Genomic DNA, 70,997 nt, shown 5'->3' with positions numbered 1-70,997 from the left:
AACACACTAGTTGAAACTACAGCAAATCCTATTGTCAAAATATCGCTTGTCTAAGCAGTGATGGATCCTGCGCAATTCTGCTGCCCTGTGTGTATGGATAGAGAAACCTTTTGTAATGGAACAATTTATCTGCTCTGTATTCTGCGTAGAAAGTTATGAACTTCTTTACCTAAAAATATTTTCATTTAAAAAACAGTAAACATGTTGACAGTGTACGTGGGACCAAAATCCCATGAATTAAATATAGCTCATAGTGTTGTAGTCTCATTCTAAGCCTGTAGTCTATTGTTACTGTGAACTGTTGTTACTAATGTCGTAAAACCAGCTTTAGTTTTCAGTAACTTGCAGTGTTTTCCATAGAATAGACTTTTTCAAGCAACTTTATAATCTCAGTCCCATTTAGAGTTAAGAGAGCTTCAAAAATCCACTGGTGATCGAGCTACCCAATTTTACAAGAACTCCCTCAACAACAGGACTGAGGCACATAAAGGAGGCAGTGTAGCAACTGACACTACCTATGCTGTACCTTTTTAGAGAGGCCTGCAGTCTCCATGGATGTCAATACAGCACCTTTCATGAACACTAAAATCACTAAAAAAGAGAAAAGATAACATTTGCTTTTATAGTTTCCCTTCTTCATATGGGCTTCTGCATTGTAAATCTTTGATTTAGTTTAATTTTCTGGGATTAAAAAACGCTTTGTCATCTACTTCTTGTATGTTTGTCCTGAGACCCAAGGAAAATTACTGGCAAGAAATTTCAGCTTTCAGCAGTTATCTGTGTAATAGGCAGCAACACAACTCAAGCCTTTCCTAAAGCTTCTGAGACTTGAAACTGAAAGTGTCAGCAAGCATTCAAAGGCAGATTCAGCTTCCTGAAATTCGAGGTGACCCGTGTAACATACTGACAGAAGAGGTCTGCTCTGCTTCTAGAGCTGTTCCTGCTCCAACGCTAGCAGAAAAACCCACGTGGTACTGGCAAAAAGTGCAATTTTGTTTAACCCCTCAAAAACAAGCACAACACTTCCTAGGCCTGTTTGCGCATAGATTCGTTTCGTGCTTTAACCATACCTTGCCTTTTGCTTTTCGTAGGACTTGATGTGGTTATACCACCGCAGAGCATGGTACAGTTCTGCGGGAGGCGGGGCACCAATGGCTTCAAAAACGGCTATGTCGGCCTGGGATGGAACATACCTGCGGAAAACAAGCCGCAATTAGCTCCTCTCCTCACGGCACGCCGGAGGACGGCGAACACCAGCCGCTGGCCGCCGGCAGGACGGCGCCAGGCCAGCCCCAGCAGGCCGGGACCCGCAGGCCCAGCGCCCCCCCCGCGACTCGAGGCCTCCCCAGTCCCCGCCAGGCCCCCGGCAGCCCGGCCGCCCTCACCCCTCGATGTAGCTCTTATCGGCCAGGAAATCGTTGAGGACCCGGAGGCCAGCGGCGGACTTGAGGTCCCCGAAGCCCATGGCGGCAGCGGCGCGCCCCACGCCCGCACCCGCAGCCCCGCCGCCGCGCAAAGAGGTCCCGTGCCCCCTGCGCCCGCCTTATATAGCGGCGGTATCCCTCCGCCGCGTCGAACGCGCGAGTATCGTTCCGCACGGCGGGACGGAAAAGAGTCCCTGGCGGGGTTTGCGCCGCCGTGGCGTGGGGCGCGCAGGGGCTGAACCTCAGAGGGGAGGGGGGATCGCAGCGAGGCGCTTAACGCTACGGGCGGGCCCGGGGCGCTTTGCGGCCTTAAACAAGAAATTCGCCCTTCCACGTCCTGTCCCCCTCCCCCCCCGCCTCCCGGGCGGCAGCGGAAGGGGGTGAGCACGGCCGAATGCGGCGCGCGCATGCGTGACGGCGGCCGAGAGGGCTCGGCGGGGGCGGCGGAAATACCCGAAGCCGCCGGCTCCGGAGATCGCCGAGCGTGCGCGCCGCAGGGCGGTGCTCCCGGAGATTGCCGAGGCGTCGGCGGAAAGAGCCGAGGGGGCGGCGGAAAGAGCCGAAGCGGCCGCCATAGCGGCTGCGGGGGAAGGGCCGGCGGCCTCCGAGCAGGTAACGGCCGGGGCCCGGCGGGGGCAGCGGCGCCGCCTCACGGGGGGGGAACGGGAACGGGGCCGGCCCGGCCCGGCCCTGCCTCCCCTCCCCTCCCCTGACGGGCAGCCGGGGGCTGCGGGGGGGAGCCGCGGCGGGGGCGGCCCCAAGGTGACCCCGGGCTCGGCGGCCCTTCTGCTCTGGTTGTTTAGAGCCCGTCGGGCAGCGACCGAAGGGACAGAGACCGAGGCGCCTTCTTCTCTTCCCAGCGCCATGTTCCGGCTGCCCGCCGTCCGCAGGGCCCTGGCCGGGGCTGCCCAGCCCTCCAGAGTATGTGGTAAGTGTCTGCGTGCGGGTGCGGTGGTAAAACACACATATGTTCAGTGGGCTTGCTGGAGGGCACGTATGGGTATTTCGTCTGCAGAACTGGGTTTTTATATAGTGCATTTTGCACTTGGAATTACATCAGTAATGTATAACTGTAAGATGAGAAGCACGGGGTCTGTCAGCTTGCCTCTAGCGGCGTGTGACAGACGTTTATTTATTTGCCCTTTCCATGTTTTTCAGGACGTACAACTGCCACGGCAGCCAGCAACCAAATAGAGGTGTTTGTGGACGGTCAGCCTGTGTTGGTGAACCCGGGCACCACAGTACTTCAGGTGTGGGCAATGGCATGCCTAAATTTTTCTTGGATCCCCCCATCTCACTTCTTTATGGTGTCTCAGATTCTCAGTAGCAAAGATCCTGTTTGTATTGTTTCTTGAAATACTGTAGGGGTTTTTTCACTGTCTGTGGTGACATTTCATGTGGGTAGAGATCCTTCAGGAGGAGTTCAGAATTTGATAAAGAAGCGTCTGTCATAGCTGCTTGAAAGAAGATCCATACAGCTTGAATCCAAACTGCAAAGCTTAAGCAATACAATAGCAGACTTAGATAATTGCATCTTTGGATAAGTTACTAATTCAGTTGGGTTTTAGGATGCCCCCAGCTGGAGTCTAGTGTAATGTTTTCTTAAATTATGTTTTTTGTTAGCTTTTTGTTTGTGCTTACGCATGATAATTTTTCTGGTAGAAATCATCAGAAAAATTAGATCTTTTTAGTTTTTTTAACCTGACTGTGCTTTGATGCTGATCTTGAAGTAGTAGCCCAGACCGATGGTGTTTCACCTGGCAGGTGAAGCTAGTGCTATAGCATCAATCCCATTAGACAGGGTGCATCTATACAAGAAAGGCCTTCCTCTGTTCTCTGGAAATCTCTTCTGTCTGTCTTCCTGTCCCCTCTTCAGACATGACATGGAGGAATGTTTCTTTGGGCTTGGGGTTCTACTAAGGTTGAAGATTGACCTATGTGCAGAGTGTCCGTGTTGTTGAATTATCTGAAGTCATTATGCCCATTGTTTCTTTTATATTTTTCAAAATTTCCTCTTTTATGTGCTTTTGTTCAAATAGTGCATGCTTTTTTTAAGAATTATTTTTACTTTTGGTGTCCTATTTACTAAAAATAATTCTCGTTGTTCTTTGAGGAAAGGAAAGAATGAAGAAAGGTCAATTCGCATTTCCTCAATTATGCATTTTTGAAAAAATATAGTTAATAACTTTACATATTTCTGCTTGACTACAGTTTTTAGAATTTCTTCCTACGAAAGTTAAAAGTTTAGTCAACTTAAGTTGAAAGGTTGAATGCACTATATTCCTGAGCACTAAAACTGGTATTCCTTGAAAAATTCCATTATGTTTTATGAGGTGGAACTGAAAGATCCAACTCAAATTGAATTTTCTGTTGTTTCTTACTCTTTGTAGGCCTGTGAAAAGGCTGGAATACAGATACCTCGGTTTTGTTACCATGATCGTCTCTCTGTTGCTGGAAACTGCAGGATGTGTCTTGTGGAAATAGAGAAAGCTCCAAAGGTATTGTATGCGTTTCATAGGAATTACAGTTTTCTGCTGTGCTTAGGGCCTGCTTTTATCATATAAATAATTTTCTGCGCTATTAGCACACAAATTGCTGTAATTCAACTGCTGCAAGCAGGTCTTTCCCGTCTGCATTTAAGTTCATCTCTGTGTTTTATATGCGTTAAGGTGAAGTATGACGCTGGACTGTAGCAATTGTCTACTTTTAGACCTATGGATCAAAGTCACTCAGTTTCTTATGGATTATCCTGCTACTGGAGATGACCATTTGATAGCTGTGTATTTTTAGTCGGATATGTTTTTATGTTCTGTAGTTAAGGCTTCAATTGCAGATTTTCAGTTGATGTTACACAAGTAGTAAATTTCAGATAATGTTTGAATTCAGCTGTGAGATTAGTGTTTGCAGCTTTATTCTAGCTAAGTGGAGGTTGCAGTTACTTATTACTCAGTATTTTAATGCAATTTGTATCACTGAAGTCTGCTGTAAAATAGAATTAACTTAATGATTGTATACTGTCTTCAGCAGTATTGTTCTAAGAAATCTATTTGGATAGTTAAGGCATTCTTTTAGAGATAGTCTTGGATTACACCTTTAAATACACGCTTACCATACGTAAGGCTTTCTAGCTCACCTCAACTTGAATTCAATAGTGTGAGCTTTGCATTTCTGGAAATTTTGGATCATCACTAAAGACTGAAGATAGTCCCTGTCACGAAGTGAGAGAAAAGTAGGAGGGATTCATTTTCTGAGCATGAGTTTTTATTAATCTTGCAGTAATCTTGGGAAAAAAACTTGCACTAAGACTTTTGGGAAATGCTGTGTACAAATAAATACCCAGTAAACAAATGATGCATGCTGCAAACTTCACTACTAAGGGTTTTCAAAATCATCAACTTACATCAACTATTTACTATGTATGATTTCTAGTGACTGTGAATTGGTTTGCTTCTCTTTTATTTTCCTTGCAGATACCTTTTTATTTCTGCAACGTGTTAAACTAATAACAGATGCCTATGTAAGAGTTTTGGGGGGGGAGGCAGGGATTTCTGCCCATACCGGGAAGAAATATGTTGTGCTCACTCTTGCTTTTTATGATGATTGCAGCCAGTAGCTGCTTGTGCCATGCCAGTTATGAAGGGCTGGAACATACTAACAAATTCTGAGAAGTCCAGGAAAGCAAGGTACCTTTCTTTTAGCCTCCTGTAGCTGATTATTTGTACTATCTGCTAACGGGTATAAAACTAACATTAACTGTATTCCTGAACTCAACAGGGAGGGTGTAATGGAGTTCCTGCTGGCAAATCACCCATTGGACTGTCCTATCTGTGATCAGGGTGGAGAATGTGACTTACAGGTAAAACATCCAATTAAATTGCGTAGACATGCATTTATGTTCTTGCCTTAGGTGCTGTCCAGCAGCCTGGATACATTTGTTTTCTGTTGTCTATTCTAGGATCAATCGATGATGTTTGGCAGTGACAGGAGTAGATTTAGAGAGGGTAAACGTGCTGTTGAGGACAAGAACATTGGTCCATTAGTCAAAACGATCATGACTCGGTGTATACAGTGCACTCGATGTATCAGGTAATGTCCTTTATTTTTCACTGGAGAAGGATACTGAGCAAGGATATATGTATTAATTTATTACTTGTGAAAGTAACATGAGGGGTAGTCAAACTTAATTTCTTTTCTGATTGTGCTTAAGAATTTTATTCTGGTAGGGACTGATGACTTGTTTCCCAGAGCTACCAGACAGCTGTCATACAGGAAGTAGAGAGAGGTGGCCAAAACACGAAAACAAAGTCAGGATTCTGTGAGGCAGAACTGGTGATGTCCTCAGCCGTAGCTGCAAGATTTGTTTATTCTTGACAGCCTCTGGTAGCTCTACTTATGCTGTTCTGTAGTCCTGAGATTCAGTACCAGCTAACTTTAGTCTGATGGAAAAGAATACAGTGTACCCACCTAGTGCTAGAAAGTTTTTAGTTATGGCTGGTCTTGGACTTAAACTGTGAAATCGAATGACTACTGAACCACAGTTGTTTTTTTTTTTTTTTAATTTAACTACACCTGTTTTTTGTAGCCTCGTCTAAATGAAATTAAGCAGATGTATAGTCCTGCATGTGATGGCACTGACTAATATATCTAAATAGTTGTTTTCTTCTTTCGGGCATATGGACTAAGATTATGCTAATCTTTTATCCTCAGAAAATAAGAGTTGAAAAATGTGCCATGTTGCTGTTGTACATTCCAGATTTGTTTTTCATTCCTTCTGTGTCTACTAGATTTGCTAGTGAGGTTGCAGGGGTAGATGACTTGGGAACAACCGGAAGAGGAAATGATATGCAAGTTGGTACCTATGTTGAAAAAATGTTCATGTCTGAGTTATCAGGAAATATTATTGACATCTGCCCAGTTGGTGCTCTGACCTCCAAGCCGTATGCCTTTACTGCACGCCCATGGGAGACAAGGTGTGTATCTCAACTCACACTGAAGATGCAGCTTTCTCTGTTTTTCTTACATACTTTTATTTAAGAATGCGTCCATCCCTCCATCCCTGATACCAAGAGCTTTCTCAGATTTTTATTCTCTGCGTTCTTGTTGTAGACTTTTTAGTAGATTGAATCTAACACAAATTCTGTTATTGACTCAAAAATCATTCTAAAAATGAAAGATGTTATAATTTGTGAAGTATAGTCTGTAAAATATACTGCTAATCTTGTAGGTTATGCTGATTGCTTTTTAGAAAAAATGTGTATAAAGTAAAATTCAAATTCATTAACTCGGTAGTTGTTGACGATATTAAATTAAATATCTGTGAAACTAAGCTCTTAACTGTATCTAAAGCTAAACCTACACCACTTTTTTTTCTAAATGTTTGTTGACCAGTCTGCTGCTGCTGGCATATAGAAAACTGCAAATGGTTTACTTATTCTCCTAAACAGGAAGGTAGAGTCAATTGATGTTCTTGATGCACTTGGAAGCAACATTGTAGTAAGCACAAGGACTGGAGAAGTGATGAGAATTTTGCCAAGGCTGCATGAAGATATCAATGAGGAATGGATATCTGACAAAACAAGGTGTGTGGGAGGTGTTTGCATGCATGTGCAACATGCACAGAATCATAAACGTGGACAGTAGTGCTGATTTCTGAGTTCCATTATTACTATTGTGAAGGTACAATGAAGTGTAATTGGTAAAAACATAGCTTTAATATGATAATTGAAGCTATTGGCTTTTGTAATATTTTCATTTTTGTAGCCTCTTTTTTTCCCAATAATTATTTGCCAGATTTTTTGCATGTTTTTGAGAAAATTGAATTTTTGGAGGAAATATTTCTCGTGCTTCTTTTTCTAATTGCTGCAAGCTCTTTAAAAAAGAACAATCCTACAAAATATTTAGTATACACAGTTATCCTTGTCTTTGATCTTTACTAATATTAGTGGTGTTCACTCAGGTTTGCTTATGATGGTCTGAAGCGTCAGAGGCTTACTCAGCCAATGATCAAAAATGAGAAAGGACTATTTGTTTATGCCTCATGGGAGGATGTGTTAACTCGTGTTGCTGGTGTGGTAAGAATAATTTTCAATATATGTATTGTAAAATTATTTTCTAAAGCTGGGCATATTAAAATTATTAATAGGAAAACAGCCATATAGGAAAGGGCTTTTTTCTTTAAGGTTAGTAGGGAGAATTTGGCTTCTATTTTATTTCCAGTTAAAACTCTTATCTTTTGAATATGGTTTATTATTTTGTGGATTAGACCATCTGAAGAACTTTGTCTTATTATTTCAAGAACATGCAGGCAGTGCATAATTTAAGGCATTGGGAGAGAAATTACTTTTATTTAAATAGGAAGCTAAACTACTTCAGAAATCCAGGAGAAAGTGACTTTCTTGAATTACTCTGATCTATCAGAATCTTTAAATTTATTGAAATTGTGCTATCAAACACTTTCGCCATCAAAGCCATTAATTCTGTATTACTTATCTGAATTGTGCTTGCCTCATTGCTTTCTCTCAGCAGTGATTGATTCTGGTGCTCACATGAAGTGCTGCATGACTGCTCTGGATTTTGATTAAAAATTTTATGTGGGATAAAGTAGAATTGAATAACTGTAATTGAACTTTCCTCAAGGATATTTTTCCCAGTGGTACAGTAGCAGGGTTTGTTATGAAAGCTATTGCTTCTCAGACAATATCTTTGAGTTGAGTTTACTACCTGAGCTTGTCTTTTGGAAGTTTGTTTTCTGTCTATTCTGTGGCTTCATTAAAATAAAAGCATTAACCAGTCTTCCTAACCTCACCACACCAAATAAAAATCAGCCACATCTGAGCAATAATTCAACTAAGAGAGATCTGCATAGAATAAGGAGCTGTTGTTTGCTTTAGCTGTGAGTTCTGAAGGAGCTGGAATTGCTGCCTTGTGGAAGTCAGATACTGCTGATTACTTGGTGTTACTCCAGGCTAGCAGATTGCACTGCTGGCTTTGGCTCATCCTAAGGTAACAAACATTTACCCAAGTCCAAAGGGAATTTATTTCAGTGGTTTCCTTTGTTCACATTTATACCTTTTGCCTTTCCAGCTACAGGCTGTTGAAGGTAAGGATGTAGCAGCAATTGTAGGAGGACTGGTGGATGCAGAAGCACTAATAGCTCTAAAAGACTTGCTGAATAGAGTAAATTGCGATACGCTCTGCACTGAAGAGATCTTCCCTACTGATGGAGCTGGGTAAGAATGCAGGGAAAGTTTGTCTGTAATTACTGCATTAATGAACTGACTCACAGACTGGAAAGTTTATGGTAAGATGTTCAAAGGGCCAAGGATAGTAACTGCTGATGTATTAGCAAGTTTTGTATGAGTTTGCAATGTTCATTTATAGAGTATTTATTGATTGTGAATGGAGGCAAAAGTCTCCACTACAGCAAGATTTGTTTGCTTTATATATAGAGAGGCTGCTCCAGTTCAACAATAGGCTACTGCGGGCTAGTTTTATACTTTTACAAGAAGTTTGATAATTCAGTCATTTTAGTTCTAGTTAGTTTTGTGGAAACCATAGGACAATAGCAGTCTTGTAAGCTGTGTAATAACAGATGGGAGTTTGTGAAGGCTTATAATAACTGTAAACGTAGAAAATATCTATGTTGTAATTCTTTTAATGTTTGGTTGTCTCATATTCAGGAAAGAGAGAAGCTTTTGATTGTATTTGGATTAGTAATTCAAATCAAAAAATATTTTTTCTCTTCCTGACATGAAAAAACATTTTGTGATCTAGAATCTTTATTTCTCATTTAGTTCTTCTTTCCTTCCCTGTACTGAATTTTCATTGCCTTGCTTCTTTTATTCTTTTATCACTTTGCTATAGCACAGATTTACGCTCTAACTACCTGCTTAATACCAAGATTGCTGGAGTGGAGGAGGCAGATGTCCTGCTCCTGGTTGGCACCAATCCACGCTTTGAGGCACCGCTTTTTAATGCTAGAATTCGAAAGAGGTATGTATCCCTTAGTGGTGAATGAGCATGCAAATGCGTCTGGATTTGGCACAATGCTTGGTTGGAGCCGCAGGCAGTACATTGAGAGCATTCATCCAGGTGGACTCAGGGAATTTTGTTCACCCTTTTAGTAAAGGGGGATGGTGACGTGTAGACAAAGCACAGCTCTTCTCCCCATAGTGTGTAAGCTGTATTTTGTTAATTCTTACTGACATTTTACACAGGTCCATACACTTATTTATTCCTTTGTTAGGTAATGCAGACACTTCAGACTTTCCATCTCACAGACATTTGTTAAAGCATATTTTTAAAGAACAGTTTTCACTATCAGTTTGCTGCCTTTTTGTATTGTTGTTATAACACATCAGGCTTGCTGATTTAGAAGCAGTAATTCAAGTTTAATGTTTTCTCTGATAAGTAATGTGGCCGTTTTCCAAACTTTTGAACACTGCTAATTCATCTTTAACAAGATGCGTCAGCAGGAGGTAACTGAGTTTAAAAAAAATTCTGTCCTACCAAATGTTCAGGGATTTTCCAAAATACATAATTTTAAACAATGACAACTTTAAAATGTTGAGGGGAAAAGAAAGATGCAATTAGATTTATGAAAGACTTGTGTCTTTTATGAAACTACTACAAGAAGCTGCAATAAATGAGAAATTTGTAACCAGCTAGATTTTTCTGTGTATCAGAGAAATAAGTGGATTTCTAAAACTGTGAGCATTGTCAAACTCAAAATGCTTTCCTTGTACAAATCAATTTAAATTCTAAGGTAATCAGGAGTTAAAGAAGAGAATAAACTTAATATTAGCTGTAGGTGTTTGTTCTGTTTGTTTGTGTTTGCCTAACACTGTGAAAGATGGCTTAAAGGTGTAGCATCTCATTTTGTGCATCCTTTTTCCACTGAACTGGCAAAAGTTTGAGGGAGAAGGAGACTGAGTCGTATACTTCTCCTATAAGGTGTACTGCAGCACTGGTCCCAGAATGTACACAGAGAAATAGCTCTAAAAACCATGAGCTTGCCTAACAGTCAAAATAATGCTAAGCTACGTGTTATGAAAACAGTAAATGACATTTAAACTGCTTTGAAAGAATTTGTCCTATTTGGGGAAATTACATTAGCAGGCTTGGTTGACTAAATCTGTATTCCTTTTGATGTTATAAAATGTTTGCTGTGTTTTCAGCTGGCTTCACAATGACTTGCACGTGGCCCTTGTTGGCTCTCCTGTGAATCTGACCTACACATACGATCACCTAGGAGAGTCTCCGCAGATACTACAGGACATTGCTTCTGGAAAACATGCGTTCTGCAAGGTATGCACAACTTAGGAATGTGACTGTTAGAGTTTGGGTAAATTTAATAATAACCTGAATTCCTTACAGAGACAGATTTGATCAGAAGTACCATATTGTATATGGGGCTATTTGCTTTTAATCAAGTGCAGAGATGAGGTAATGATTGGTGAGCACCAAGTGTGTGTGAACTGTTTAATATATTCAAGTTTGTAAAACTTTCCAGTGCAGGAAACTCCTGAAATACTTCTTGATGTGGAACAGGCTGCTTCAGTCACTGCTGTTTCCACTTAGGTGTCTGGTTATAAAGAGTATAGTTCAGTACTGACAAAGTAGCTTACTGTTACAGTCATTTCTCTTGGGTTTATTTCTACATGAAACAATGACAATTTCAGAACTGTAGTTTTGCATGGCAGACTTCTGTAGAAATGATGGGATTTATTACATTATCTGCACCAAGAGTTGTCTTCAGAGCCTTGGCATTCATGTCTTGATTCTTAACAGGTGCTCGACCAGGCCAAAAAGCCAGTGGTGGTGGTAGGTAGTGCAGCATTGCAGCGCAGCGATGGAGCAGCTATCCATGCTGCAGTTTCCACCATTGCACAAAATGCCAGGACTAAAAGCAGTGTTGGTTCCGATTGGAAAGTCATGAACATCCTTCACAGGTTTGCTTTTAAAGCTTTTTTGGGAGCCATTTTCATTCACTTAATGCTGGGCCTACATAAGTTACCGTAATAGATGTGCATATATTTCTTTATGTATACACAAGTGCCTTATCAGGTTAGAACCTGCAGGGAATATAATTAGCAGAAACTTATTAGTAAAAATGGGTTTCTTGACCTGGCAAACTTTTCAGGGTCTTAATGAGATTATATTAGATTCTTATTCTGTTAGTTTTAAATGCAGAATTAAATACTTAAATTTAGAGGTTCAGAATATAAGAGAGCTTAATATCATACCACAGTGCTCAGTAAAAGACAGTGAAACCAGCATCACTTGCTAAGTAATTCATTTTTTTTATCTAGAGGAAGAAAAACAAAATGGCAATTGTATTTAAGTAATACGTTTTTTTATAATATTCCTTTTATTGTGCAGCATCTTAACTGAGTGGTTGGTGTGCTTTAAAGCTTTTCAAGGGCTATTACTCATTTTGATAGACAAGCTTCTCTTGTGACAATCCTTCCCCACTCTTTCTAAAACTCAAGTTGACAACTTCTGTAAAGGAAAAATGATTGCAGCAAATACAGTTGCTCTCAGATTTGGAGACACAACAAAGTCCTTCCAAAAGGTGCTTTGTTGGTGTAAAACGAGTATAGCTAGAGGAAGGTTTGGTCCTCTGAAGAAGACTTGAATGTAAAACCCCACTGTTCAAACTGGAACATTTAATATCAAGGTGCTGACTTGTTAAAGAACACCCACGCTACCTTTTTCACATGTGGCTTGCCAGTCTTCCATACTATCAAGACTTTTATGCTCTTGGTGTGCCATCTCTCTGCTTTAAGTGTAAAAAGGAATTTAACGTAATAGAACCTGTATTATTGATTGTATCAGAAAAACATAAGGAGAAAAGGACTCAAAAGGTGTAAAAGTCACATTAGGTTGTTTTTAGAACCAAACTCAAAACTGATTGAGGGATACTAATAGGTAAAAAAAAAAATCCTTATTCTGTATGACAGGATAAACATTTTTTTTTTCAATTTACTTATTACAACATTAACATTGGAAGATCTGTACTGGTATTTTTTTCTTTTACATATAATCACAAACTTGGTACCTGATTATGTAGGATTATGCAAAGCTGTTTCTTTGGAAAAGAAAGAGACTGCTGGAAAACAAGAATGATGATTTAATTCTTTTAAAATGTTTTGTGCGTGTGAATAAATGAATAGCAATGAAATGGTGGACTTAAGATGCTTCAGAGTGGCTGATGGGCTAGTAATTAGTCTTTCATCTACCATGTGAGTGCCCTAAATTAAAATCCTGCTGAGCTCAGTTCATGGCCAAAATGTGAACCTCAGTGTTCTAAATGACAAGTGAGCTGTCACCCTCACCCGTAATGCCTACCTTTATTTTGCTATCCCGTCATAAATAGGTGAGATTCCCCAAAGAAGACAGCATCAGTTTGTCAAAAAGCAAAACCAACCTAATATTCTATCAAATATTTTTTTTTTCAAAATTCTCAGTTGCCTTTATGCTTCATTTTTGTCCTATTACTGTTAGAGACATCTTATGACACTCCAAAAAAAATATTTGGTCAAAAAAAGTTAGGCTTGTTCTGATGGGAGAGGGAGAATTCTGAAATAACCTGCGGTTACAATATGTTTGTTCCTACAGGGTTGCAAGCCAGGTAGCTGCTTTGGATCTGGGTTTCAAACCAGGAGTGGAAGCAATTAGGAAGAATCCTCCTAAAGTACTGTACCTCTTGGGAGCAGATTCGGGTTGTATAACACGGCAGGATTTGCCGAAGGATTGCTTTATCATCTATCAAGGTAATTAGTAGATGTAACTTTAGAAATGTTACCATCTAAAAGCTGGAGAGAACACCTTTACAGTGTCATACGCTTACAATCACATCTGACCCTTTGATAAATTATGGCCTTTATTTTCTGCCATGAAATGAAACTTCCAACTAACAGCTGAGATACTGGCTATCTGTTTTCTTAGGTAAAAATAAGAAAATGTTGATGACTAATATGAGAATATAGACCAGTTTGGCCTTCTGGAGCATAGCTTCAAACCTGGCATACAAAAGTGTGTTGGTTCCCAGCTGTCCTATCTTACCAAAACATGGTCTTACCTTAATTCACTAAATATCCTTGTTCAGAAGTTCCCCCAAAGCTGAATGACTACAGAGGCTGAACCACCATTTAACCACTGCTTGCAGGCTGTTCATTTTCCCCAGTTGGCATGTAAAAACTCAGAGCAATCAGCCTAATAGGTTTATGTCACAGTTTAAGTGAACCTCAAACTTATTTTTTTTTTTTTTTTTTTCTGGGAACTTAGAAATTCTGTATTGCCTTAGTAAAGCATTCCTCTTTAGTTTGACTTACTTATGTCTTACATGGCTGTTTACTGTTTCCTTTGTCCATCTATTTAGGACATCATGGGGATGTGGGAGCTCCCATGGCTGATGTTATCCTCCCAGGAGCAGCATATACAGAGAAGGCAGCCACATATGTGAACACTGAAGGCAGGGCCCAGCAGACAAGAGTAGCAGTAACACCACCTGGGATGGCAAGGGAAGACTGGAGAATTATTAGAGCTGTCTCTGAGGTACTATTTCTGCTATGAATTGCTTCTAATAAAAGTATAGTGAGTGGTTAAGTTCCTTTCATATTGGAAAGTGTTTCCAAAACGAGGTACATTTTCAGGGAAATGCACGCTTGTAGTCTTAAGTAGTAGTGTTTTGTATTGAATCCTTTCATAATTCTGTGAGTTAAATTATACTGTTTACCTTTTGGAGCTAGCACTAATGTTGTAGCTGCTGCTTGCTATTGGAATGCATAATGGCTGAAGCATTGTCTGCAAATTCTGCTGGTCTTCACAAAGCACTTTAGAGCAAACTGGTGGGAGGATAGTTTCTTGCTTTTTAGAAAGAAAACAGTGCTTAGGACAGGATCTGGTATCAGATAAGATCAAATATATGCTTACATGTCACTGGAAACATGATGCATTGATAATTGCATCAATTTATCACATTTGGTAGTAAGCAAGGGAAAGTACAAATGAGATTATCTATATGGAAGGAGAAAAGTACTTTTTTTTTCCCCTTTGTATAACAGACAAGCCTCTTTTTTTTTTTTTTTAAGAGGGTAGTTTTAACCGTAGGCATCAAAAGCCCAACAGAATATTGCAACTTTGCTTTATTTTGTACATTATAATTGCTTATGTTTTCAGAAGCGTAGATTTTTCCTGATTTTTCATTTTAGGTGTGTTAATGGATTGGTAACTGAAAATACTATGTATTAAACACCTAGACTTGATGGCATTTCTTTCTGTGAATCTCTTAGATGGCTGGTATGACCTTGCCTTATGAGAACCTTGATCAAATACGGAAGCGTTTAGAAGAAGTATCTCCTAATCTGGTCCGATACGATGATGTGGAGGAGGCTAACTACTTCAAGCAGGCAAATGAATTATCAAAGGTAACCAGAAGCAAAGCATTTAAGCTTGATCTATGTAGCCTGATGCTTTTCAAAGAAATGGGCCTTCTTCATACATAGTATTGTAAACATACCTCGGTCTGCACTGAATAGTGAATGCAGACTTCACTAAACAGATACTTTTGTACCAAGTTCCTATCATACAGCTGGCTGACCTTTTTCTTTTTCTTTTTCTTTTTTTAAACTTTCCTGCCACAGTTAGTGAAGCAGCAGCTTCTTGCTGATCCTCTTGTTCCACCACAGCTCACAATAAAAGACTTCTATATGACAGGTATGTATAGTAAGGCCTTTCCAATCCAAAATTAGCAATACATTTTACTTTGCTCTACAGTGTGATTTTTGAGGCATTTGAAACTTTCCAGTAAGATATGTAGGATTTGTCTTTTTCTTCAAACATGATTTTCTGATAAAATTATATGGAATTTCCATAAACCATAAGGCTGTACTTTCAGCTAAGTGTTTTTCTATATTGTATCTGTATGCAGTCCTGTACTAGATCTCTTATATTCTGTGTGTATCGTTATATGCTGAAAATTAACAGTTTACACAAAAGTGTTTTATTTTTTTCCTTTCCAGATTCAATCAGTAGAGCATCCCAGACTATGGCCAAGTGTGTGAAAGCTGTTGTTGAAGGTGCTCATGCAGTGGAAGAGCCAGCCAGCTGCTAGTTAGTTACTATCACACTGCTACCAACTTCATCCAAGTATTTACTGCAGTTAACAACTGTGACTGATACTTTTTTTTTCCCAAAAAAATCTGTTTGTTAGGCAGTGGTATTTCTCTTTTCATATTTTCATCAGTTCAAGTAGTCCCATTAATATAGGACTGTTGCTGTGGCTGGAGACAACATGCAGCATTCAACTTACCGTACCTAGAGGCAGAATACATGATGATTGTATACAAATAAATTATAATATTAAACAGTTTGTTACCTATGTAATTCATATAGCTCATGCTTCTTGCAGGAGAAGAACTCAGTAAGCAACTGAGAATCAGTGTTCTTCCAGAGCATTCAGTTATCTTAAACACTGCTGAGGGTGTGAACATGCTATTTTTGTCATGCACTTTCAGAACAAGTTGTTCCTCTTTTGAGGAACAAGGCAAACATACCTGGTTTGTGTCAGTGTTCACCTCCCACTGCTCTAGATATTTATTTGTATGTTTCTCTGTTTAGTTGCAGTTGAGAAAATACTCAAGAATACAGTTTATTTTTATGTCATGAAAAAGAGTAAGTGGTTTTCACACAGCTTTGTAATACTAAACTGTTTTTAAAATTTAGCAAAAGATAAAGGCCTTCAGATACACCGGTACAAGTACAGGGAAGAAAGATCTCAGTATGGTTTCTGTGTGCACTGATCTTTTTATAGCAAAGTGGGGGAGGGGGCTGTGGGCTTTCTTTTTGAAGCGATAGAATGACTACAGAACAGTGAGTCTCTGCTCTGTAATGTTGGATAATGTAAGTTTGGAAGAAAACTAGCTACTCCCTCAATGAGTTACTAGTATAATAGGTTTAGAGTAATCCTTCCAGAAATCATGCAGACTGGAACACTCATTAGGCCATCATTTCCAACTTAAAAGTTTTTTTTTTCTTAATTTTTTTCTTTTAAAGAGGAAAACCTACATTTTTTTCCAGTGTAGAATAATACTAAGTGTATGAGAATGCTGCTATAGAGTTCTTAACTTTCTAATTTCTGTCTTTGATTTTTTTTTTTCTTTTTCCTGTACTCTGTTGCCTGCATAGACAGCATGAGAAAGAACAATTACATGTCTGGGAGAGATGGATGGGTTTAATTACTAAGCCCCCTCTTTTCTTAATGTAGCACTATGTAAACAGAACTCTCATATTCATGCAGTTAACCCCAATTTAATTAAACCTTGCCTTTACGTAGCCCTGTCTTCAGTAGAGGGTTGTAGAGAGACAGAAAAAGGAAAAGGGTGTGTTAATTCAAGGTGAAGCCCTATTAAGCACAAGTCTAAAGTGTGATTTAAAACAAACAAAAAAACCACCACACCAACCGAACATTCAATATCCACCTTCCCAGAAGCACCAGCAGCCCCCAGGTACATCCCTGTAATTCCAGAGGGACACTTTACATTCTAGGCAATTCACTGAGCTGCTTTGACTGAAAAAAAAAAAAGAAAAAAAAAAAGTGGTCCCAAATGGAAAGTCAAGTCAAACTGAGGTGTGTTCTCAGCAAGACTTTGAAACAGCCAACAAAACTAGGCCGTTCATAAAAATAGTTGTAACTGCCTCATTTTCAAATGTATTTTCAAGTGTAGCTAAAGGCAGAGAAGGAAATGTCTGTAGCATTTCCCCAGGAAGTGAAAGATTTGGCATCAGTGCCTCTTCTGAGACCAACAGCAGCCACTGTCTTGCAAGAATCTGTTTGGTCTGGGGATGTGCTCTGTGTTACTGTTGAAACCATACAGAGCAGCAGCCTAACATCAGCCTTAATCTAAAGAGAAAAGTAATAAAACCTCACCTCCATCCCTGTCCCCAGACACTTCACCTCATAAAATACTCCAATGAAGGGCTAAGCCAAAACATCCTCTCCTAAAACACAACAGTCCCTTAAAAACCATGTTTTGTTCTTGTGATCTCATTTAAATAGGTATTTCCTTCAGTGATGAAGGGCACAAAGAGTGACTCTGTCAAAGCACAAATAAGACATGAACAGAAAAAGTGTTAACAAGCAAGCTGATAGAAGAAAGCTTAACTGTGACTACCATCGTAGGAGATTTTAATATATATATATATATATTAAAAAGTAAGAAGTGATTAAGGGAGAGCACCTGGAAGTTGACTTCAATGACAACTAACAAGTTGTTATCAGGAGTACAAGAACACTTTCTATGCGGTAAGCTCTCAGAGATAACAGAAAAGTTGTCTTGCCTAATAAAGTAATTCCTGTTTAGAAACAAAAACAAACAAACAAACCACTAATACATATGTAATTTATCTCCTGCAGCTATCTGCACATAATGTCAATGAGGCAAGGTACCATGGGGAAAGAAGCAATTAAATTTACAGTCACAAGGAAATTTCTTGTCCAGAAACAAAACACTGAGGACAAGTACAAATCATGGTCCTCTTCATTGTGTAATGTTTTATCCAAAAGAAGCTTTACTATGATGCATATTAACTGAGGGGATGTTGTCAGCAACGTGTCCTAAAGTGTCTGGGTATCCAGAACTCCCCACAGTAGAGGGGCTTCACATGCAGTCATGAGATGTACATAAAACCTTGCAAATTAAACTCTTTATGAGTGACTCCATATTCTGCAAAGCCTCCCATGCTAAATGCTGTTAATAAACATTTTTCTCTGGCTACATGCAAACATCCATTCTACCACAGCACCTAACACTGTGCCATATTTACCTGGTCAGGCCTCCTGGTCTACTAAGAAATACCAGTTGGTAGAGACATCCCAGCACTCTAATGCTAATTCAACATTTTGAATAAATGCAACCAGTATCTCAAAGAAACACTTTTATTATTTCTTGTCACCTTCTGTCACATGTGTCTATGTTTGAAAGGGATCAGAGATGAGAAACAAACATCAAAAAGAAACATACTAAAACCAAAGAGCTTAATGTATAATTTTTTTCAAAATCCACTGGAATCTCATGACCCTAGGAACTAATTAAGCCTCATGCTTTGATGTTAGCTAAACTGTTTGAAAAATCCTGTCCTACAGGCTTTTCATTTCCGAGTTATCCATCATGGGATACTCCACAGCTTTTTTGAAGCATCTTATACAGGTCACTGTCAGAAGACTAACAGATCACTGATTTAGTACGGAGTGGGAATTCTCCTCTGTCCAATTTTCAGAGATGACCAAGACCTGCCATAACCTGAATGTAAGTGAATAACTGAAAGAAGGTCTGCTCACAAAGCGTGTAGCTTCTTAACCGCCACGATTACAGTTAATGAAATATTGATAGATAAGTAAAAATACAGTAGTATACTTTCAATTAACAGTGGGCTTCCTAGTCAAATAGGACTGTATTAGAGCATTCTGTTGGGACAGTTTATTCCATTAATTTGTCTTCTATTTAAAGAAATCTCCACAGATGCCTGCAATGTACTCTGGACAACATTCCTACAACTGATAGTCATGTTATTTTGTCTTTGCTGAGATTTAGGAGACAATACCATTTATTTAATGCAGATTAAAATACACATTGATAATGAACAGATTAGTAAAGTCTTAGTTAATTATTATTTTCAGTTCAGTTCACTATCAGTTAATTACATTACCATGCTAGCACGTCTGCTCCCAACTGGTTAAATACTTCTGCAACCTTACTCCTACTGAAATCCACAGTAAAATTCCCATTGCTCCAATCAGCCTTAATGTGGATCCTAAGACTTTGAAAAACAAGGATAGTCATTTGTACTTTGCGTGGCTTTGCTAGCATTTATGACTAAATGAAGTAAAGCAAAATGAGTTAGCTCTATGAATGGTTTGTCCTGTGGATATCTTGACTCCAGAACTTACCACAATTAAATAAACCAACACTACATAAAACTGCTGCTCAAGGTCTTACTAAGATGAATGGATCTTATCAGAATTTTTTTTTCTCATCAGTGTTTAAACTCCTAAAGACAAGATCTTATACATAAATGTGGCTCTACGCATGAAAATCTCTAACAGTCTGCACACACAGTTGTTCCTCCCCTTTCCAATACTCTCATGTATTTTAAATACATTGCTGATCACTTTCACAAGCATTTAAAGACACTGGAACTGTTTCCTCAGAACCTGTGTGTCTGTCACGCAGTAATACCATGGCACCAACATCACAACACTTGTTGCTGAAAAGCCAAGACCTTCACTACGTGCATCAAATCTAAGTCATGCTCCAGGGGTGCTTGAGGTCTGCATTTGGGCCGCATATGACCTTGGGAGAGAGTCAAAGCTTGCTTTTTGAAGCAGCCTCCTCCAATAACTGGTATACAACCTAAAGCATTTATTTAATTTCTGTTATTAGACTCACAAAGCTTATTCGCTATGATGCTGCCCTCTGTCTCACTATTAATACTAGTGAGGCACATCTGCAAAGTATGCTTCATTAGCTAGGAACTAGTGATTTAGGGAACATTAATTTTCTTTGACCACCCTGTGCTCAAGCACAGAGCATGTCTACTGGCTGGAGCGGTTGGTCCAGGGGTTTGGCCACACAGACCTATTCTGTAATGAGGAAATGGAATCTCCAGAATTCGCGTCTGCATTTTGCACAGGGGATGTTTCTTGCTTTGGGGTCACATGCCGTCCTTGTACAGGAGTCATAGACACCGAATTTTTCTCTAAAATAACTCCAGAGTGCTGAGCCACTCTGTCAAAATGATGCGACTCACAAGTTACGAGTCTTGTCCATAAATGTTTTATATATTTAAGATTCTACATTACTAAACCTAACAGAATTTGCTCCTTTGAAGTGTTAGTGTAACATTTCGTTGTGAGCAAAACAAATAAAATAATATTTGCAATTTTTAGCAAGTAGCTAAAAGTAAATATTTTGAATTCTCTCAGACAAATAAAGTTGTGTTAAATAAATTCCTCTGTACATATTGTGGAGATACTCATTTCTCTGTTGAATAATTACACAACAGTCCGTGTATCTAAGATCTAGTGATTTTTTCCTCTTTACTTTATCCTCCTTAAAAAGTTGTGTGTTTTGTTTTGTTTTTCCTAGAAAAAGACACTCAAAAATATCCCTTTCCAGTTTTCCTATTACAAATTAGATTCAAAATGTTTCTCTTTTTCTTTAGCATTATGCTTCTGGTTTTGCAATTAACACACATCAAACAGATCTCAGGATGTCACCAAAATGTGTAATGCTACTATGATACATATTTAAATTTAGGCATGCATGTAATCCGATTAAAGTCAGTACCCGCGAAGTCAAGCACATAAACCAAAGAAAGGGTTTAATATTGTCTCTGTAGTTGGGTTCTCAAGTGCTTTCATAGCCTTTTCTTTAACACGTTGTATCATCTATGTCCCATTTTTAAAAAGTCCTCAGTGTGCTGTATGGGCATTCTCAAGAGTGCCACAGAAAGTCTCAGTACAGATCGGTTGTTTGTGTTATGCCTCCCTCTCTAAAACACTAAATTTTTTTTAACTGTGCAATAAAGAGAACAAACTTACATCTGAGTTACACTAAACTACTGATCTAGTTAGAAGTGTCAATTCTTTTCAACACATAGCTATACGCAAGAAAACATTTAGTGCAGAAACTTGAATTCTGTACTCTATCAAATCCTAATGACTTCGTAAGAGTTTTATGCAAGTAAGTATTAAGTGATTCTTCAAACACTTTTCAATTATTAATCAGGCCTCCAAGCATTTGAAAAACTGGGGTCTGAGAATTTGGTCCTTTACTTTTTTTAGAATAAAAGGAAATATTAGCTTATGCTGCATTTGTTAAATTTTTGAATCCATTGGCACAGGAGATCAATTATTTGTAGTATTTCAAAAGTTTTTTTTTTTTTTAAATCATCCTGATCATAAACAACATTTGTAATCCCTGTCACTCCTGTAGTGAATTTTAAATATAAAATTTAAAAGTATTTTTGTTTAAATATCCTACAAAAATAATCATTACATTTCATGCTTCAAACAACACAATCATGACTGGTAAGATTATGAAGTACCCTACTTATGCCATGACTTCTACACAAACTTTTAAAACAAGATGTAGTAGCAACGCATTTGATTATTACTATTTTTTCCTAATGTCAGAGCAGAATAATGCATTTAATAAATTAATAATCTGATAAAAAAAAAAAGCTTTGCAATAACTTCACAGAATGCAAAACTCAACATTATTTAAGTATGCTAATTGGACCAACCATAATCTTAAAAAAAAATAATCCAGTCGAGCAAAAATATGCAGTTTGATGCACAGACCAAGTGACTTTTAATTATACTTTAATTCAAACTGATTTATCTAAATGAAAATGCCACTATAAACACACAAACTACACTCACGATACTAGCAAGGCAACTCACAATGTATATTTTCATGAGGGAATGTATCTAAATTCAGAGAAATATATATATATTTAAATAAAAGTTTACCGTAATTGAGATAATGCAATATATTTCAGATCTGACAGAGGCAAGGGAGGGGGTGATAACATACTAACAATTCAATACCTTCATTGACATGACTTCAGTCTGATTGCAGTTCAATTAGCCTATACCACCTGACTAATTTTTACAATGGAAAAAAACGCATTTTTTTTTTTATATATATAGCTCATTAGTTTTCTGATTATTTCATCTTCCTTCAGGAGAAATAAATAGATATTTTAGCAGTTCATCCCTGTACAGGGCTGAGTATAAACCTATCACAAGCAATATTATCATAGGTCTGCTGAACACAGTGATCAGTGTCTTCACCTATAGATACACAGTAGCATCTCACATTATTTTGACAGCTTTCCATACATTTTAAACAATTTAATAAAAGCTTATGCAAAAAAGAAAAACACAACGACCATTCTGCATTACAAGGTATTATAGTATAAATTAATAACATTTCTCAACTCTGTAAGAAAGAAGTCAGGAATAACACTATTCATAAATATCAGGAACAAAGCCCCCAAATCAAAACAGTAACTTAAAAAGAACCAAAACAGATTTTTAGAAAGCTGTAAAGTGCTTTGAAAATATTAAAAAGAAAATTCAATTATTACCTCCATTTTTTTTCTATGAGCTTTATTTTTCACATTCCATACTGAAGGGCAGACAATGCTAAATTTATGACAGATAAGCAGAATTTTTCAGATACATATCACAGGCTCCACTCACTTGCATTAAATCCCCCATGGCTTTTTTACAGGATCCCCCTCCCCCCCCCCCCCCCAAAAAAAATATTAAAAGAGCTTTTTTTCCTACCTGTACATTCAGTTTTATTTACAATGCCTCGAGTGAGAAGACATAACGATACAGTTCTACCAAACAGTCCCACATCAATTTCAGTTGTTCTATTGAGAGCAGCAGCACCAAAAAAGTTACACCAACTTTCACAATTGTACATACATTTTTAGAACTATCAAACAACAGCAATAAAAACTTATCTACATTTTAAATTGTAGGAAAAAAATACTTTTAATTTTTAAATAAATTTTTAAATAAAAATAAAAATTAAAAAAAAAAGTGACCATACCTTCTTTTAATTTTTTTTCCCCAGAAAGCTGATCTTATTTCGTTATAAAGAAAATTATCTCTTAACCCTCATGCCTTTGTATTTTATTTTTATTTAAAATAAAAAGTCATATAAATGATTTTTAAAAATTTGTTTTTGGCCATTTGGCTCCCTCCCCCAAATTGACACTTTATAAAAACCTTCTGTACTTTTTTCCCCCTCCCTCTCTCCCTCTACTACCTCCAAGATGGTAGGAAAGTTGTTGTTTTGGAGGGCAGAGGAACCGCTCTCTGATGTTATGTCCTCTCAGTGCCTGTAGTGGTGCTGTAGGAGGCTGCTGGCTCTCTTCTTGAGCAGCCCCAGCAGCCCTGCCTTCTTTGCTGGAGAATATATTCAGGGATTCCCCTTAATAATCACCTACCCTCTGAGCACTTTGTAGTTTTAAAATAATAAAGAGCCCCCAAAGCTTCCTCCCCACAAAAATCAGGATCTTCTCAGAGCCAGGGGGGCAGCAGCTCCTCAGCACAGAGCCCGAGCCCATTCCCAGTCCCTCTGCTGGGGAGGAAACTCTGATCTGTCAGCCCAACAGAGGGAAAGGGGGGAGAGGAGAGAGAGGAGAAAAAAAAAGCAGCTGGAAAGGTAAGCCAGGCCCGGCCTGCATCCCCGAGCTCGCGTAGCGCGGCAGGCGGTGCGAAGGGTACAGGGCGGGCGGAGAGGCGGGCTACGCGAGGCCGGGGATCGGCCGGGGCGGGGTAGGCCGCAGCGGGGGGGGTGAGGGGAGCCGGGGGGGGTTTGCGGCTTTCGGGCGCCCAGAGGAGCCCCGGAGGGGGGTGAGACGGTGGCCGGGACCCAGCGGGAGGGTCGGGGCGCGGCGCTGCGGCGCCTTTGCCCGGGAGGTGAAGGGCGGCGGGGGAGAACGGGGGCGGGGGGGCGCTAGGCCTCAGCGCGGCGCGGCCTGGCCGCTCCGCTCCGCTCCCCGCCCCGCCGGGCCGGGCCCCCCGCGCCGGGCCCCGGGCCCAAAGCGGGCCGAGCCCCGCCGCCGCCGGAGCCGGGCGGCCGGGGGGAAGGCGGCGGGGGCGCCGCGGCGGGGCTGCTTCCACCCCCCCACCTCCACGGGGCGGCGAAGGGGGGTGGGGGGGGGTGGCGGGAGGGGCGCGGGCCGGGGGGGCCGGGGGCGGCATTAATTTCCCAAAATGACTTTTAATGAGCAGCGGCGGCGGTGCGGGGGGGTGGGGGGCACCCCTGCCCCCAGCCCGGTCCGGGGCCGCCGCGGTGGAGGCGGTGCCGGTCCCGCGGGGCGTGCGGGGCCGCGCCGGCCGCGGCCTGGAAAGTTTCTCGGCGTTTTTAGGGTGCTCGCCCCCCTCGCCGCCCCCGCCTCGGTGGCCGCGGGGATGGGCCGGGGGTGCCCCGGGACGCGGCCGCCGCCCCCCCCTGCCCGCGACCTCCCCCGCACCCCTCCCCGTTGTGTCCCCTCGCCCAGGGTGGTTTCGCCCCGCAACTTTTTTTTGGGGTGGTTGAGGGGGCTTTTTGCGGTTGCGGGGAGGTCGTCAGAGTGCCTACAGTGCCCTCCCCCAGTGCTGTACCCCCGCACGGGGGTGCCCCCCAAACCGGGGGCGAGGGTGGGGGGTGAGGGGCCAGCTCAGCCTCGCCTCCCTGCCCTGCCATGTGCCAGGGCTGGTGGCTGCCCCAGGCTTGCCCGGGGTCCCCCGGTCACCCCCAGCCCTGCCACGGCCGGTGGGTGTGAGTGGGCTGGGGTGATGGCCCCCCAGCCAGGGGAAGGGGCTCCCCTCGAGGCCCCTCAACAACCAGGGCACAGTAGAACTCGGACTCCGGCCCCGTCCCGCGTCCCCAAATGTGGCAAGGGGTCCCAGCGTGGGTTGGGGCCCCGTCGGTCCTTGGGGCAGGTGTGGGGCAGGAGTTGCCTACTTGGTGCTGCTGCCGGGAGCTGGGAATGAAAGGATGCTTTTTTTCAGGGAAAGGAACGTCTGGTAGTTCTGAAGTGAGCCCACTGGAAAGCCAGCCAACACGCTTCACCCAGCACAGGTGAAATAGCTCTGGTTTCTAATGCTGGAGATGTGTACTTTGGTTTAAATGTTCCTTAAAATGACTTTTAGTTTAGAAGGCTAATTGCTTTGTACAAGTAACCTTGAATAAATTTGGGGAATGACAGTAACACTTAGCTTAAAGCCTTATATTACACCATCTGATTAAAATATGTAGATCTATAGTTAGTTCTAACTTTGTTACTTAACAACATATGATGAGGGTTTATTTTAAGGATGCTCTCAATTTTTGAGGATTGGTATACTTAAAATTGGCAAATTTAGGGCAATGCATCATTCCCTTACAGCTGAGCGTCCTATCCTGTGGGCACCGTTGTACTGTCAGAGTGTCATACTAAGACCTTACTGACCGGGTAGTGCTGGTGATGGATAAACCCTAACACTAATGTTTCGTGTGAAGCTGTTACTTGCAGTCTAGTGACATTTTTGCAGCCATCTTCAGCCTTTTATGTGATTTGTTTGTAATGTACACACATGTAAGATAAATTTAATTGTAAATCTAAATTGTCTACAGAAAGCAACCCCAAATTTACTTAGTAGGAGTGATTTTGATGTTTCAATACTTTTATGATGAATGAATGAGTTTTATGTAGGGCCTGGTCCTACAGAGTTGCATGTACCATGCTCTCGCAGTATGGTAGACCCTCAGGAGGTACAAATTTATTGTAATACTGTATTGAAACTTCGATAGCTTACAACTGCTAAAAGGCTGCTCTGTGAGGAGCTCTGCTGCTTTATTTTATTTATTGAGTGTTCCCACTGAAGCAAGAATGATACTCTGGTATTGTGCGAAAATAAGTTTGTTTGTCTTTGCACCATTGGGACTAGAAATAAGGCTAAGGCATTTTGTTTAACTTCATATGCAAGTGCAGGTTAGCTGTTATTTGAATAAATAAAAGACTTGGACTTACGGCTTTTTTTTTTTGTAAATTCAAGTACAGATGCAAGGTATACTGTGGTATGTTTTAGTCTCTGATTTCTCTCTGGATCGTGGTTTTGATATTTTGAGATAACATTTTAAAGTGCATTTTTTGTGATGTTGCAATTGCCTAAATGTCCCATTTATTGCTGTGTCTGAAGGCCTTCTTTCTGCAGCCCCAGTCTCCCTGGCAAACCCTGGTCTTGTTTATAGCCATGTTGAAATAACTGTGTTTCTGTGCAAGCATGAAAATCTGCCTGTGTGGATAGGACTGCAGGACTGGGGCCTTAGACCATCAGGTCAAATAGAGAAATCCTTGTTCAAAAGACTTCCAGTGATATGGAACCAGTCTGGAGCCTTACTTAGATCAGGAATAACCGTATTTAGGAAATGTTTTATTGAAATCTATAGGAGTGTGCTCGTAGCTATGGTTTTCAGTTACAAATCTTCCTACTGAGCATTTTTCCTCTTAAGAAATCCTTTGAAGTTTCTTAAATTCCTGCGGTCTTAAAAGCTTGTTGGTCTTCAGATTTTGGGCTGTCTTTGTCACGTTTTATTTAAGGTACTATTTATCAGATGGGTGAATCCGGTGAAATTAAATTGCCTGCTGAAGTTCATTTTGTATAGGAAAACAAAAACAACAACCTGATCAGTTTGGAATGGAAAGTGCCTCTTCCCTCGTCTCCTTAGTTATGTTTTCTGCTGTCGATTGGAACTTGTTACAAGTCTATATGTTATTTAGTTATTATTAGGAATAATACTAAAATTTAGTTTTGTATTTATTGTATTGTATTATGAAGCATAATTCATATTGCCAGTGTTGCTTAAAATGTACTACTGCTTTTCTGTTAATACACTGGACGTTCTTATGCAATATAAATTGTCTTTTTGCAGAGTAGAAGCTTTCTAAAAAGGCAGAATGAGGACAATTGTTGCTGCTTCTGTCTTCCTAGGTAGATTTTCACATGCAAAATTAGTCCAAAATATGATTCTAGGTGGCGACTAAAAATGTCTTGTACTATCTTATATGTTAAGTGCCTTGGTCTTGCAGGTAGATCTATTTGGGTACAGGCACACGTATGCAATGCCTGTACTTGTGTGGGGCTCTTCAGAGGTCTTACTGAACAAGGATTTTCCTCTGGTTAATAAAATTGTCCCTTATAAACATTCACGTAGCTGACTTTGGTTGCTTCCAAGTGTTTTTTGTCTCGTTTTGGATGTTTTTACTAATAAGACTCTGTTTTGTTTCTAGAATTACAGCAGGCTCGGTTTGGTAGCTGAGCATGGTAGAGGCCTGAGTTGTTAAATGACCAGAGCTAAGCCAAAGTTATGGTTAGATCGTAGGATGGGGACAGAAGTTACAGCTTTGTGGCGTTGATGTTGACCACAATTAGATGTGGTGTAGCTTCTCTTGATAGAACAGAGCTCTTCCCAGGGAGGTGCTCATTGCCTAGTATGAAATGGAAAGAAAAAGGAGTATTTTTTCTTTCTTTCTTTCTTATATTTTTACTAGTACTGATGGGAAGGTTTTACAGTAAGGTAGCTTTAAATGTGTGTCTTTTTGTCATGATTTTTTATGGTCTCTGCTCATCTCTGAGTGGATTAGATTGCATGTTGCCAAAACACTTTAAAATCCATGTATTTACTGTTGGTCCCAGCAAAAGGGTCAGGCAAGTGGAACACAGGGAATTCATCTCTTGGTCAAATTGAAGAGTTGGTAAAGCTACTATTTATGCTGCCTGTTTTTGTGGAAAAGCTGAGGTTCAGGGAGATCTGAGTTCTGCTTTCTAGCCTCAGGTTGATGGTTTTGGAAGCGTGTGTAGACTATTGTACCTTGTCTGTGAAATCTCATGAACACACCAAGCAATACAGCATTAAATCTGCACTGGTGTTAGAAAATTCAAACCAACACTGTTAAGATGTCTTTAGTCATGACTTTTATTTGGATGCAGTCTGTGAACCTCTAAGTTCTCCTCTTAATTATACATCTTTTAACCACGGATGTGTAATTGTGTTGCAATTTACAATGCATTTGGGGATTCCATTGCCTAAATTTGGTCTTGTTTAGGTTGAATGTCAAATTCTGAGCATACATTTAAGAGTGTGTCTAACCCACATGGTTTAAATTATTTTCTGCACAGGGTTTTCTTGGGATTACTGATGGGTCTGTAAAATTACTGATGGGACTGTAAAAAAAATTTCAGGCTTTCTAATAGCCGTTAACTTCTCTGTAAAATACTGATGATGCAAGGTACCAAATTTCTGTGTGACATGATGCCGATACTCTGTGTGATCTAGCAAAGATTTTTCCCCAAAGTTTGCTGTGACAGCATTTCCTGACCTCTCCAAAGGACTTTAACTGTTTGAGGAGAGGGTATGTGGAGTGCAGATCTACAGCTTAGTTGCCTTGGAGTTGATGTGCACTGCAAGGAAACCTATTATGCCTTTTTGCGAGTCCTAAAAGCAGTTGGGAGCTGGCTTCTTCCAATGCCTGGCAGCAGGCACTGACAGTTGCACAGGTGTGTGCATGTGTGTGTTTAAGTCTTTTATTTCTCTTTCACAGTCACTTTACAAACCACTCCCTGTTGTCTTACAGGCCACCAGTGGCTGCACTCAGCAGGAACAAGTAGATCTGCTAAAAGTGGTGCTTTCACAGAGTGTGACTCTGCTCTGGGTCCTGCCTGTCCTTGCTGGAAAGCCTTGCTAGGACACTCAATTTGTTGCTCTTCACGTGTCCAGATAAGGCTTTTACCACGGCAAGTAGATTATCTTCCAGTCATCTGTTCGGGTGTAAAAAGTGGGAGAAGGGGAGAAATTAATGTTATCAAATTACAAATGTTAGGGGTAAGCTTATAAGAACATAAGGAGTACCCTGCTGGGTAAGATCAGGGGTCGATCCAGCCCACTGTTCTGTCTTGGACAGTGGAACTAACTGATGCTATTTAGGGACAGTATGAAAGCCCAGCTGCTTTTTAGTGTTTTTTTTCTTTTTTTTTTCTCTTGCTTCTCCAACATCCGTGTTTATTAAATTAGGCATGCTGGCAGGTACGTCACTGCCCATTTCCTATAGTATCTGTTTGTCCCCACTGTCTGTGAACTTTCTGAACCTGCTGATGCTGTCTGCTTCTGTAGCTTCCCGTGACAGCAAATTCAGCAGCTCACCACTTGCGAGTAGCAAAAATAAAGAAATATTTCTTTAATATATTTTGAGTCAACCTAGCTTTCTCAAGTACCGCTAGTTCTAATGTTGTGTGATTTGGTACATGACTGCTCTGTATTCACCTTATCCCTTACCACTGTCATTTTTTTCAGCATCACTCATGTCCTACCTACATCATTTGGCAATGACAAATGGCAATGACAGATTTCTGGGTTCTCTTCTGTTCTTTGCATTGTTGCTTCAGACTCTCTAAATCATTTGTTTAGAAGCAGTTTAAGGAAAATGTAGGTTCCTCAAGAAGTAGCGTCTGGTTTCTCATTCATGAATTGTGGCTAAAGCCAGTGTGAGCACATGCAGGCATGAATTGTGTTTGTTTTGAACCTGTCTACAGCTTCAGTGTGGAGTGTAACTGCAAACCCCAAAACAACTTCTAAAAGGTTTTCTACCCTGATATTTTTGCAGCAAAGTACAGCTGCTTGAGCTTTTGATTTTTCCAGGGGAAGTCCATGTTTCCGTCATCTCTTACTGAATCCTGTGGGACAAAAATAATTTCTCCCCCACCCACTATTTAGCTAAGTGTAGTTTCAGTTCTCTTCAGTTAGGCGACTTGTGCCTGTTCCATGCTTGTGCTACTTTTGTGTAGCAGCAAAAAGCTCTGTTAAGAACTCCTGTCTATTTTGCTCGAAATAAAATACTACATCAGATTAAATCAGAATTGATAGATTAAAAAGTCTTTGTTGTGTTAGTGTGTGTGTATATGTATGTAGCATGGAACTAAAAGGAAAGGCTTGTTTTAGGCATAGCATGAGTTCAGTCTCCGGCAGTGTGTCCGCACAGTGCTGCTGTCTTTTGGAGGTCTGTATAGGAGTCTGCCAATAAAGATATCATTGCAGTTTGAGAGAATTGCTATAGTTCTTCTATATAACACTGGCTGCCAGGTGTATTAGCTCGCTTTCTGTTCATTACTCTGGAGTTGCACTGTTCGATTCCTATCAGGATTTTTAATATGGTTATATTTTTATGAGCTTCTCTTAGTGTATATATAGACCCCAAATACATGTTTGAGCTCATTGGCTTCCCTGAGGATTACTGTTAGTATTTTTGCTTAAATGTTTCATATGGCATCATACTCGTGTCCTGCATCTTTCTGACAAGTGAGATGGAAAATACTGCGCCTTCCTTGACACAGTCAAGTGTAAAAATAAGACTTAATTGTGAGCTAAATCCAAAAATAAGACTGGGGGCACAAGAATAAATCCAGGATTATAGTGGCTGGGAACTGCAGTGTATTTTTCTTACAGAAACCTAACTTAGTATCCCCAGATACATGTTTCTTGTTGTTTACTTTGGAACTGCTCTGAAAAACTCTTTTTTTGTCTGTTGCTTGATAACCTTCAGGCAAGAAATATTGCTGGGTTGTGCAAAAGAGAAGGAGGTCATTGATCAATCAAAAACTCTACAAAGCATAATAGCAGTAGCTTAAAAGGTGCTGGTAAATACAAGAGAAAGAGAGCAGCATGTGGGTCACCTCATCTTTGCAAGATTCAGGTGTTCTTTCCAATTTTTCACCCTGTCCAGTATGTCACAAATACAAGCTTTGGGTAGCTGTTGAGAGCAGCAAACTCCAGAGCAAAAGACTTTGTCAGTTTCACTCTGTGTAAGAGATGCAATTAGTTAAGACCCATTTGATTACTCTCTCTACCATAGTAATGGAGAGCGCTTTTTGTCAGGCGTTTGGGACCCAAACCCAGGTCACCACCTATTTCTAGGCTGTGGGATTTCTTTTCTTTCACATAGTTGCTTGTAGGGTGAATGTGTTGTGAAGGGCCATACTCCAGTGATCAGTTTCAAATTTATGCAGTCTGCTCCTTCCTGTGCTCCCATGCATCAAGGGAAAGGTGATGGGAACTGTTTTTGATATCTGTGCTTGTGTTTTGGCTGTTTGGTGTAAACAAAGTGCCAGGCTCCTGCCCCAGAGTGTGGAAAGGGAACTATGTGTATGAAGAGGAAATACGGGACGATCCTCGTTATTGTCAAATGATTAATCAGGTCGCTGGCGTTTGTGCCACCTACGTTTTGTGGCAAGTCTCCAACCTGCACGCTGCGTGTGCTGCGTGTGTACTTGTAAAACTATTTAAGTAATTGTTAAGTGTATCTTTGAATTTTTAGTGCTTGGCTGTACAGCTAGATGCATGCTAATGGAAGTGTCTGGTTTATGCAGTTTACTGCTAGAGGTACATTAGGGTGTTTGGTTTTACCGTAGTGACTTAAAGTTACTTTCCTGGATCCCCAGATGTCATGGTACTTCTTGTTTTCTCAAGGTGTTTTTATGCAGTGGGGAGAGAAGGCTTGTTCCTTCACCAGAGGAAGTGGGATCTTTTCTGTAAAGGCCGTAGGTTCCCTTCGCTTGCCATTTGGGGCCTTGGGAATAGCTAAGTCGGTTGAGGTGGTAATCTGTACATTTGTCCCATGTCTTTCATTTACTACATATTTCCTGAATATCACCTCTATGTACATTCCTTTGCTTGATACATAATGCGTATGAAACTGAACTGTGCTGAACACACCATCTTCAGTTTATTCCTGTGCTTCAGGATGGCCTTTCTGAATAAGAGCTGCCTTATGCAGGCTAAGCTGGCTGTAGCAGAGGAGCTGCAGTTTGTCTGTACTGTTAAGTATTACTTGATGCTGCTTTGTTGTTTTTTTGTGTGTGTGTTAAAAAAATTGATTGCTAAAGACTGCATAGTGGTAGAAAATCATAGAATCACAGAACTGTAGGGGTTGGAAGGGACCTCAAGAGATCATCGGGTCCAACCCCCCTGTCAAGGCAGGTTCCCTGGAGCAGGCTGCCCAGGTAGGCGTCCAGACGGGCCTTGAATATCTCCAGAGAAGGAGACTCCACAACCTCCCTGGGCAGCCTGTTCCAGTGCTCCGTCACCCTCACCGTGAAGAAGTTCTTTCGCATGCTGGTGAGGAACTTCCTGTGATACATTTTGTAGCCATTGCCCCTTGTCCTGTCCCTATAAACCACTGAAAAGAGGTTGGCCGTATCTTTCTGTTTGCCACACTTCAGGTATTTATAAACATTGATATCTTATCAATCTCCCCTCTCAGTCTTCTTTTCTCCGGGCTGAACAGACCCAGGTCTCTCAGCCTTTCCTCACAGGGAAGATGCTCCAGGCCCTGTATCATTTTTGTGGCCCTCCGCTGGACTCTTTCCAGGAGATCCCTGTGAAGAGTACCTTAAGTTTTCATGAATTTGGTATTTCATTGCACTGTGGGAATCTGTTTTGGGGCAATGGGGAAGAAAACGGCCTCCTGCTGAAATGACATTTCAGCCTTCCTGGGGTCAATGGGGGTAATCATTAAGGGCAGCATTTACCTAAAGCAAGCACAATAAGGCAGGTGAAGCTCTGAAGGACTGTGATGACCTTAGGAAGGACTTCATAATGATGCTTGCAAAAGCTTGTGCAAATTTAAGATATGAAGTCTGTTCACCAGGTGTGATAGCTGGTTTAAGACAGCTTAAAAAGAAAAAATCCTGCACTGCATGATAAAATTAATATTTGGTAGAGCAAAGATAGTCTCCAGCATTTTTGTAGGCAAAGATACTTGAAGGAAAACCTTTCTGTGATCAATTGGTTTAATGTTACACTAGCATTCAATATGATTCCTGAAAACAGGTGATCTAATTCGTTGCTTAACCTTTTTCAACTTGTAGCTCCTAATAATTTACTGGTAGATGAGTGGAATTTTTTTGGCAGGTTTAAGTAAGGTGATGGTAAACCTTTTTTCCTCAATAATTTCCCTTTATGGTTTCCAGAGATCTGTGACTGCTAGTTGAAAACTATTGTGCTAATGATTTTGGTTTATTGGATGCTACCTGAATCACAGGTTAAATGGCTGCTTCTGGCCACCTACTTATTAAGCAGGATGATCCTATCTGTTGTATTCTGACTGACTTTGACCTTTTTGATGTTTTCCGTAGACAATCTGCTTCATCTTGATTCATCATTCCAGGATAGTGGTGTCCTTGGGGCTCTCTCTTAACATTGATATGATACAGAAGATTTAAAATCAGGTATTGTTTTGGGACCCTTCTTCCCACCAACATGAAACACGCAATGTATAACTGAATGCATTTTCTTTTCCTTATGTGATTTTTCTTAATATTTTGGTTCTTTCAGCTGATGTTCACAAGGAATAGAGTCACGTGATGTATGAAGGCAAACACATACACTTCTCTGAGGTTGACAATAAGCCCTTGTGCTCGTATAGCCCCAAACTGTGCAAGCAGAGGCGACTTAACGGCTACGCCTTCTGTATCAGACACGTTCTGGAGGACAAGACTGCCCCCTTCAAGCAATGTGAATATGTGGCCAAGTATAACAGCCAACGCTGCACCAACCCCATCCCCAAATCTGAGGATCGTAGGTGAGTGGCGGTTGCCTGTCTGCGATGTGGGAAGTGGCTGGGATGTAGGCATGAGCTTCCTTTTAAGACTGTGTGTGGTTTCAGGATAAGGGAGGAACTGGCCTGAGTGTATTGAATTCCAGGATGTTTCTTTGAGGGTTTTGTTGTAAGACCAGTAAACTTTATTTTATTCTCAGTGGGTGTCAAGTACACAAAGGGGACAGTAACTTACTCCCAAGGAACTTAGTCCCAAGTTTTCAGAAGAGTTCATTGCTTCGCTCAAATTCACTATAAATTGTGGATCAAACCTGCTACACAATATCTGCTGATCTAACTAATTTGCCATGTCACTCACAGTATGTGCTCTTAAAAGGGCCCACTTGTTTGGCCAGCTGTGGCAAAAGCACACTTTCATCTACTTTTTCAGGATAAACAGTTGAAAAGTGCATACCTTCTGGGCTTAGGGAGCAGTGACACACAGGGACAAATGCAGAATTACAGTTCAGTGATCTTGCTTTAGTACTGATCTGTGGTGGTGTATTACTGGAATAAAATACATACTGCTTGATAACAGTCAGCCAGCTGCGAAAGTGCTGTTCACTCCCTTTCTTCTCTGCTTCCTCTCTTTCTCTCCCTCTCCCTGCCCAAATGAAGATGCCTGAGGTGCCCATGTATTAAATGGCTTGCAAGAGATAATGCTTGAAGTTGTTGGAGAGCTGGGAATTCAAACACGTTTTCCTGAATTGCAGCCTATAGTGTAACCACAAGGGCTTTTTTTTTTTTTTTTTCTTCTCTTTAAGACTTTTTGAAGGCAAATCTCATTGGTGCTGCTTGGGGTGAAATAGCAGATTTTTTTCTGATCTTGGCTGGTAAATATGACTAAATTTTCAGTCATTGCTGCAGGTTTTGCCAGTACCACAGTATTTAATTAATGTGTTTGTTAACTACCTGAGGTTTGTTCTGTTAGAAACATTTTTTTTTAAACTAAAATATAAACAAAATATGCCAAAAAAGAACCAAACCACTCTTCACTGACCTTTCACATTATTAGCTGCCATTCACTAACCTTTTGCATTATTAGCAGTGTTCCCACTGTGCCCTACATATAACTTCCTTCTCGGCTCACAGCTCCCTCTCTTGTCTGAAATAACAGTTGGACTGTGCTCTAAATTAACTTGCACTTCACCTGCCATTTCAGTTGAGGAGACTGATGAAGTGAGAAAAAAGCATGAATGTTTGTCAAAAGCTGTAGGGCAAATGCTCAAATGGCACAAGATGAATAACTTTAAGCTGTAATTTGACAGTCGCTGACTGTTTCTTTGCTGCTGTACAATTGAGGCACTTTGGAAATAAGCTTGTAAAAATGATCATAGACATTGTTAGAGCAAATGATATGCTGTAATTTCTGATGTAAGAACGGACTCAGCCAGAGTTGCTGTTTACAAGGATTCATACTTAAAAACAATAGAAATGATAATACTTAATGACACTTCTTAGGTCTCATATGTTCCCATGGAATTTGAGATTTTTCTTTACACCTTGAATCGAGTTCACACTTTGTTCTTTTTGATTTTTCTCAAGTTAAAGTGAAGTGTGGTCATGACATCTGGTGTATGTTATATTAGAATAATTCAACTGCATGTCGAGTGTCACATTACAGTACTTGAAGAGGACAGCAGGTGTCTGAAGGAGAAAATAAACTTTTAATTTCAAATGAGAGGATGTGATAGTTTGAAAGAATATTTTAAAAGACTGCTTCTCAGGGCAGAGTTTAGTTTTAACAATAAAACTTGATGAATGCTAGTGATAAGACTGCGCCTGCTCCAAACATTTTTTTTTATTTTTTTATTTTTGGCAGGCGAACCTGTATGTGTTTCTTAGGAGACTTTTTTCACATTCTGTTCAATATAAAAATGTTTGCTCTGTCTGAGTTCTTCACTCTCAGCTTTTAATTTTCTGTGTACAAATTTTCTGTCAGATGGTCATTTTGTCAGTTTCAGACATGTAACTACATGATCAGAAGCAGGATGCTCTGACAGCTATCTTCCTATATATCTTTAAAGATTATGAAAAGTAAGAAGTCTTGACAGGTTTCATGCATTATATGCCAAAAGCCTCATAGTCTTTCCACAGATAATTAAAAATAATTATCCCTTGACCCCGGACAAATGAGATGCCACTAGCCACGGCGATGTTTAATATTCTGTTATATTATTAAACTTCTTATTAACCATTAACATTCTACAAATTAAATCTATTAATAGTGCATGACTTCATTGCCTTATTTGAAGTCTAGTTTCTATATTCACGATTTTGCTTTGAAAGAACATACACTAACATGGGCTATGAATCTGCATTTCCTCTTGAATACGTTTCCTCATTTTTTCTTTTTCAAATACATGCATAGATAATAAAGTTCAGTTTATTTTTTTTATTATAGAGTTGTTATACTTCAGGTAGGTTAAACATAATTTTATCTGTCTTCTTTCAAGCGAGTCTGTACATATTTTGTTAATATGCAAGCTACTCTGCAGTTTAATTAGATCTTCCTTGAAATAAGTGACCAAACCCAACACAAACCTGGGATGTATTGTGAAGCACGATGCAGGTGTAGGTAGAAAACCTTGCTTTCTGGATTCTTAACTTCCCCATAATGTGGGAAACTGTCCAGCTGCTGCCTTTGTGGCCCATCACCTTTTGTGAGCTTTGTGTTATGATGGTTTTAATGGATATCAACCCACTGCTCTTGAAGTACCTGTTGGCTGCATTTGACCTTACCTGCTCCAGAATAGGTGCCTTTAGTGCTGAATAAGGAAGGGGAAGAAACTGTATTAGGTACTCAGCATGGTGCTGTCAGCTGAGAATAACTCACCGGCAGGTTACAGAAAGGACAAACTGTGCCACTACGGCAGGCTCACCAGCGCTGGCTCTGTGCAGGGCCAGCTTCACCCTCCTGGGCTTCCAGCTCAGAGCCACGTGGAAAGCACTGTGCTACTTCCAGGAGCTAGTCTGTCTTCCTGGTAGTCTGTCTTCTACAGAGCATGAGCTGTTTCCCTGGCATTACCTCTGATCCAAAGAACTTCCTGCCTCAACTCAGCTGGCTCTCGGCTGCTTCCAGCAGAGCCACTTGACATCTGCACCAGGCTCTGCAGCACTACGTAAAGCCAGAGCCAGTTTGGGCCAGGGCCAGCTAAAGAGCTGCCTTGGAGCCTGCAGGGCAGGGAAGTAATTCAGTGTGCATGCCCACCTGGCTCCACGTGGGACCGGCCAGAGTCTGGCAAGGCCATGGTGGAGTTGGTCCCCATAAATTATGCCTAGCCAAAGCTGCTTGCATGTAGAGCTACCAGAGAAGACTTAGTCCCCATTTCTTCTTGCTCCTTTTAGTCTGGTGGGCAAAGTGTATCAGCCTCGATTATGCTGGAAAACAGGGAATTGATGCAGAGCCAAGTCAGTGGGTACTGGAGTCTGCAAGTGTGTGATCTGTATTTTCCTTATGCTGTAGTCTGGTATCTATGGATTTGTGTCCAGAGGTGATGCCTGTGTAAGATATTGTTGGCTTTCAGTAATGCAGCACGGTCGGTTGTAAGAACCAAAGCTTTATTCTCTGTCATGTAAAAATGATCCTGTTAGAGTTGAACGAACAAGCAAAACACATAACAGCCTAAAACTCAGAGAAGGATGATAAACTAATTACCTTTTCATGGGTTTATTCACCTTTTCTATATTTTGCTTTCTCCTTGGTTTTCACAGTTTTACCTTCTCACTCCTGCACAAACACAGCATGGAGATGTGAACAATATAAGGGAAACATTCAAACTGAGCAAAATTTTTTTTGATTGGATTAAGGGGAAAAAAATGTTGTGCTTTTCTTGTCTGTTGTTTTTCTTCTGTCATACTGAAAGTGCTATTCTAACTGATCTGAGTCTTGTTCAAAAAAAAATATTAAGAAAATGCTTAATTTTAATTATGTGAATAGTGTTGTTGAATTTAACGGAAGTTTTATTGAGACCTCATTACAGAATTTAATTTTTAAAAGTGCACCTCTTGGTATGACCTTACAGTATTCTAGTCTGTTCTAATAAGAACTCCATTCCATGCTGGCTTTCATCCTGTCTCATTTAGATACATTTATTACTTACAACTTAATGTAATGAAGAAGCTATTTAGACAATAATATGTAGTAGTGTTTTTCAGCCTTTTTTGATTGGTAAAACCTTATGGGTGTGAATCCTTCAAGAAACTACATATATGGAGATTGCTAAAGAGCATATAAGAATTTGCTTTTTCTTTTTTACCTTTTATGGACCCTTTAGAAGCAGTTCACACATTGCTTCTTTAGGGGTGGGACAACAAATTGGAAGTTACTAAACAAAAGCATTATACCTTCTGGGGAGTTGATTTGGACTTTTGTGTTATTTTTTTTCTCCATGAAGACCAGGAGATTCTATTTGATTCTATTCGATTTGGAATACTTTCATGGATATTCCCTTATCTTGTCCATAAATACCATGATGTAGACATCAGTCTTTCCTCATATCTTTGTTTTCTGCTGTGAGCTGCAGGTTGTAAATAGGATCCTGCAAGGGATCAGGCAGAAGCCTGATTGCTAGGGGCATTCTATAGAGGCAGGAAAAGGATCAGATTGTGATTCTTGTATTTCTAACACCTGCTTGTTTTAACCAGACAAAAAATAATTGTTTATTTCTTAGTATGTTATCTGAGTCTATAAATTGTAACAAACTTTTAAAGGCTTTCCTTTTTTTTTTTATATATTATATTAAAAGATTTTTACATTAGAGAAGCTTGGAGTCTGTGTTTGTGGATTGTATGTATACATATTCCTGGCATTGTGTAAACATTTTCCAAGAACAGAGAATTTCTTTTAAACTGAATTTTTATTTGAAGAACATTCAGCTAATCCTCTGGCTACAAAATTGTTATGTTAAATTATTATAACAGGACTTAATATTTAAGCTTCTTGTTCATGAAGACCAAGTACTGACCATTCTCAAGAAGGTATTTCTCCAGTGAGATTGTCCCTGTGAGAAACTGCTCCCTACTACAATTGGGATTCATGAGAATGATGTGGGTGTTGATGAAAATGCTAACTACTTCCAGTGAAAGGACAGCCAAATGAAAGAAGTATTCTTCCCTGTACTCTTTCTTGGGAGCTTTTGAAATGGTTCTGTATGATCAGAATTAATGGCTTGAGTTCTTACTGTGTTTTTATCAGGCCATTTGTTTTGTTCACTTTGGTTTGTGAGTATTTACCCTATTAGAGAGTAAATATTTTGAATACAGTGTGTGAATCTCCTATTAACGAATAACCAGTGAATACTTCTGTATCTTAAGATTTCAAATTGTCACTCGTAAAAGTTTATTTTCTGCTATAGGTCGGGAACACCACAATTAGCTGTTGTATTAGAAGTGATAGTGTACACTTTTTATAAAATCCCTTGTGTTTTGATTAATTTTTCATGTTGTATGTGGATTTCCCCTTAGTGGACTGTTTTCTTCAGGTGTTACTTACAAGAACTGAATTAAGAACTGTCTGCTTTTACTTTTCAAAGGTACTGCAACAGCCACCTGCAGGTACTTGGCTTTATACCGAAAAAGGAGAGGAAGAAAAAGAATGATCCCATAGAGGAGGTAAAGGTCAGGCATCAGATGGATACTATGGCCTTCAGTCTGACAGTGCCCACCTTGGCCTTGAAGATGCCCAATGGGCTGGATGGGATGTCCCTCTCCCCTCCCGGGGCTAGGCTTCCTCTCCACTACCTGGAGGCAGAACTAGAAGACCCCTTTGCTTTCAACGAGGAGGATGATGACCTAAAGAAAGGGGCAACGGTGAGGAAAAAGTTGCAGAGCAAGTTGGCTCAAAACCGGCAGCGCCAGAGAGAGACAGAGATTTTAAAAGTTCGCCAAGAGCACTTTAGCCCCCTTCCTGCACCTTTGCAGCAGCAGCCTCTGCAGCAGCAGCACTCCCATCTGCCACCTTCATCAGCTTCGTTAAAGCCGACAGGGCTACCGCAGGGCTTAGTCTGCAAGTCACCTCAACCTCCGAACACCAGCCTACCAATGCAGGGAGTGGCACCCACCACACACACTATAGCACAAGCCCGGCAGTTGTCTAACAAGAGACCTCTGCCCCTCCTGCCACCTGCTAGGGCTCCGGTCACGGACCCTCCGAGGACTGATCGGGTCCTAATGAAAGCCACAGCCTTCTCTCCGCACTCATCCTGCATGAGCCGGCTACAGAGACTGGTGAAACTGTGCACTCGAAAACAGCAGCTGGACACTGATCTGTTTCCACATCTAGGTGGGTAGATAATAAATGCACTGCCTCTCATTTTTTTTTTTTTAACCTGAGACCAGAACACAAAAGAGGAATGTCTCCATAGCTCCGTCCTGCTTGCACGTGTGGTCCTTATGAAAGAAACCTGAACTCTTGATGTTTTCTTTAGCCCTGCTCTCTATGAAGGGAATGCCTGGACCTATCATATATGATTTATGACATTTTTATTGTTTATTCTTCTTAATGTCCCATTAACCATTTGAGAAATCAAGCTGAGGTATTGAAGAACATTGCTTAATCACATAGGCACTGTATGGACGGTTTGCAACTGCAGTAGTAAAGGTGTAGTGCAAACTGTACCTACATGAGTAGGCAAGGTTAGATTGAATGTTAAATATATGACAAGTGCAGATTACAAAATAAGTGCAAGTGAAAGTTTGGAGATTGGCCCATCATTCTGTGCAGATGTAAATTTCTGGTTAACGTGGCTAGGAAAATTGGAGCACAAGAGAGTTTTTCATGACTGGGCCTGTTCATATGTGGAACTTGGCTAACAAAAGCCCAAGGCTGTCCTTGTGCCAGGCAGGAAAGCAGTGCCGTTATACAGGTAATTAGAGAGGTGGAGACTTGTCTGCATATCAGTGCAGAAATAGTCTCCTCCTTCCTTATTATCTAGAAACCATGCTAATCAATTGCTGCTTGCAAAAATGTAAGTGGAAATAGCCAACCTGCTGCTATGGCTGTAGTGCTCTATGAAGCTTCTAAAAAGGCAGCAGACCTTAGGGCTTATTTGTCTGATTATGAATGCAGACTTAGGTACACCTAGCAGCCCTTGCATCTCCCTCACTCTCCAAAGTTACCGTACTTTTCTGCTTAGTTTTAGATTGTATTTTCCAAACAAGTTAAATGCTGATAGGAAAAAGGGAAATAGAGGTCAGTGTGTGATATTAGAGCAGGAATGCCATTTATGATGCGTTTGTGGGTGTTGATATAATTTTTTTTAAGACTTCAAAAAAATTGGAAGTACTTCATATAATATCTTATTTCATTGCAAACATCTGTAATTTTTGCCATTTCAATTAACCTTTTTTTAATTTGCAGTTAAGATCTGCACTTTGGCACTCACGGGATAGCTTGACTATTTGTTTAGAAGATAATTAGCATCCCATAGCATTCTCTAAAGGACATTGTTCTTCAGAAATCCTGTTTGATGGCCCTCTGTGTAATGCAGGTCTTCTGCGGAATGGCAACTCTAGAGGCGCTTTCAAGTGTCACAGACCCAAATAGCTTGAAAAGTGACCTGTGTCTTGAGAAAGATCACTTTCTGTGTTTAATGTTTTACGTTATCAAGTGATGTTTGCACTGAAGGGAATATGTTTTCCAAAAAAAAAAGAGGCTTAGTAGAAAAATGGATTAGACCTAAAAACGTAGAGTTATGCAAATACCATGCTACAATAAATGTGAAAATGAATATATACACTTGGAAGACTTCATATCTGGCAAAGTAACAGAATTCATGTATTAAACAAGGCAGACCAGGAAAATGTATGTGTTACTTCTTCACAATATGCCTTAATATTAAAGAGTAGTTAGGCAGTTCAGAAAATTTTAGGATTTGTTTAATGATGGAGTAGCACTAGAGATGGCTGCACAGAATCTTTAAAGAGATGCACTCAGTTTTATGTGTACTTTCTATTAGAGGCATGTTACTGGATATTAATGTAGCTGCAGTCCTTAGTGTAAGTATTGCTGAGTCTGGATTAGATTTTATTCCTTCATTTCTGCAGTGCCCATTGGAAGCAAAAGAACCCAACCTCTGATTTTTGTTTTTAAACTTCGGGTAAATGATTTATTAGATGGTATCTGTTGTGCACAGTCTTTATCCACTGATGAAGTTTTTTTCCCTTCCTTTATGGATGGGGGTAGAGTAGAAAACAATTAAGTTGCTAGTATAATTCTAGCATTTTATCAAATGTGTTGAAATAATTTAGTTCATATGCATATCTTAAAAATAAAAAAAAAAAAAGAATTAAGGTATTTTCAGGATGCTGATATTACTGAAAAATAGGGTTTATGATATTTCTGATTAGTGTAAGTGTTGCTTCTAAATGTCTCAATGTTGGAGGGGCTCCTGATGATTGTATTCCAAATGTGTATGTATGTCTCTAACTTGGAAAGTAGGCAACCAAGTACTGATGTGTTTCCCAAACTGAAAGCATCTGACTTCAGAATCATCTCAGATATAGTTGTTTGGTTTATTTTCAGCAAAAATTCTTCTTAATTCTGGCCAACTTGCTGCTCCGTTTTAAAGGAGCACACAAGGAAGTGAAAAAGCAATAACGATGGCTTGTAAAAGTGGCTACAGGATTTTTATCCCACCAACGGCAAGAGATTGCCAAGAGTATCATTGGATGTGGGGGAGAGAGAGTAGGAAAAAATGTAAAAGATGATGCTTCAGCTGAAATTTTTCACCTGAGAACTTAACAGGAAAGCCAGAAACAGAGTCCAGTTAGTTTGTCTAACAGAGGTTGCTGGTGCATACAATGAGTTGATCCTACTGTATCATCATTAAGCCAAAGCATGCTGCTCTGTAAAAGTGCCTGAGTGTTCACATACCTTTGTAGTTCTCTTTTCCTGCTAATATATGCATTTGCAGGCAATTACAAAGACTGAGCAGAGGAATGTCCTGCGTAGCTCCTTATCTCTCTCTGTCCATGCTGCTGTCTTACAGTTTTCCTATTCTCTGCATGTTTTGGCACAGAGCAGTGGTCAGAATATAAACAGAAATGGAATTGACCTATTTAGATCATATAGCGTTAAAAATTACCAGGCAGTCAGTTCTTTGTGGCAGGGACTTCTCTTACCTCATCTCTAAAGATTTCATGTGCTTGGTACAGAAACTGTAATATTTTCTGTAGGTAAGAAAGCTAGTGATTTTGATTTCACTGCTTATGGATAAAAAGGCCAATAAGAATTTTAAATGGAAGACTCAAATTTGGAAAAAAAAAAATCAGTGCATGCTATTTGCATACCACAGTGAAGCTGCTACAATAACTTTCCAGTGTAATTGGCAAAGTTATATATTTAATCAAGCATAATTGTGCTGTGGGTTGCTGAGAGAGTTGTGTGAGGTGGATACACTTTTCACCCAGCTTTCATGTTTTCAATTCTCTTAGGGCTGGATTGGTCTGAAGACAGTGGAGAGGAGTTCGAGGATTCAGAGCAAGCCTCCCCTTACCAGGTCGCGTGGTCTATCCGAGAAAGCCTCGGCTATGAAAGACATGAGTGAGTATGATTCTTCAGTATTCATGTTGGCCTTGATGCAGTAAATCATGTAAATGTGAGCTTTACTTTATGTGGAGGCACTGGGCCCTAAGCACTCGTTTAAGTGCTTTGCTGAAACAAAGGATTGTTTGAATCATTTGTTTGTAAGAGCTGCAAAACAGCTTTCCACCTTGTTTGTAAGACCTACGAAACAGCTTTCCACCTTCAGTCCCAGCTTTCACCTAACTTAGAGACCTTTATGCAGTCTGCTATTAGAAGGATACACCAGGAAAGAATTTCAAGGTTATTTGCCTAAATTTAATTGAGTTTAGTGAAGTTTATTCACGAACTTGTGTGCCTTGCTGAGTAGAGATATTTCCTGAATTGTAACCAAGTGGAGGGAGTTGTGTGTGGTTTGTAGTAAACCTGCTGCATTTTACTTATTACTCCTTATGGTAATTGCGTAGGATATTTGCTTTAATGTGTCTTTTTAAAGGGCATAGTATTTCTTTTATTAATTAAGAAGTGTTGAATAAACCTTTGTCAAATAGTTTGGAGCACTGCAAGGAAGTGTTGTGACTGAAGGGATAAACAGAGCAGGTATTAGCAGCTGATGCGGAAAGGCTTGCAGTGTTCTAATTATTCTGATAAACCATGAGTCTGGACTTACACCAGGATATGATAATTCATATCTCTATTAATGTAAATTTTAAGGTGCAAAGTTAAAGCAAAGCATCCCAAGCATGGTATTGTAAAGAAACTGGTAACAAAAGGTAATTGGGGTCTCAGTAAGGTTTGACTGTCGTTTCTATAACAGGGTTCTCTTTCACTGTGTGAATGGACTTTCTGATACTACAGCTCTCTTCCATTTGTTGAATCTTTAAATATCACAGTTAAGTAACATTTAACATCATTATTCTCATGATTAACTGGAAATCCTGAAACTCACCAGAACTTCTAACCATCTCTAAAGATTGTCCACAAGGTGAACAAGAGAGCTGTATCTCAGTTAACAAGACAGGTACCAAGACAGTAACTACTGAGAGCCTTTAGCGAATCAAAGCTTAGTAGCAGGGTGTAGATCTTTACTTTCCTTTTTTAAAAGAAAGGATTTCTGCAGTTATGAAAAACCACTGGTTTTAGGGAATCAGTAGTCAGAGAGTAAACTTCCACAAATATTATTTTTACTTAAAAGGTAGCTTTTGAACTAAAATGTTTTGGGAAAATACGAACAAACTTTCAGTTCATCTTTTAAATCACAGATAATTTTCAAAGCAGATATATCTATCAAATGACTCCCTTACACTCTTTTCTCTTTGACATTTGATCTGGTTCTTCCATAGATCCCTCTTTTTTCATCAACTTCTAAAGGTCATCTGTGTATGTTTTGTCTTCTGTTTGTCTTAACTTCCTTTGAATTCTTCCTTGTTTTCACATACTGATACCTTGTCTTGACATTTTCTGTTCCATTCTAGCATTTTATGCACTTCAATTAAATTCTTTATTAACTGATCACTATGGATATATTTTTGTATAGTACCAGCTGCTTTTGTACTTCAATCAGTCTGCCCAGTATTAGCTCTTCAGCAGCTTTCCTAATTTTATTTATGAATAAACACAGACATGTTCACTTGACACCAGCCTTTTAAAACTTTTATTTCTATTCTACAAGCTTCTGTAGAGGATGTTATTACCTGAAGTATTTTACTTCAACATTTTTGCACTATAGTCTGTCTGCTGCTGAAGATGAATTAGTTCAAACTATTTCTTTGGATATTTACTTACTGTTTTCCATAGCAAAGCTGGTTAAAAGATAGTTGTTTCTTCATTTGTGTCTGCTCTTGTGGTCCTTTTCCATTTGACTCCGCGGAAGATAGCAGGAGGAATGCTTCTCAGAGCAGATTAGAAGAAGAAAGCGAACAGCTCATTTCTGCATTATCGGACAGCTTGTTTTCAGCATTTCTGGTTGGCTGATAATGGGCAGAATCCTCTGACTTCTTGTTGGACTTCTTATGCAATACTATAGTGGCTCCTGAACTCTCAGAAAATCACTGGATTGGTTTAAAATTAATGTTTAAACAAACAGCAATACATTTTGAGTATGCTTGCCTTCTGACCCTTTTAATCTATAAAAGTTATACTGTTGCCATCATCTGTGGAAACACAAGCCAAATGTTTGCTTTCGTTATTCTTTCCTCCAATATTTTATTTTTTAAAAAGGGTTCCAGCGGAGTCAGGGCTCCACGTGGCAGCACTTGGAGGCACGCGCGGGTGTTTCAGTGGGAGTGACAGTGCGGGGCTGGCCGCAGGCAGCGAGCTGGTGGGGACACTCTCATCGGTGGGGGAATGAGACTTGTTCCCTGCAGCCAGAGAGGAGGGTGCCCCCCAGGTGATTCCAGCACGGGGTCTTGTAGCTTAGAAAGTACTGGAAAACAAACAGCTTTAAAGGAGAGCCTGCTCTAGTGCTCCCCTGACGGCGCTGTCACCGTGCCCGCCTGCTCGCTCTACCCTTTTGCTAAGTTGTGCCGTCTTTGTTTTCTTCGTGAAATCAGCAAGAATTCCCTTGATGATTACACACGACAGCCTTAAAGGGAAGGGTTGTGAAGAAGCTTTTTGGATTATTTATCAGATCATTTGCATGCATTTTCAGTTTTCTTTTAAAAAATGAAATGCCACACGTTAAATTGTACTTCAAAAATTATATAGGCACCTTAAGAGAATAGGCTAAATAGAAGTTGGTAAACTTGTTTATAAACAGACAGCAGTAAAAAGTATCTTTCGGTTTCAATACTTGCCTAGGATTAAAAAAAAAAAAGTGTCATTGTGCTATTTTTAGGTCTCTTTGAACCTGCAAATAAATATGTTTTGGTTAACCTAACTGGCCTGGAAACAAAATTCAGAATAGGTTTTTAGAAGCTGTTAGCCTTGAAATAAATCATTGTTTGTTGCAAGCATGACTTTTTTTCTGTCTTGTATATATATCTTAATCTTGCTTTTTAAAATGATCTCATAAATTTCAGTTCAAAATGCATTAAAATACCGTGACTTCTGTCTATTTCAATGGGAGTCAGGTCAGAGATCTCAAATTTGCATTAAAAAACACTTCTCTCTCAAAAAAGGAAACACTTTTTTCCTAAGGAATATTCCTTTCTTAATTACAAATTAACTTTTATAACCATATTTTAAATTAATATGTCTGCAAAGTTCTTTAAGTAATTTGTCCTAGAGCAGATAGCAAAACATTTAAGACCCTAGACCTACCTATCTGTGTGTAACTGACCCCATCCATATTTTTGCTTTCTTTTAGTACATTAAAAGAAGGAAAATCTTTATTAAATAGTAAATAATTTAACTTTTCTAATCAGGCTGTGGGTGCTTTTTCTTTTTTTTTTTTTTTTTCCCAGTAGGCATTATTTCCTAAGAGAGCTTAAAAGTGTATTTTCTTTTTTTCTTCAATATTTTCAATATTGCATACATTAAATACTTTTAACAGGTTATGTTTACTGCTTAGCATTTTATTCCAGAGGTTAATTACTTGCAATTTACGTTTCTTGAAAATAATCTGTAATCTGTTTTAACAGGCAAAATACATCATATGGTTGGCTTTACATAAAACCTTTAAAAATGTGTGTTTATGCCAAGGCAGTGTTTGCTCACGTGGAGTTTTTGTGGGCAGTCTTTGTGAAGACGGATGCCTTTTTTAAATCGTCTCTTAAATTTAGCCTGCATGTGTATGGAATAAGATTTTCCACAAAGGAAAGTAGGTCTTAGTCATATTGCGTTTCAGGGACAGCTGTTTTGTCTGCTTTTCTGGATCTTAGTTTATTTACTAAATATCGCAGCTGGTATTTTGCATCCTTCTGCTATCAGCCAGTTGTGGTCTGCCTTGCCGTGTGCAGGTTTGGGTGTCAGTTCACTCAGTCACACCAGCCAAGCCCTGCAGTATGAACCTTATTAGGATTGGATTTGTTTCGTTTGTTTGGATTTGTTTTCTCGCCCCTGCCCTTCCGTTGTTTTACAGGTGGGAAAGTTAACAAAACGTTCCTCATTTCTATAACGAAAAACTTAAAGGAAAACTGAACAAAGTCTGCCTCGCTTAGCCTCAGCTCACTCTGTTGCTCTGGGAACAAGAGCATCCTTGTGCAAACGAGTGCTTGGTGTGTAGGACTGCTTGGCAGCTTCAGGGAACCTATTGTTTTAACAAGTCCCGGTGATAATTTCATTCTTTTTGGTGATTTTTTTTTTTTACGAACATGTTGACATGGTTTTGATAGCCTTGTTGGTATGTGCCTGGACATTCAGAAAGCCAAGATAAATGGGAAAAGGCTTTCTGAAGCAAACAAAGAGTGGGATCAGTCCTCCTTCTGATCATTGCTTAGTACTGGTCTGATTTTTTCCTCAGTGACTTTGGAATTAAACATTAATTTCTTCTCTGTGGCTGTAGGATAACTCAAGTTTAACCTTGGAGCAAGGGGGAAGCTGCATCAACTGTCTTAAAATCGCCTTAGAAAGTAATCACTGGTACTTAAATCACTCTCCCCCCACTTTTTTTTTTTTTTTAACCGTCTCAGAAACAGTTTGGCGGAATCATGGGGACTTTGGTCCCATGTGGGTGTTGTCCCCTACATCATTTTTGCAGTTGACTGTGACAGGACTGGGATATCAGTCCAGGTTCATTTGACTATGAAAGTTGCAGGGTTGAGTTTGGATGATAAAAATCAAGAGATGCTTTCTGAACACTTCTGAAGAAGAAGGCTGAAATAACTCCATTACAGCTGTGGGCATGTCATTGGTATATATCTAGTGCAAGAGGGAGAGAGTGTGTAGAGCCTCATGCTGGCTGTATGAGTGTATTTTGGTTTAGAAAGGAAAACACTGCCTGGCGCAAAGTAAGAGAAATTGGAAAAGGTAAAGGTCAGCAGTTTTGGTACTTGTTAGAATTTGACTATCTTCTCCACATGACCTTTCTTCAATAAATTTCCGCTACATAGTTCCCCACCCTTGTCTTCTCCATTAATTGCACTTTGATTTAAGAGTTTGTCTCATTTGCTGAGACATTTACAGTAAATAAAGGTTAACAGTATAGATTTTTTTTTTGAACAGCAGGCTCCAGACATTTAAATGTGTCAGAATTGATGATAAATTGATGTAATCTCTAATAATGACATACTAAGAAGGGTAAGTACCTTTAGAATTAAAAAAGGATCTTGTTCTTACCCTTTCTAGAGCATCCCTGCCTGATACCAGCCTTTGTATGTCTGTGGGACTAGAAGATGGACACCAACTTAAAGTTCTATTAAACTGACAAATTTACTTCCTTAAAAAAAATATGCTTAAAGCCCATTTGTTTTTATTTTCCCTCCTCTAGGTCCGATGATGACAATGCAGATGACAGGAGTTCCAGGGTGACCAGACTTTGCACTTACTTTCAGCAGAAATACAAGCACCTCTGCCGCCTGGAGCGGGCAGAATCCCGTCAGAAGAAATGCCGGCACACGCTCCGGAAAGCCTTGCTGCAGGCGGCCAGCAGAGAGCCGGAGCGTGCTGGGCAACTGATACAAGAGCTCCGGAGAGCGACCTGTGCTCGTACCAGGTTAGACCTTCCTCTGCAACTGCAGTAACCCAGGGTCAGGGCAGGGTGAAGATGGGCAGAGTATCTAGCAGCTGCAGCTGAAATGCTGAACTGTGAAACTGGTAGGCATGCACAAGGCAGAACAGCCATGGCATATAAATGTCTGCCTGCAGGGTAAAATAAACGTGGCATACAGTATTTTCCATGCAGACAGGCATTTTTCAGCTTTTTGTTCTAAAATGTGGATCATTTGTTCAGTTCTAGCTGGGCCTGACTTGTGAAATGTCATGAGAGAAGTTAGTGGCCCGCAAAAATTTATTGTTGTTAGTTAATCTATGTATTTTGGCTAGCTACAAATATCTGGTACTTTAATAAGTCCAGTTCTTTAGAGCGTGACCAGTCTGGTTCTTTAGTTCCCTGCTTCAATAGATTTCTTTTTTCAGACAGCATTGTTTTTTTGTGTTTGTTTTTGTTGTTTTTTTTTAAAGTCAGTATCTCCTCTTAATTCTCTTCCCAGCAAATCAAACTTAAGCTGATGCTTTTTGTTAGATTTAACTCAATCTAACATTAAATGAAACTCGGCAACAAAATAAATATCTTCTAACAACTCTGAAGGTTACCTTCTGTGGGAATTCTTTCTAGATAATGTCAACATCCCTCCAGCTCTCAGCGTACTGAGAGTTGGTTGATTCATATGTGTACAGAGACAGAGTAAGTCTGAACTCTGGTGTTATGTCTTGGGTGCCAGCAGTTTCCTTTGTTTTTCTGGTTTTGCTTTACAGAGTGTGTGACTATGGGGGTGGGGAGAGCTGACATGAGAGGCAGGCAGGGTGCTGAGAGTATATTCTTATCATGGGATGCTCTCGTTCCTGAACAATGGGCTGTAGTTTGTGGCAAGTGGAGGGTTTATTGCTGGGGAAGTGGAGTGATGCTGGGAGAGCTGCTCAGAGGTGTAATGTAGAGGTACATGACTAGTTTATGAAGATGCATAAAAGTCTCCAAACTTAACCTACAGTAAAAACCTTGCCATAACTGACAACGCTTGCTGGGTTTTTCATTATTAAGGCCTTTTATCGCACAAAAGATTAAATTGTTCTGGGTAGACTAGCAAAGCCAGGTATGTCTGTCATCACTGCTCTGGTTGAATTAAGTAACCACAGTCTTTTCAGTTATGAAATGTTTCACAGGGGTAATATTGCTAACTAAAACTTTGCTCAGTCAAAGTGCAGTTGATGACAGTAAAGGCTGAATGAAAACAGTCAGGCTACAGACAGCTTTTTGTCAACCTAGAAAACAGCGTGTACAGAGGTGAAATTCAGCCCTGGAACCGCCAGCTTTATCTACATAAAGGTGACAAATGCCTTGAGAGCAGGCTAACACCAAGCGAGCTGTGTAACGCTTGCAGTACTCATCCACACTGCTGACTGGTCGCCTGCTTGTGTTCAGGCTCAAAGCACTGAGGCTGTGCTGAAGAAACGCTCAGCTCCGGGCACCTGCTGGTGGATTGGGCTGTAGCACATTGATGGAGGAGAGCTTTTACCCATGTTGAGCACGCTCAGGCTCTGCCACTCCAGAGCTCAGTCTGAGTTTGTCTGAGCACATGCTTGCATGTAAGCTCTGGGGATGCTCGGCATGTTTTGATTTATGAACAGGCTTGAAAGTGCACTCGACTGCCTGTGTGGGCATACCCAATACATCGTATTCTGAAGGTTGACCTTATTTTAAGGGTCGCCTATGGTGACACCTACTGCTGTTCTGGACTCTGTTGCAGGGTATAGTAGTATTTACATGGTAGCAGCACATAGCACCTCTCATTACAATTAATGTCCCATGAAATAAACAATAATCCCGTTAACTGCATCATACCTTCACCTGTCATTGACATCTATTCTGTATCCCTGTTCAGAGTGTGGTAGTAGTGTGCACCCATCTGGATCATGACATACACACACGTGTGCTATAAGTTTCATTCTACTGTGCCACAGTCAGTGGAATAGTCATGCTAAATTACCATCTGAGGCTGCGTTTTTGACTTCAAACTCTTTTATGCTTTTGTTTCAGCACAAGCCAAGCGAGGCAGAGAGATGCAGAACCGACAACCTGTAGTGGGACTTCGAAAGGAGAACAGTGCACTAACAAGGCCCTTCCATTCACCAGGCATTGTTTTCAGCGTATCCTCTTAACTAAGTTTGAGAGTTGTATTCAGGGGTGGAATCAGTCCTGTCCTATGCACGAGGCCCACAGAAAGGAGGAGGCACACTAGATATGAGGTTTGAGTCTGAGGGCTATAAACAGGCTTGCCTCTGACCTGGAATACCTAAGAATTCTGCAGACTTTGTCTTTTTATAGATGAATACTTGTTGGAGGTTTTTGTTGTAGTAATTCCTTTTGTTTGGTGTTTTTGTTTTTGGTATTTTAAGTGACTAGTGCTTATCTGTTCCAGTTGCCATCAGACAGCAGCACCTTTTCAGTTTTTAGGTTACAAATGCCTTGTTTTTCTTGGTTGATTTTTGCAGGTCTTAAAAAAAAAAAAATTGTCTGCAGAATAGTTCAAAAACCTCTCTGAGAGAGTATCATGGTGTGCAGCTGTGTTGGGGATTTTCCTTGTGATTTAGAATTTTATTTTATTTTATTTCTAAGGTCAAGAGGTCTTGTTTGTGGGTGTATGTAGTGTAGAGAAGTCAAGAATACTCAATTTTGCATTCATTCCCATTTTGTTCCCTCTGCACTTTCTTCACTAAGAAGAAATTTCCAATTTCCTCTCCTAAAATTAGGAAGCTTTTGGTTCTGGCCCTTCTGTCAAAGTCTGCAATCCAGACTGCCTTCTCCAGGCATTTTCCATTTTCTTTGTCCTTTCTTTTTTGCATTTTAACATTTTCTGAACATACATAGTGATGCTGAGGTTAGAATCAGTCTGAGAACTGTTCCAAGGTGGAAAGAATACTTCTAATGTTTGAAAAAACACAATGAAGTATCTGTTTGATTTGCTTTAAGACGAGAAACATTTTTATTCCTGCAGGGGATTTTTCTGAAGGAAATCTCAGCGAGCTTACGTTTAGATTTACTTGACCTTTCTGTCTGATTGCACATCTTTTTTCAGAGTAGCGGGAAGAATCTTGAAACTTCTTTGTCTGTGCTCTAAAGATAAATGCCAAGAATGTACCTCAAAAGATTGAATTAAGAAATAGTCTTTCTTTAATGTTTCAGTAAGGATTGTCATTAGTCTGTAAGGAAATAGTCCTGTTGACTACACTGCTTCAACTGGTACTATTGATCTATTGATTAAGACTCCAGGAAAAGGCTTCTTTTTGCTAAGAACTCATTAGTGAAATAGCTGCTTCCATAAAACTATCTCAATATATAATAAAATCATTAGTGATTCTGCATGAATGCAGTTTTTCACTTTAAAAGTTGGGTTTGAGCCTTACCTAGCTTTGAACTTGAATAACAAAGTTAAGATACTCATTAAAAATAGCATCTATGGACAGATAGAGTTGAAGGCTCTGATCTTTATCAGATTGATAAATCAAAGGGCGTTTCTCCATCGTTGCCTTGTGTGTTATTCCTGATGCAGAAATGCACAGATATCTTATTGAACCGTTCTCAGCAGCTCTTCTCAAGTTGCACAGCCAAGTTTGCAGATGGTCAACAGTGCTCTGTGCCAGTTTTTGACATTACACATCAGACACCTCTGTGTGAAGAACATGCCAAAAAAATGGTAAGAACAAAACCAAAAATGTAATTATTTCTTTGTATTGGGTGAACTCTTGCCTGACAGACAGCAAGTTTACAAACTTAGGAGTTCATTCCCTTTTATTTTCTTAAGAGGATAAGACATTCCCAACTAGCGTAAAGTATGCTGTAAAAATCTTTTATATACTTTTGATGATATAATAAAGTCCACATGAGAATATCCTTCACTGAAAGATATTTGACTCCTCTCCTGAATCAAGAAATAAGAAATCTTTGTGAGAGATCCTGTGGTCATTTTATGTGGACTGATTCCTGGCTCTTGGATCTGAACGTAGCATGAGTGTGTTATGGTCAGAGCACCACTTCTCAAACAACATTACTACACAGGGCCCAAAATATTTTCTAGAAGAAATGTAGATAACAATTACAAGAATAAAGATAATGGTTTTGCTTCTTCATTTACCTTTTGGTGACTAGAAAAGTTTTCTTTGATCCCCTTCAGGGGTCTGTGCATCCCAGAGGAAAAGCAGTGGCCTACAACAAGTTGAGAGAATACACAAATTAAGATGATGTCCTCTACTCACCTTTTATGCTCTCAGTCTTCCTGAACAAAATTTTTCAGATAATTCACACGCTCACTACTGTCTTGCCTTTTCTTCAAGGCAGTAGGCATAAAACTGCCCTTTTCATTTGTTCTATTTTTGGATTGCATTTTTTTTGTTTGTTTGTTGATGGTTTTTGGCCCCTAATCTCCAATAATAGTGAATTATTGAGTTTTCTGGGTTAAAATGTGAGGGCTTCTGCTGCACAAAAAGGTTTGTATGGGCTGGTTCCCCCTCTCCCAGGCAATCTTTATTGAGTCTCTCAAGACTTACTTCTGCAGCAGATAAAATCCTCTGCCATTCCCAGTATAATGGCAACTGAAAATTAATGTTGTTTTGTTTCATTTTGTAATCGGCCAGGGGGTTGCTCTTCAAAAGCAACGAGGCTTCAGTTGCTCACCCGCACCCTTTACAAGTCCCTAGCCCTAGTGTGGTGTCCCTCTTTTATGGCAGTGGGTGCTTGAGGATGGTGGCTTCAGCTGCTACACACTAACCCCAGTATTGTCACCTCACCACAGGAATGCTCCCAAAGGTTACAGTTTTTGCTCTATTTGGTTAGGGTTTGCTATGATGATTTTGTTAAGTGACATTACACACTATTTACCATACCTCATGTTTTGGTCTATGTGATTTTTGCCATTGGGATCCAGTGAGGAAGGAAACAGTTTATTTTGTGTATCTTGCCTGGGTTTAATTTAGCAATCTCTCTTGCATTATGTGTAAATGTATGTGGAACGACCGGGGCAAGGAAGGTAATATTTGTTCTTAATTTTCTCCCGTTGCTATTGTTTTATTCCCAAAGGACAATTTCTTGAGAGGGGACAGCTCCCGTAAAGTTCAGCACCAGCAGCAGAGGAAACCCAGGAAAAAAACAAAGCCACCTGCACTTACCAAAAAACATAAGAAGAAGAGAAGGCGAGGCCCACGCCGGCCCCAGAAACCTATTCCTCCTGCAGTGCCCCAAGGGAACCTCACCATGCCTGCCAGTGTCTCACTGCCAGTAGAGATGCCCCACATACGGTCAGTGGCAGCCCTGTCCCACTCTGCTCACTGCTAGCTCGAACGCTGTAAAGGAGCTTAGAAAGGTGTGATGTTGCTGTGCTGATCAGCATCTGGAGCAGTGAGATGCTTCAGGACTAGAAACTACATCTCCATGTGACTGTTGAAAAAATCTTAGAGTGGGTAATTTTAGATCTGAACAAATGTTAAATTTGATGGATACAGTACCTTGCTTCTAATGCCACATCTTGTGTATTTAATCGGTAGACTAAGTGTAAACTTCCTAAAAGCATTTTTTTCTAGATGCTTTTTTTTTTTAATTATATGGGGAAACATCTGTTATAGTTGGCTATGCATTCATAGTTTTCATTTGGAGGAATCAAAGTTGAGAACCAAGGACTAATGGTACTTTCTGTACAGGAGCCCCTCCACCCCAGAGCTGAGTGCCGATGAGCTGCCTGATGATATCGCCAATGAAATTACAGACATTCCACATGACTTGGAATTGAATCAGGAGGACTTCTCTGATGTCCTGCCACGGCTGCCTGATGACTTGCAAGATTTTGATTTCTTTGAAGGTACCATTTTATTTTAGTTTATTCTATACTAGTGCGAACACAGTCTGTGAACTGAAGAAGCAAGTATTTCTGAAACGTATGTTTTGAGGGATTGCTTGCTTTCCCAGAAAGGTAATAACTTCTAGACAAGGGAGAATGCATCTGCCTTATTGTTTGTTTGTGAGCTGTGAAATAAACCAGACTTTAAAAAGGCTGGTGTGTGTAGTTCACTGCTTGCTTTTACAATTACTGCTCTGTAAATCCTAATTGGTTTAGCTTTTTAATAATTCATTTTGCATTTTTATTGCCTGTCAGCCTTGCAGTTTAATCAAGCATATTCACAGTAATGGCATCTTTCTGCCATTGAGTGGGGCTGGAATCACAGTCAATGTTGGCCTTTTATCAAAGGAGAAGCGAGTGAAAATAAAGTCTTTAAATGCATTTTTGAAACTAGCTTTTGATCAGAACTGTGCATGAATTCCTGGATTCTAAAGCTCAGTACCTATCACAGGTAACAAAGAAATTAGAACAGCCCAGACTTGGGGGATGTGATTTCTTTGCTCATTTTCAGATCTGATATGACATCAGTGTGTGTTTGACTTGAAATTAACCTAAATTGTACTGATCGTGTACATTTGAGGCTGTGTGGTAAACAGAAGGGACTGCTTGTGTTATTGCAGCATTGATTTTTTAATCTAGTGAGTTCAGGGGGTATCTTGCACTGCAGTATGTGGAAGAGGAAGGGGAGAATTCCACAGGAGATGAAGGTGTAATTTCTAGTTTTTCTTACACTGCTTACCTAGTCAACACTCGTGAAGGAAACTTTCTCTGTACTGCAAAGCCATTCTGGAAGCTTATCATACACTGCGGCTCTGTACTGAGCTCTCTTCACCTTTGCATCCTTAGAGTACCAGTGTTGGGCTTACCTGAGATGAGTTTTCTAATTTCTGGTTGCTCTGTTTCTGCAGGTAAAAATGGAGATCTCCTTCCGACTACAGAAGAGGCTGAAGAACTGGAACGGGCCCTACAGGCTGTAACTTCTCTTGAGTGCCTGAGTACCATTGGAGTACTTACACAGACAGATGGTGTGCCAGTTCAGGAGCTGTCAGATAGAGGGATAGGGGTGTTCTCTACAGGTGCTGGAGCTCCAGGAATGCAGTCCTTGAGTCGAGAGGTTAACACCGATCTGGGGGAGCTGTTGAATGGGCGTATAGTACATGATAATTTCTCCGGTCTGGAGCTGGATGAGAACTTGCTCCGTTCTGCTACCTTGTCCAACCCACCTACGCCCCTGGCAGGGCAGATCCAGGGGCAATTCTCAGCCCCAGCCAACGTCGGCCTTACTTCTGCCACTCTGATAAGCCAGAGTGGCCTTGGGGAGAGAGCCTTCCCAGGACAGTTTCATGGACTTCATGATGGCAGCCATGCCTCCCAGAGGCCCCACCCTGCCCAGCTGCTGAGCAAGGCAGATGACCTGATCACCTCACGACAGCAATACAGCAGTGACCATTCACACTCCTCACCCCATGGAAGCCATTATGATAGTGAGCATGTGCCGTCTCCCTACAGTGACCATATCACATCCCCTCACACCACATCCTTTCCTGGTGATAACTTGGCAGCTACCTTCTCAGCAGAGATGCCCATGATGGCACAGCACTTGCTCCCAACTCAGCTGGATGTGCCACTTAGCGGGGTGGTCAACCCCAGAACTCACTGGGGAAATCTTCCTGTCAATCTTGGGGACCCCTCTCCGTTTAGCAACCTTCTTGGTGCAGATGGACACCTCCTGTCCACCTCCCTGTCCACACCACCTACCACCTCGCACTCAGAGACCACACAGCCTGCCTTCGCCACTGTGACCCCCAACAGCTCCAGTGTGCTTCCGGGGTTACCGCAGACCAGTTTCAGTGGCATGGGTCCTGCCTCCGCTGAACTCATGGCCTCCACCTCCCCTAAGCAACAGCTCCCTCAGTTCAGCGCAGCCTTTGGGCACCAGCTGAGCTCCCACAGTGGCATCCCCAAGGACCTGCAGCCCAGCCACAGCTCCATAGCTCCTCCCACGGGCTTCGCAGTGACCGGTGCCACCGCTACCAGTACCAATAACGCATCCGCGCCCTTCACCACCTCCAACTGAGCTTGTCTGCCTGGCTATGTGCAGGTAGATGGGGGACCTGTGTTTTCTATCTTTCCTTTCTCCTTCCTTCCTTTTCTTTATTTTTTCTGTCCTCTCTTTTTTTTTTTTTCTTAAGAGGGGGTTAAGAAGAAAACCCCTGCTTCAGTACTGACCAGGGTTAGCCCCCTGTGAACCTTGCTGTAGCGTTCACATGTGCTTGTTATGCACCGGTGCTCATTTATTGCAGGCAGGTTCACCGTTCCCCAATAATTCCTTAAGGATACAGCACAGTTACTGGATGTAATTGATCTTAGCAGTAAGACCTAGAATTGGGAAGATACCTCAGATTACTGATGCATGTTACTGTTTCCTAGGGTTCGGATCAGTGCTTGCCATCCCATTAGCATCTGCTATAAAGTTTTCCTGTGGGCAGAAGTCTTGATTTTTATTTTTTAATTTTTGATTTTCTCTCTTTTTTAAAAAAAACAAACAAACTTTTTTTTTCCAAAGGTAGCATCTGGCATTGAAAACTTGGCTGCACACATTGATTTGAGAATGGTGCACTGAAGTCCTAAAACAAGACCATGGTTCTGGGATGAGTTTGACAGTTTCTTAAAATAGTGTCTTGACCTCCTCCGTGTGCGTGTGTGTGTTTGGGGTGCAGGGAGCAGCAGTTCCTTTTCTTTTGGTGAAGAAGTGGGAGTTATTCCCTTCCAGAACTGGTCACTGTTCTTACTGCATGCTGACTTTTGTTTTTTGTGATGATGATTTTTAATTCATTGAGCAGCAAGGGGACCAATTGACTGGTTGCCCAGAAATCTGAAGGCTGATGCAAAGTTAGCCCAGGGAAAAAGAAAAAAAAAAAAAGAAAACCAGAAAGATTGAAACAGAATCATGGTACAGTGAGGATTCCTGTGCAGAAATTCCCTCCCTTGCTGAATTACTGTGGCCTTGTAGCATTGATGATTTGCCTTTTCAAGTGTGGCTTTGTCCCAGACTCTTTGTCTGACAGGCTGACAGGTATTTCCCAGCTGAAACTGGAAGAATTCGGTTGGTATTCTGCCCATCCACACAAGTCTAGTTCAGACCCTTTGGTAAGTTCCAAATGGATGCATTTCTCAAATTATTACTAGCTACTGAGACTTTCTTGGTTAGCTTTTTTTCTCCTGGGAGCCATATAGTTTTTGAGACACTTGTGGGATTTGATGCTCTGTACGTGAAGCTGAATGTACGTAAGGAACTAGCAGGTACCTATCAGTAGTCATGGCTAACCAAAAGAGAAATCTCTAAAGCAAAATAGGGAGATAAGAATTCCTCTTGTCTGCAGGACAGTTCTGCTTTTACTGCCTACCTGCTGAAGGATAGTATTAAGACTCTTTGGTAGTAATTTCAGTTCTTAAAGAATGGAGTCCACTAGCTTTTAGATTTATTTTATTAATCCAAGGGGTAACAGCAACAGAAATCCTGAGGTGTTTACTTGTATCTCTTTATCAGGAAGTGAGAAAAGAAATTTGCTTGTGACTTTATAGGGCTCAAACTTGCTACTGTACACTGACTTGGACTGTAACAGTAACTTCTGTTTAATTAGTATAAGTCTTTACTCTTCTTGGTTTGTTTCTGAGATGCAGATGAGAGAGAACAGAAAAACCCACATTTCAGTCTCTGACTGTAGAAGACATTTCCTTCTACCTTACAATAAAACATCCTACCTGCATGTATTCTAGTCTAATCCAGAAAATGGAGATACCAAGCACATGTTATAGGGAGGCCTAATACATTGTTTGAGCAAGGGATCATTGAACTAAGTTTAATTAGTATAGAAATACATTTTTTAGCAGTCAGACCCGCACCAAAATCTCTGACCCAAACCTCTCCTTTCATCTTGTTAAGGAACGGAGTTTAAATGGGACAGGTCTTGTCTTTTTACTATCATAGCAATCATACTATCCCATTTCTTGAAAGATCTGTCCTCCTTGAACATAAAGGAGTATGGATGATGCGTATGTCCTGTCTGAAATTGCAAGTGTATGTGGGTGGAGGAAACAAAAATGATTTTGATGCTTCTGTTGTTATGAAGTCCTTATTTCATACTTGGTAAAATAGATCTTAATAATATAAGCCGAATATTTTTAAGTGGTGATTTAAATATGTTTGTAACATTTAAATGTTTTTAAATCATGTAAAAAGTTGAATTGAAGCCTATGAAATCCTGCTTGTGATTGTCCTGCTGATTGAGGAATGCCCAGTGGTATTGTGAAATGAGGCAAATCTGACAAGGCATTTATTTATTTTTGTATTATGTTCCCCACACTTTGTTGAGGAGACAACTGTTTGATTTGCAAATGATTTTCCTTGTGTCCATATACCTTCTTCAATGTGTTCTGGATGACTGGTTGAAAAAGAGTGGAGAACTAGTATACCAAATGGTTAATTCTTTAATCTGCTTGTGTATTCATGTCATTTTAGAGGATGTTAATTTCTTAAATTGGTTTCAGGACTTTGGTCTTGAAATTATTCTTGTGCCCATCAAACTCTCCAGTGAAGCTGCAGCTAGTGCAGATTAATTTGCCCCACATTAGATTTCTCTTTCTTAGCAAGTGCTGGGTGGGAAGGAAGGAGAGGAACCTGAAGTCAAGTTCTGCTTGCTCACATCACTATAAATTTCCGAGGAGCTCTTTGGTTTAAGGTCACTGTGTGTTTGTACTGGTGTAACTCAGAACAAAATTCAGCTCCTAACCTAAGCATTGATTTAGTCAGGAAATTTTAAAAATTGTCAAAACTACGCGGGTTCATAATTCCCATTTGAAATCAATGGCCATTATGTACCTGTATTCCTTTAAGGCAGCCTAGGATATCAACTCTCTTCCCCCACTTAGACTTCAGTTTTGTATATCCCTAGATGTCTTTTCCCAGAAAAGTGACTACGTAACATTTTTCAGTGAGCAAACTAAGTTTGCAATAAAGCTGCACTATTAAAAATAAATTTCTGTTTGTATACATTTGAAATAGGAATCCCTCTGTCCGGTCTGATACAGAGTTCTGAAATGGGCCACCACTCTTGCCTTTTCCTGGTTCACCTCCCATTTTTTCACGGCCAACAATACAGCCTACCAAGCAGTTAGGGGTTTTGATCTTAGGTTTACAGGATGAATCCTGCAGGTGGGCTTCTACACCAACACAACTCACTGAGTTCAGTGAATCAGCATCCTGCTGTTGGGTATGAGAGACCCAATTTGAGAGTTTGTGCAGCCAGAGATGTTTCACACCTCTTCCTCTGGGACATACTGCAGGTCTAGTTAAGGTAGTCCTTACAGTTGCTATTTTTGTGGTTCCCTAATAGAGTCCATGCTCTCTTGCAGAGGTTTTTGAATATCATCTCCTCATACAGCAATTAGCACTCTAATCACCCTTTCACCAAAGAGTCAGTGTAGCAATTTCAGTCCATTCATTTGAGATGGTCAATATCTATCTCGTCCTTTACATGTTAACAAATTGAATAAAGCTAGTTTAACTTAAAAGTTAATTTCCTGACATAAGATTTCAGTTTTAAAGAATAGAGGGGAAAAAAAGAGGCCTAGAAAAAAATACCAGTAAGATTGGTTTTGGTTAATAGCAGCACCTCAATTAGTCTTTGTACAAAAGTGTAAGTACTGACAGAATGACACGTAATGGTGTATGGAGGCTGGTCAGAAGCAGCCTCGTGCCGGCCTGGTGTCTAAGACATTGTTAGACATGCTTTGATGTTTCCTTTCACTTAGGAAGATTTCATGCCAGCTTTGAGGGGAGCTGTATGTACTTTGATACCTCAAGGCTGATTTGTTCTTGGGCCTTGTAATTGCTGTGATGCAAGAAGATGGAAAAGATGCGTTGTGTTGTCCTGTCCTGCCTTCCAGTCCCCCCCAGGTTCTTGCTTAGTTCTCTTGTTGGTAGCAAGCTTCTCTGTATCTTTGGGCAGAGAAGTTAGTGAAACATTTAAGCTGATAATGCTGAGGGGTAGCACAGGTGTAGGTCTGCCTCTTGCCATGTGGAGAAGACTGCGACAGCTAGATGTCCCACTTCACCCAGCAGGCTAGCGAATGAGGAATCATACCTCTCATTTGCAGACGTTGAAAAATGCCTTGAAGGTTACAGCCTGTTCGGTGAAAATCAGAGATGGTGTCACAAATACAAATGCAAAGAAAAAGATATTAACAGCCATCCATAACCGGAAAGAGAAGCCAAGGGAAGTTGCTGCCTTTTTTGAAGAGGGAGGAGCTGTTAGTTCAGTAATTTGGAAGCCCTGATGTAAGCTGTTAGGTACAGTCTGATGCAGCTGGCACCAGGACATGGCCCAGGCAAAGGGCCTGCGGCTGAACATGCAGACTAGTAGCCAGATTCACTTTGGAGCTTCATTTTGCTGTAACCACATTTAAATGCAGTCTAGAATTGAATTGGCTTGCCAGGGTCTCAAGAAGAAGTAAAATAAAGCCTGTAAAGGTGTCTTCACTGAGAAGTTGGCCCTAGTGGTTAAAAACATGCTGTTGGTCTGCATCCAAAACTCCAGCTGCTCCACCTGTTGCTGCAGCAGCATGGCTGTTGCATTTCTCTGTAGGCCTCAGCAGCGCTGATGAGCACCAGCTCATCAGCAGAAGAGTCAGGTCCTGGTGTCGACTTTTTGCAGACTCTGGAGGGCAGGGACAGTGGCAGGAGGAGTTTTCGGACAACTTAACCTGCAGTGAGGCGTTTGTGTGGGTGTCTGGGCAGCTTTCCTGATGGGATATTTCTTTTTGCTTTTATATTTTTGCCATTACATGTGAAGGGGAGTCTCCTCCTAGTGTAGGTCTTTTGCAAGGCCCTGTGGTGGCGGAAATACTAAATGAAGGAATACGTTTGGGCTAATGCACCGACCATATCTTTAGGTCTTTCTGATCTGATCATACAGTTGTTCTGATCTTTTGGGTGACATTTAGTAGTGGGGTGTTGTGGGCTGCTTCTCTTGTCTCTCCTCTCCTCAGTCCTTTGTTTACTTCCCCTCTGCGTTCTTCACCATTCTTTTTTTTTATTCTCCCATTCTCAGATACTTCTCCAATATAAGTAATGCCAACCGCTAAGTCTTCTGTGGCTTGGTCTTGAGCGAATGTGACTGTAAAACGAAAAGGAGGAGAGATTCCAGCAATTCATAGCACACATTTTGGGTGCTAGAACGACCTGAAATATTTCTCAGAGCAGTGAGTAAGATCTTTTTTCATAACACAGTGAGTGATACGTTATGAATTAGATGCTGTGGTGCCACCTTGATCCCAGGAGTGCACACGTTAGCCGTAAATGTGTAGGCATTTTTAGCAAGCATCTACCTTTTCACAGATTCCTCTTGTTTTGTGAAGTGCATCAGTAGAAAATAATGAAGACAAATTTTAGGTGATTCTTTTTAATAACCTGCATGAAGAAGTCCAACTAAAAGTAAGGACAGTTGGTGGAGAAAAAAATCTACATTTGTGTTTACTATGCTTAAATCTGGACTTTAGGTGAGGTCATGGTCATCAGAGACCTTAGTTCTATCAGCTGTATTTTGTTTTTGTCTTTACAACTAGACAATAATGTTGTTGGAAAAGAAAAGTTTGGGGAAGAAAGAGGAATTGCAGAAGAAGTGTCTTGGAACAATTTTCTCACTCATGTCTTCAGCCACTTTAAAAAAAAAAAACAGTGACTTGGTTTTGGGAGCTTTTTCCTTTGCTGTTCTGCTACTTGTCTCATGCTTGTTGAGTTCTTTGCTTTTCCCTGTTTTATTCTGCTTCCACATACTTGTTGTCTGGCTACTTTGGAATAAGGTGACATAGTGGAAGCATGAGAGAAGACATTGGGTTTGGCTGTAGATGGACATCAGTAGTTGGAGACGTCTTTCTTTTTCCATCTCCTTAAAGTAAGTTTTCAGTCTTCCCTGGCTCACAGAATTCAGTTTGGAAGTGAACAGGATGAAATTCAGGCTTTTGACCTTAAAACTGTACATAGTCGATGTAGAAAAATGCATTCTTCATACTCCTTTCCCTTGCTAGGCCCCCAAACACACGGTGAGTTATACAGAGTACATGCGTATGAAAATGCGCATGTTGAACTTGGTCCAGCAATGCTATTGCTTTACCCAATTTCTGTCTTTGTCAGCCGGTGCCCACTGAAGTGAATTCTGGATAGGTGATGTCCCCAGATATCCTCTGGAAAACTTTAACTTCGGTGCAGATTGCTCTAATGTAGCTGACTGCTATGTCATTTGCTTCTACTTTGGAGTGGACTGATTTACCCTGAAATGACTCTAACCTGCGTCTCAAAGCGTAGTTGGTTCCAGTGAAAACAGATTCATTCTGAAGTGACAGACAGTTCGGTTCTCATGCAAAATACCTACATCCTACCAGAAGGGGTTGAACCAGTTTCTCTGACAGTGATTACCTTCACTGTACAGTTTTGGGTATGTCTCAGGGATTCCTTGTGGAAATAAGGGCAGTTAACAAAAAAAAAAAAGTAAATAGTTTTAAAAGTAAATAATAATTTAAGGTAGAGCGTCATCTAAGTGAGAGCGCAAGAAAGAGAAATCCTTGTTCAGTTTTCTAGTCCAGTGTCTGGCTTAGGGACTCTTTCTCTTCTCGGGGCTCTCATCTCAAGTTCAACATACAGAATCTTTTTCATCACGCTCAGCTTTAAACTTTTTATTTAAAGATACCCTTCCCCAATGAGCTTTCAGAATACTTATTGTAGATTTTAAGAGAAATGGTATATTAATTTATGCTATTAACATCACCTCATAAATTATAAGTTTTATACTAAAGCTGTATTGAGTGTAATGAATTATGTTGCATATGTGTTTTTAATAGCTATAAAATTATATACAAGCTTTTTTGGAAAAAACAAACTAGTGAAGCACCTTTTTACACTGGATCTTTGCCGTGTCAAGGTGTACAGCTATTCTTTGCTACCTTGCAGATATCTATATCTATATCTATATATAGATATATATATATAAATAAAATAAAATGGTATCCTGTATCAACAAAGCATAGAACTCTTTTTAACCCTTATATTACTGTTCCGATAATTCTTTTTAAATTTTATTTTGAGTGTTACATTCTGCAATAATTTATCTGTGGTTTGTACCTATGATTAGAAATTTAGTTACAGGGTAAATAGATCAAATTAAAAAAATCCAACTACTGTAGCTGGAAGTTGTGAACCAAGTTTGTAAGACCTTTTTTTTTTTTTTAATGTATTTATTTCCAGTTAGCTCTGTGAGTTGGAATTTGAAAAGTCAGAACATTAGGAATCTACAGTGTCTTATTCAGGAATTTTCCCCCTCCTTTCCTCACAAAAGGAATTCCCACTGTGACTTATAAATAGAATTAGACTGCTTGTGTGCATGTATGTATTATATATACACACAAAAGATATGCATTGGGGGGGATGTATGTGCGATACGAATGTGTATATTGTATGTAGGTCATAGTTTTGTATAGAGAGAAGTAGTTGAGAGGTGATGGAATGTATTGTAGAAATGTGATTATTTAGTAGGGGGTTATTATGTCCTCACTGTTGTATAAATAACTCAAACTCTCTACTACATAATCTTCTGTTATAAGGCTAACTCTGATATCATGTCAATTTTACTGTTTTTTCAATGAGTTGCATTGAGCCCTGTTTAAAATGCCATGAAAATACCAAGTTTCCAAAGACAGCCTTTAAATAAAATAAATGGGGGAGGAAAAGGGATGGGAGAATTGAGTGTTATTTTTCAGAAGAAATTCAAATGGGAAGGTCTGTATTTGGTGGGATGGTGTGACAGAGGGATTACTTTATTTTTGCAAATTAATACCCGAATCTCCCATGGTCTGACTTAGAAAATGTGGTCAATCAGTTGTACTTGTGTTTTCAAATTAGGTTGTAAGGGGTACTGTTTATGGACTGATCTCCATTCTGTAAAAGCGTCTTGTTTTCAAAGTAGATTCTTTTCTCTCCTGAAGGTCTTTGTATGTATTGATTTTTGCCAAAAAAAATTGCTGTTGTGGATTGCAGAGCAATATATACTTACAGTCCAGGGAGTTTCACTTGTGCTGTGAAATTCTGAATTTAATTTTGTCCACTTAGCTTTTCTCATAATTGGAGAAGCAAAATTTCTTTATGGGAGTTCTCACTCAAAACTGTGAGGAATCAGAAATACTCATGCTTTTGCTTACTCTTCATACTGTTCATCAGTTACAATATTTAGGCTGGAGAAAATAAAAACCTATTTGTTATTCATTCATACAGTATCACTTTTAGTGATGGTGATCCTGGTGACTTTAAAATCTGTTTAGAAAAACAGAGCTTCCAATATGGCACAGACTTTTTTTTGAAGTTTTTTTTTTTTTGAAGTGCATTTGCAAATTGAATGTCAATGTTTTTGTACATCCCCCTCCCTCCCAGTATGTTGGTGCCCCCAGACACAGCTCCCCCCCCTACAATTCCTTTCTTGCGCATGTGCATGTACAAGTGAACGGGCAGGGAGGTGGAATTTGTCAGAGGCCTTTCCTTCTCATCGTTTGGTGGTAATGTGGGAGTCAGCAGCATAAATCTTTATGCCTTTATGTGGAAAAATAGGCCCATTTTTGTGTATACCTGTACAGAGAGAGATATCTGTATATGAGATGTTGGTAGCACTTTGCTGAATGTGGACTTGCCCTCATGATGTACAATAAATACATATGAATGCAATCGATCTAAGTCTATATATACAAGCATACAGATACGTAGATGGAATATGCGTAGTATCACACACATTAGTTGTAACATGAATAAGTGTGTGAGCTAAAGAGAGAGACTATCTGTGTAGCCTGTGCGTAAGAGGTAAGCACTTGTGCCAAACAAGGTGGTTTTAATTCTTCTGAAGGATTTGGATGACATCAGTAATGGGTCTGATCTTGGTCACCATTGTTTTTTTGTTACCTCAGCCCTCGAAGTCGAATTTCCTTGGTACGTTTCTGCCTCTCTTTATGTTAATACGTGTTGAGGCCTCTTGCAATGCCGACCTCTTCTGCTTCGCTGCTTCATTGCCTCCATTCCAGCTCCTCTTTGCCCCGGTATCCCTAAAGCTTATCTTGCTGGCAGTAATTGGCTTTAATGGCCCAATCCAGCTCTTCTTATGCGTTAGGGAAATTCTCTTGGTGACTGTAGTGGCAGCTGAATTGGGCCCTAAGCACTTGCTTGATCTTAGGCAGATTTTTCCAGATACTCAATAGTGCTTGACCATGACTGTGATTGATTTGCAGATGAACACAAGCTTTTCTTAGAAAACTGATGCAAAGCTACCTAGCATATTAAAAGGTTAACCCAGCACCATAATTTAGAGGTGAATACTCAAAACTAGAAAAACAAATTGTCTGAAAAAGATCTTAAATTTTCAGCCCTAGGTAGAAAAGGGAGCTCAGTATGTGTTTCCCGTAAGGAAAGCAGGAGTCGGAAGGCAGCCTTGTGCTGTGTTCCGAGCAGTGGTGGTGTCGTCAAACATATCAAGAGAAACACAGCTCGTTACATTTTATCATTAAACATTTTAAAATGAGCTGCGGAGTTGACCATTAGCATGCTAGTACTTTGCATCTCATTGTGTCTTGAATGACTTTGCTTATGCAAGGAAATTGTTAAGTATTTTATTTTCTGTTTTCTGGCTAAATTGAGTTCCCATATCCTTTTAGCAGAAAGCAGCTGTCAGAAACCTGCTCAGTCACATGTAAGCACTGTTGAAACTCATAGCTAGCTTACGTTTTGGTTTCAATGGAGAGCGCTGTTCCAGTTCTGTCATCGAGCCCTTCCTGCATTCCACACCTTCAGTCTGGGTATGGCACTATTTTTCTTGGCCACGATTCAGCCATGGAATTTTTGTCTTCCTTGCATTTCTATTAGAAAAAGGTAACTGATGTACTGTTCCATCTGAGCTTTCATGCAATCATACATGACAATTTCTATGATACATATGTTTGGGCGTGTGTATGGGTATGTCTGTGTACTGTGTGTGTATAATACATATTTATATGCACACATATATTACGCTATTTCAGTTTATATATGTGGAGAACATACTCATTGGTTCTCTCCTGATATATACTCATGCATACGTATATTAAATATGTATATAGAGTGTAGATGTCCTGCATATACATGTGTATATGTTATGAACCTTGGTTGGCAATTTTTTTTATTTTTATTTTTTTTTACTTTTTACAAGTTGCTGGCCCTTATGAAATATTTTCACTGAGGCTGCATTATATAGAAGAAACGGAGAAATGTGTTATCAAAGTTTTATTTTAAAAAGGAGACTTAATTGTCTAAAGCCATTTGTAATTGTCTTTTGAATTTTTACTAGGAGGGTTGTTATTAAAAAAGAAGAAAAAAGAAAAAAAAAGAAAAAGGAAAAGAACAAAAACAAGCAGACAAGCCCTTACTCCCACCATCACTTAGATGGTCATAAGAAAGAAATGGAAAAACAAATTCCTAAGTATTTATTTCATTCAGGGTTTTCTGAGGCATACTGTAATCACATTCTGCCCCATCCCCCTTTTGTCCAAATAGAATTAATGATTCATGGTGTCTTTTACACAGCTTTCCCCATTACTTTTCCCCATTACTTCTTAAATCATCGTTCACCTACTAAATTTAGTAGTACTGATAGCACTAAGGAGATCTTATTTCTTCTGTCCTTTCCAGGAAAAATACCAGTGCATCACTATTGTGTTACGTTTTAACATACTTTGTGGAGGATGGATGTTTTTATGAAGATGTCTGTAACAAGTCTTTAACTTATTTAATGTGAGAAGCCTTCATTGAAATCTGTTGTTTGTTTCCAAAGAGTTTCTGCAACTGTTTTTTCACCATTGTACGAGGTAGTTATTCCCTTCTTATTTGATGCCTGAGGTTTTAGGGTTTGGGTTTTATCGTTGTGTATGTTTTTTTTTTATTTGCTTTGCTCTGTTTTTAAATTCCCCAAAATATTTATCTGCAAGTGGAGAAAAACAGATGTCAGAGTCCCAACCAATATCCTTTTTGCAATTAACAATAAATATCTTTGTCCTAGGTTTAATGAAAGAGAAGGTGGCAAATGGACAATCTGAAGTGCTTTAGAGGGATTGGTCACTCTTTTTAAGGCTGTCTCAGAGAAGTTTGTGTTTGGTGTCATTTTAAAGGTAGCTTGATCACACTTTGATATCAGAAACAGCCTTGTAACAAAGAGCCTCGTACAGTTGTTTGGCCACTAGAGTTAAAAGCATAAAGTTGCAGTGGGAAAGCAAAGGTGAGGCAGTGTAATTGAACCAGTGAATTGTAGCTTGCAAACGTAACTGATTTTGAAGTAACTGCATGGTAGCAAGGATTAGCAGTCTCTTACACCCCTTCCTTGTTCCCTTTCATCCCTGACATGTGTTCAGCATACCGTACATTGGGAAAAATAAACAACTTGCTACAGCAAAGCTAAATCCACCTAATGACTGCTTAAAGGGAACATACAAACTTGCACGGCCGCATCCCGTACCGCGGTGTTAGCTGGAAGACCAGCTAATGGGCACAGAAAGCCCAGTCGTGTCTGCTTCTGGGACGTGTGCCGCTTTTGGAGAGAGCAGAGCATGGGGGTGTCTGAGGAGAGCGGTCACTCGGTGCAGTCCCAGCGGCGACAGCTGCTCCTGGTGCCAGAGCGCTCGCCAACAGCACTCCAGGGGCGGGCAGGAGAGCTCCTGTTTGTACTTTCCCTTTAAATAGGAAAAGTTGGCTCACGTGTTCCTCATACTTCTCAATGAATGTACTGTATTACCATTAAAAAAAAAAAAATCAATGAAATGATAATAGATTGGTCTCCTTTTGTTATCTGGTCCTTGTTTAATTTGTTTAAGGGTTTTTGTATACAAAAGTTTACATTTTTATGTATATTTTTCTTGTGTAAAAACTGATGTAATATGTGTATAAAACACTGTATGTATTATCTGTATATAGTGTGACAAAATGATTTTCTTTCTTTCTTTTGGATGTATTAATAAAACTTGCTGTGAAGTAGCTGTGTTTTCTATGATGAAACCCTCTTCTCCAAGCCATTTTGCTAACTCCCAAATTGTACGAATATTGCCCAGGCTGAAATCTAATCCATAAACTGTTGTGGGTTTTTTGTTGCTGTTGTTGTATTTTTTTTTAAAAAAATATCCTAAGTACAAATGTCCTTTGGGTAGCAGTAGAGTCTGATTGTGCTCTGGTTTATTCTATATTGCTTTTTAATAACATTAGCTAATTAGTTTTGCAAACAAACTGGGGTCTTCAGTCTCACTCCTGATTCTAATTATAGTGCTTTCTAGCTCTGGATTACTGACCCAGGGAGCAGATCCTCTTCATCTTGTTTTCTGTTGTGAGCTGCAGAGCTGTACTTGAAATATTATTTAAGGGGTATATAAGACAAAATTCTATCACATGATGTTATGTTTTCGGGGACATATATATATATCTGTTTCATCACTGAAACTGGTAAGTTGCAGTTTGATGCTGAGGATGCCACTGGGGCTGCCTCAGCCCCAGGCAGGATGGCTGGGCAGGGGTGTATGTGGTGGCTGCCTGGATGCATAGCATGGAGAACCCTTGCTACCACATTTCTGACAGGGCTCTGCAGGAAGAAAAAGCTGCAGCTCCTGCCATGCTGCTGAGGCCGTTGTGAGCTCGGCCACCTTGTCTGTACAAAACTTACAGAGCAGTGGCCGCTCTCTGAGAGCTGCTTTTCCACAGGAGCATGAAGGATGTGCTCTTTTAACCAGAACTGTGCCCTGGACACTTTGCAGTAAGTAGGTGGTTGCTGCATCTTCCTTACAGTATTTGTTTTGTGAAGTCTTCCCCTTTTCCTTCTGCCATTGAGGGTATGTGCTGCCACTGATGTTTGCTTTTCTAGTCTCCTTCCCTAGTGCATTTGGACTTGTCTTGCAAGGGAGAAGCAGTCACGTCCTCAGTGTGACCATGCTCCAGGTTCTGATTTTCATAGGCAGTCTCCCTTAGTGCTGCTCTGATCATCAGAATAACTATTAACAGAGACTGATGATGAGAGGATTCAGTAATGTGACTCTTCTTTTTAGAAAAAAAAAAGTGTTTTAAAAAAAGTGGCCCAGCCATTCAAGACAGTGCAATTAGAGCTGCATTTTGCAGTGTCTGATTGTAATTCAGGCTGAGGGTTAAGTGGTGACAGTGAATGATGTGGTCTCCTATGCGAACATACACTGCGAAGGTCTCGCAGCAAAGGCTGTATGAGTTTATGCTGTAATATCTTACCTTCATGGGAGACAGGAGTAGCCCTTGAAAAGACAACAAAATGGCGAAAGGTAGAATAATTGATTCTTACGGGGGAAAAAATAGTTACTAAAAATGTGCTTCTAACAGGACAGCAAAAGTTGCTATTTGGTGTAAGATTTAGGGCCACAATGAGAAGTAAGGAGGAAGTTAGGAAAATGCAGGCTTCTCATGGGGAAAGACTTCCCAGCAGAAAGAGCTGCCTGTGCTTGCGTCAGGTGTGCTCCAGCATGGGCTTGGGGAGAAATGCTCCTGTACTGAGTAAGGCAGAAACCAACTGAATCACCTGAGTGGGTTTTTTTCTTCTTTTTTTCTTCCAACATTTCCATGAGCAACAAAGAAATGCTCTTGGAAAATGATTGCATGACTCTCAGCCTGCAACTTTACAAAACCAAGCAGTCATTTCTCTAGTGCCGCATTTCGAAACACAAATAGATTTTATTTGAAGTATCAGATCAGGAAGAATGTGGTACATCTTTCATTGTATTGTGCCAGTCTTCTTGAGCTCCAACAGTAGCCTTACAATAGCTGGCAGTTATTTTCTCAGGAAAGCTCATTTAGTTTGTGCTGGAAAAGCAGGTGACAAGTTTTGTTACAAGAGCAAGTGTTGCTCTCATGTTCAGTGAAGTGATTGGAAGGAGAAACCTTGACTAAATGTGGGAGCTGGCTTCCTGCAGAGGTGAAGACAGCCTCTCTCTCTTCCCACATGGCCATGGCAATTGTCCCATCTGCAGAAAATAATGGGACCGATCTTCCACGCTCCCTCCTGGGTCTTCCCACCCAAACACGGGGCTGGTGTTCTGCAGCTGTCAAATCTGAACTGGAGATGTATGATGCTTATTTGAAGGGCTAGGAGGTGATTGTTTTGTTTACTGCCATGAGCTTCAGCCCAGGAATGGCTGCCTTGTTTTACTGCTATTGCTAATTTATGGCTTGTAGAAGGTGTCAATGAATAGACTTGGTAAAACTGAAGTGTTGTGTTAAAATGTCCCTGAAGGAAAAGGGGCCGTGGG

The 70,997-nt window shown here is 40.2% G+C and overlaps 3 protein-coding genes across 8 annotated transcripts in view; 2 read left to right on the top strand and 1 right to left on the bottom strand.

The window, feature by feature from the left end:
• The window catches only part of EEF1B2 (eukaryotic translation elongation factor 1 beta 2), a 4,052-nt gene extending 2,224 nt beyond the window's left edge, over positions 1–1,828 (bottom strand). The window contains exons 1-2 of the mRNA XM_083842330.1: positions 1,386–1,828; positions 1,071–1,193 (exon numbers count right to left, since the gene is read on the bottom strand). Of these exons, the coding sequence (XP_083698456.1) occupies positions 1,071–1,193; positions 1,386–1,465 (203 nt within the window). The 5' untranslated portion in view covers positions 1,466–1,828. The remainder of the gene's footprint in view (positions 1–1,070; positions 1,194–1,385) is intronic.
• Positions 1,829–1,836: 8 nt separating this feature from the next.
• On the top strand, positions 1,837–15,793 carry NDUFS1 (NADH:ubiquinone oxidoreductase core subunit S1). Of its 2 annotated transcripts, none has more exons than XM_083842275.1 (19): positions 1,837–2,036; positions 2,228–2,352; positions 2,583–2,674; positions 3,815–3,922; positions 5,031–5,107; positions 5,199–5,280; positions 5,380–5,510; positions 6,209–6,394; positions 6,869–7,003; positions 7,381–7,495; positions 8,508–8,653; positions 9,288–9,416; positions 10,601–10,730; positions 11,214–11,374; positions 13,044–13,198; positions 13,807–13,982; positions 14,720–14,854; positions 15,071–15,143; positions 15,449–15,793. In XM_083842275.1, the coding sequence occupies exons 2-19, from the start codon at positions 2,289–2,291 to the stop codon at positions 15,538–15,540; spliced, it is 2,187 nt and encodes a 728-aa protein (XP_083698401.1). In that variant the 5' UTR covers positions 1,837–2,036; positions 2,228–2,288; the 3' UTR covers positions 15,541–15,793. The 2 variants fall into 2 exon arrangements, with proteins under 2 accessions (XP_083698401.1, XP_083698402.1); XM_083842276.1 differs by having other exon boundaries at positions 1,846–2,036; positions 2,285–2,352.
• Positions 15,794–23,279: 7,486 nt separating this feature from the next.
• On the top strand, positions 23,280–68,718 carry INO80D (INO80 complex subunit D). Of its 5 annotated transcripts, none has more exons than XM_083842239.1 (13): positions 23,280–23,671; positions 25,006–25,075; positions 33,163–33,255; positions 33,362–33,608; positions 39,158–39,906; positions 43,059–43,167; positions 48,515–48,739; positions 50,780–50,889; positions 52,303–52,436; positions 53,816–54,033; positions 54,433–54,590; positions 55,538–56,730; positions 67,384–68,718. In XM_083842239.1, exons 4-12 carry the CDS (start codon positions 33,391–33,393, stop codon positions 56,704–56,706), a joined length of 3,090 nt encoding a protein of 1,029 aa, XP_083698365.1. In that variant the 5' UTR covers positions 23,280–23,671; positions 25,006–25,075; positions 33,163–33,255; positions 33,362–33,390; the 3' UTR covers positions 56,707–56,730; positions 67,384–68,718. The 5 variants fall into 5 exon arrangements, with proteins under 5 accessions (XP_083698365.1, XP_083698363.1, XP_083698361.1 ...); XM_083842237.1 differs by having other exon boundaries at positions 57,196–68,718; XM_083842235.1 differs by having other exon boundaries at positions 55,538–68,718.
• Positions 68,719–70,997: the final 2,279 nt, after the last annotated feature.

Source organism: Anser anser, assembly GCF_964211835.1.
Source record: "Anser anser genome assembly, chromosome: 6".
Classification (NCBI taxonomy): domain Eukaryota; kingdom Metazoa; phylum Chordata; class Aves; order Anseriformes; family Anatidae; genus Anser; species Anser anser.
This window is presented reverse-complemented; position numbering and strand designations above follow the sequence as displayed.

Coding starts and splice junctions, on each gene's coding strand:
- NDUFS1 (XM_083842275.1), top strand. CDS start 2,289: ATGTTCCGGCTGCCCGCCGTCCGCAGGGCCCTGGCCGGGGCTGCCCAG. Junction 3,923..5,030: donor AAATAGAGAAAGCTCCAAAG/GTATTGTATGCG, acceptor TGATGATTGCAG/CCAGTAGCTGCTTGTGCCAT. Junction 13,199..13,806: donor TTGCTTTATCATCTATCAAG/GTAATTAGTAGA, acceptor CCATCTATTTAG/GACATCATGGGGATGTGGGA.
- INO80D (XM_083842238.1), top strand. CDS start 33,391: ATGTATGAAGGCAAACACATACACTTCTCTGAGGTTGACAATAAGCCC. Junction 50,890..52,302: donor CACCAGGCATTGTTTTCAGC/GTATCCTCTTAA, acceptor AGAAATGCACAG/ATATCTTATTGAACCGTTCT. Junction 52,437..53,815: donor AAGAACATGCCAAAAAAATG/GTAAGAACAAAA, acceptor TTATTCCCAAAG/GACAATTTCTTGAGAGGGGA.